Source organism: Clavelina lepadiformis, chromosome 3 (genome assembly GCF_947623445.1).
Source record: "Clavelina lepadiformis chromosome 3, kaClaLepa1.1, whole genome shotgun sequence".
Lineage (NCBI taxonomy): Eukaryota > Metazoa > Chordata > Ascidiacea > Aplousobranchia > Clavelinidae > Clavelina > Clavelina lepadiformis.
The window spans coordinates 114837-176960 of NC_135242.1; the positions used below are offsets into that span (position 1 = coordinate 114837).

The 62124-nt window shown below is 38.8% G+C and overlaps 5 protein-coding genes and 2 long non-coding RNA genes across 19 annotated transcripts; 4 read left to right on the forward strand and 3 right to left on the reverse strand.

Moving 5' to 3' along the window:
- The first annotated feature begins 70 nt into the window (after positions 1-70).
- LOC143450284 (uncharacterized) lies at positions 71-2185 on the forward strand. Its single transcript, XM_076950763.1, has 2 exons — positions 71-207; positions 288-2185. Exons 1-2 carry the CDS (start codon positions 144-146, stop codon positions 1658-1660), a joined length of 1437 nt encoding a protein of 478 aa, XP_076806878.1. The 5' UTR covers positions 71-143; the 3' UTR covers positions 1661-2185.
- A 2382-nt stretch (positions 2186-4567) lies between these two features.
- Positions 4568-7098, forward strand: LOC143449362 (uncharacterized). Of its 2 annotated transcripts, none has more exons than XM_076949529.1 (6): positions 4568-4704; positions 6052-6159; positions 6249-6344; positions 6421-6531; positions 6632-6901; positions 6997-7098. In XM_076949529.1, the coding sequence occupies exons 2-5, from the start codon at positions 6148-6150 to the stop codon at positions 6782-6784; spliced, it is 372 nt and encodes a 123-aa protein (XP_076805644.1). In that variant the 5' UTR covers positions 4568-4704; positions 6052-6147; the 3' UTR covers positions 6785-6901; positions 6997-7098. The 2 variants fall into 2 exon arrangements, with proteins under 2 accessions (XP_076805644.1, XP_076805645.1); XM_076949530.1 differs by lacking the exon at positions 4568-4704 and adding an exon at positions 5686-5724.
- Positions 6791-10261, forward strand: LOC143448520 (uncharacterized). The gene is made up of 11 exons (XM_076948298.1): positions 6791-6901; positions 6997-7098; positions 7183-7407; positions 7490-7591; positions 7804-7923; positions 8054-8161; positions 8249-8350; positions 8488-8671; positions 8760-8938; positions 9088-9226; positions 9452-10261. The coding sequence occupies exons 1-10, from the start codon at positions 6791-6793 to the stop codon at positions 9100-9102; spliced, it is 1248 nt and encodes a 415-aa protein (XP_076804413.1). The 3' UTR covers positions 9103-9226; positions 9452-10261.
- Positions 10262-19675: 9414 nt separating this feature from the next.
- On the reverse strand, positions 19676-30082 carry LOC143449321 (uncharacterized). Of its 3 annotated transcripts, none has more exons than XM_076949475.1 (11): positions 29616-30082; positions 29003-29251; positions 28548-28735; positions 21443-21500; positions 21207-21326; positions 20996-21079; positions 20700-20900; positions 20409-20634; positions 20086-20289; positions 19845-20019; positions 19676-19782 (listed from the first exon to the last, which is right to left on the reverse strand). In XM_076949475.1, the coding sequence occupies exons 4-10, from the start codon at positions 21466-21468 to the stop codon at positions 19942-19944; spliced, it is 939 nt and encodes a 312-aa protein (XP_076805590.1). In that variant the 5' UTR covers positions 21469-21500; positions 28548-28735; positions 29003-29251; positions 29616-30082; the 3' UTR covers positions 19676-19782; positions 19845-19941. The 3 variants fall into 3 exon arrangements, with proteins under 3 accessions (XP_076805590.1, XP_076805589.1, XP_076805591.1); XM_076949474.1 differs by having other exon boundaries at positions 21443-21544; XM_076949476.1 differs by lacking the exon at positions 19676-19782 and having other exon boundaries at positions 19881-20019; positions 20086-20272; positions 21443-21544.
- A 147-nt stretch (positions 30083-30229) lies between these two features.
- On the reverse strand, positions 30230-40474 carry LOC143449319 (dual oxidase 2-like). Of its 3 annotated transcripts, none has more exons than XM_076949472.1 (33): positions 40314-40474; positions 39516-39635; positions 38155-38316; positions 37900-38090; positions 37705-37836; positions 37487-37628; positions 37254-37420; positions 37079-37175; positions 36897-37008; positions 36701-36818; positions 36490-36645; positions 36279-36419; positions 35984-36162; positions 35797-35918; positions 35579-35725; positions 35308-35471; positions 35080-35241; positions 34812-34997; positions 34518-34746; positions 34361-34454; positions 34118-34293; positions 34002-34034; positions 33648-33747; positions 32973-33178; positions 32665-32895; positions 32391-32574; positions 32189-32312; positions 31921-32100; positions 31678-31848; positions 31316-31474; positions 31092-31247; positions 30892-31020; positions 30230-30826 (listed from the first exon to the last, which is right to left on the reverse strand). In XM_076949472.1, the coding sequence occupies exons 1-33, from the start codon at positions 40354-40356 to the stop codon at positions 30704-30706; spliced, it is 4836 nt and encodes a 1611-aa protein (XP_076805587.1). In that variant the 5' UTR covers positions 40357-40474; the 3' UTR covers positions 30230-30703. The 3 variants fall into 3 exon arrangements, with proteins under 3 accessions (XP_076805587.1, XP_076805586.1, XP_076805588.1); XM_076949471.1 differs by having other exon boundaries at positions 36701-36823; positions 36896-37008; XM_076949473.1 differs by lacking the exon at positions 34002-34034 and having other exon boundaries at positions 36701-36823; positions 36896-37008.
- Positions 40475-46840: 6366 nt separating this feature from the next.
- On the forward strand, positions 46841-49520 carry LOC143449322 (uncharacterized). 8 transcript variants are annotated; one of them, XR_013114555.1, is made up of 7 exons: positions 46841-47188; positions 47408-47611; positions 47744-47989; positions 48152-48314; positions 48534-48605; positions 48987-49071; positions 49192-49520. It is a non-coding gene; the product is annotated as an uncharacterized LOC143449322 (long non-coding RNA). The 8 variants fall into 8 exon arrangements; XR_013114552.1 differs by having other exon boundaries at positions 46841-47066; positions 47144-47188; positions 48987-49506; XR_013114553.1 differs by having other exon boundaries at positions 46847-46970; positions 47144-47188; positions 48987-49506.
- A 3580-nt stretch (positions 49521-53100) lies between these two features.
- Positions 53101-59073, reverse strand: LOC143449324 (uncharacterized). Its single transcript, XR_013114556.1, has 6 exons — positions 55273-59073; positions 54636-54804; positions 54403-54553; positions 54138-54210; positions 53776-53937; positions 53101-53683 (listed from the first exon to the last, which is right to left on the reverse strand). It is a non-coding gene; the product is annotated as an uncharacterized LOC143449324 (long non-coding RNA).
- Positions 59074-62124: the final 3051 nt, after the last annotated feature.

Consider the following 62124-nt stretch of genomic DNA (forward strand, 5'->3'; position numbering starts at 1 on the left):
AGAAAGCATATTATGCGTATTTTGGAGTAAAACTAGGCGATCAGGACAAGGCATTTGCTCCACACATATGTTGTAAAGCCTGCGTTGAAAACTTGAGATTATGGAGCCTAAAGAAAATAAAGAGCCTTCCTTTTGGTATTCCTATGGTATGGAGAGAAGGAAAAGACCATGTCACTGATTGTTATTTTTGCATGACCAACTTACAAGGTATGCTGATACTTGCACTGTATGGAGGCATTTTCATTAATTGCTTGATTTAAGAGTAAAAGTGTTCTTTTTCATTTTAGGAATAAACCGGAAGAACAAACAACATGTGAAGTACCCTGATGTTTCTTCAGCCATGAAACCAGTACCACATGGCCCTGGTATTCCTGTTCCAGAACCACCTGGAGAAATAAGTGAAATGGAGTGTTCTTCATCTGCAGAGAGCAAAGCAAGTGAACAAGACACATGGGATGCAGAGCAAAGTACAAGCCAACCGAAGCCTCTTACACAGCCTGAGCTGAATGACCTAACACGAGATTTAAATCTCACCAAAGAATCCGCTCAGCTCCTAGGATCACGACTACGTGAGAACAACTTGCTAGCTCCATGCACCACATATTTCTGGTATCGGTATAGAGATAAAGAGTTTAGAAAATATTTCAATTATGACGAAGACCATTCCCTAGTATACTGTCAAGATGTTTCAGGATTAATATTAGCTTTGGGCATAGTCTACAGTTCGGCAGAATGGCGATTGTTTTTGGACTCATCTGTAAAGAGTTTGAAGGTAGTATTACTACACAATGGCAATAAGATTGGTTCTGTTCCTGTTGGACATTCAGTGAAGCTCACTGAATGCTATGAAGACATGAAATTCCTTTTGAAATCTCTTCAGTATAGCCAACACAAATGGAAAATATGTGGAGACTTAAAAATGATTTCAATACTTCTTGGGTTACAGGCCGGTTACACTAAACATCCATGTTTTTTGTGTCTGTGGGACTCGAGGGCTGATGATCGCCACTACACACAAATTAGCTGGCCACCCAGAACAAGTTTTACACCTGGTTTTAAAAATGTCAAATTTGCTTACTTAGTTGATCCACAAAATATTCTTTTGCCACCTCTCCACATTAAACTTGGTCTCATGAAAAACTATACCAAAGCACTTGATAAGGATGGCCCAACCTTCAAGTTCTTACAAATGAAATTTCCCCGTATCTCTGAAGCGAAGCTACGAGCAGGAGTCTTTGATGGGCCACAGATCCGTGAGCTGATGAAAGACGAAGGTTTTACTGCACACATGAGTGCAGTAGAAAAAAGAGCATGGACAGGATTTCGAGCAGTAATTTCAAACTTCCTTGGAAAGCATAGAAGCCCTGATTATGAAGCACAGGTTAAAGAGCTGCTTGAAAGTTTTCAATCCCTTGGAGCCCGGATGTCTGTAAAAATGCACTTTCTGAGTTCGCATTTAGATTACTTTCCTGACAACTGTGGTGACTACAGCGAAGAACAGGGAGAGAGATTCCACCAAGACCTTCGCCATATGGAAGAAAGGTACCAAGGATACTGGGATGTAAACATGCTTGCAGATTACTGTTGGTGCTTAAAAAGAGATCTTCCCAATACCACACATAGAAGAAAATCTTTGAAGCGACACTTTTTGTCAGCATAAATCATTTGTATTTATATTGTTATTGCATTTAACGTCGTAATATCATCATGTGCCGCACAACGCTTTCTGTGTTAAGCTATTTCGAACACTTCATTTTTATTTCACACATTGATGTTGGCAAGTATTTCACATTTAAAACACATTTGTGATGTGAAGTGTTTACGTGTCTATAGTGTAACATATTAACTTCTACTTTTAAGTTGAGCGCCGTTGAACAAAATTATGTGTTAGGAAGCTTTCTTGGTTAGTTGTAAGTGCCTTTATTTCAACTGTGTCATTATATTTTTTTAGTATTTAAAATGGCTGTCATTGCAAAAACCTTACATTCAAATAAAAATACCATCTTGCGAAAATTGACAACATGCATGACCAATTAAGCTACCCCAGAAATTAGTTTCTTTGTGCACAATAATGACCAAAGCTAGCATAATTAAATATGTGATAGAAAAAAAACTTGACCTGATTGAAAAAAACTGGTTGCATTTTTGAGTTCAGCGCAAAAAATCGATTCAGAAACAGTTAAAACATCTTCGACCTATGAAAAAAAATTTTCAAACGCAGCACAGTGTTAGTTATTAGTGTTATTTTTCGTGATTCTCTCGCCTATTATATAATAAGTAGTCTGGTGTGAAGCAATCATTGATAGAACGATTAAAGTTAATTAGTAAATGATGTGTTTTTGTGTGACCAATATAAACAAGTAATTTAATTTAGTATATATTGGACCGCTACTGCCGTGTTCTCTGAAAGTGAAGTAAAGACTTGAATGAGTTGAATGAATTAACAATGAACAATGAACCTTCTTTTACATTGAACCGCTCTAAACAAGCTCGAGTTAAGAGATGAAATGTGTTCAAAATTGTTTAATTTCTTTTTTTTTTATTATGATACTTCGTTTGCTAAAACATAGCCCTGCTGTAGCATTGAGTGTTATTGGCAAATTGTGGAGCGTACAGCTTTAAATCGGAAAACCAAACAGTTTAGAACGAAGAACTCGTCATTATAATGCACGACGCAGATAATGGGAAACGCAATTGAAAATTTACAATGTAATAAAATTCGGCTGGCTCGAAACGCTTGCTGCCTTATCTGGATTTGAGCGAAAACCGTTAATGGCTGCGGATGCATAAACTTTGACTTTTGGCGATATGGCGCACACCGGCCTGCTTACATTCTGCTGGTCAATCTGTCGTCCATGCTACTAACCGGCAAAGTTCACGTAAGTTACGCTTGCCATCACCGTCTTTGTGTCCATTTAAGTTTTGAGCCAGTCGAAATTAACAACCAAGAAAGCGCTGCTGACAAAACCAGATTTTATTTGGCCATGGCAAGTTAAAAACGTGCATGTTTTGGTCTTAAACTGTACTTAAGAACAATAATTACATGAGTCATATTTATAAGTCTACGTTGCTGCACTCAGCTCGTGTTGTTTGAATCTTCTGCCTTCGCAGAACTTTCGTCGCCTTTGAGCTGCTGGATATTTCCTCTTTAAATCAGTCGATGTCTGTAGCGATGCTTTTGTCTGAGTTAACACCAGATTTGTGTGACGTGTTTTTGCGATTATCATAATTTCCCATCATGCCGAAGACGCTACCGTTGACAAGAAAAAACAAAACATTAATTAGCTGGCGTTTTGTCTCATTACGATTTTCTTTAATTTTTTTTATTAGACAGTCGCCAATATCTCTGCGGAAGTTCCTTTCAAATTGTTTTAATTTTCGGTTTCTCGAGCGCTTCAACGTAGTCCTTCCATAACGTAACCAAATCAATTGTTTTTTCGCCATCTAATGGCAAGTGTTGGTTTTACCTTTCGATTGGTTTGGATTCGATTTGAGATTGGAGTCGTCTAGGAAGCAGTTTTGCCGGCTCCAAACATCATGACCGTTCGAATTAGTGCTGGAGACGTTTAATTAATCTTATTGATATTTCGCTTTTTCTAACTTGCGTGGGATTAAAATATATTGCCTATCGGTATTTGACATTTTTCCTTCTTGCTGGGCATTAAAATAGTTTTCATTATGCATATTGTGTAATTTCTAAAATGGTTGGGATTAAAACATATTTGGTTATCGGCGTTTTGTATTTTCGTAATAGCCAGGCCTTTCAACATCTTTGTTATGGAAATTTCGCGTTTTACCAATTGCTGGGGAATAAAACATATTTGATTATTGACATTTCATATTTTCCGATTTGTTCGGGATGAAGTGTTTTGGTCATCGATATTTCGCGTTTTTCTCAATGCTTAGGATTAAGATATTTTGGTTATTGTTCTTTGGCAATTGGTAATTAAAACATTTTCGATTATGAATATTTCGCGTTTTTTAAATTGCTGGGGATTAAAACGTGTAAGGTGATTCGTATCTCGCATTTTCCTACTTGTTCAAAATTTACCTGTTTTGGTTATTGATATTTCCCATTCCTTTCTTGCTGGGGATTATTCTGTAACATTTTGGTTCTTGGTATTTTGTATTTTCCTATTGGTAAGACAAATAAACATCTTTGTTATGGCTATTTCGCATGTTCCCAATGGCTAAGCATTTAAATATCTTTGTTTTGGTTAATTATATAGGTTTAGATGTGTTTTCGTATTCTGTATAAATTTACAATTGTTCCATCTATAATAAGTGATTTTGTGTAGTATTAGTATTTTATCGTTGTGGCAAATGTGACACTTTTTATCGTGTTCAGCAAGTTTTAGATCAACGTACACATTTCACTCTATGCACCACAATTCATCCCCAGGCTTATCACACTGCCCTCGATTTCTTGTCTCGCAAATTGTGTGTAATTGATTGCACTTTGATTTGGTGAATAAGGGTTGACATTTTATTTTACGTCCAATTTTTATGCAAGGAATACCATTGATTTTACTGACTGTGATGCTAGTACTTTTTTTTGATTTAATGCAGGTTCGTGTTAAGAAATGGAATATTATTAAACGGCTTGATGAGCATCGACTGTCTATATATGACTAACAGTTAAAACCGGATAAACTGAAGTTACTGGAATTTGTTGTGACAGAAGCTTCTCTAGTGTCGAGACAAGTACCTAATTTTATTTTTGTTTCTTATAGTACTTTATGGATTCCCCTTTTAATGCTCATAGTTTAGCTTTCTTCCTGGTTAATAATTAAACGCGATAGATAAACGATAAACGCGCTATAGTGATTAGTTATTAGTGTTATTTTTCGTGATTCTCTCGCCTATTATATAATAAGTAGTCTGGTGTGAAGCAATCATTGATAAAACGATTAAAGTTAATTAATAAATGATGTGTTTTTGTGTGACCAATATAAACAAGTAATCTAACTTAGTATATATTGGACCGCTACAGTGTTCTCTGAAAGTGAAGTAAAGACTGAATGAATTGAATGAGTTGAATGAATAAACAATGAACAATGAAACTTCTGATACACTGAACCGCTCTAAACAAGCTCGAGTTAAGAGATGAAATGTGTTCAAAATTGTTTAATTTCTTTTTTGTTTATTATGATACTTCGTTTTCTAAAACATAGCCATAGGTGACTTTGTGTAGTATTAGTATTTTATCGTTGTGCCACATGTGACACTTTTTATCGTGTTCAGCAAGTTTTAGATCAACGTACACATTTCACTCTATGCCCCACAATTCATCCCCAGGCTTATCACACTGCCCTCGATTTCTTGTCTTGCAAATTGAGTGTAATTGATTGCACGGTGATTTGGTGAACAAGGGTTGACATTTTATTTTACGTCCAATTTTTATGCAAGGAACACCATTGATTTTACTGACTGTTTTGCTAGTACTTTAGGAAAACTTTACTTAGTGTTAGGGTTAAAACCATTCAAGTTGGCGAGGGTTGGAAAAAGTTACTTAGGGTTAAGACCATTTGGGTTGGCGGGGTATGGAAAAATTTACTTAGGGTTAGGGTTAGGGATTTAGGGTTGGTGGCAATATGAAAATTTTTCCTGTCGCTAGGATTGTGGATTAAAGCTTTGTGAGAGAGTAAGAATGCGTCATACCTTTTCGCGTGATGAGTAGCATAAATTTGTTGCTAATCTCGATCAAATTTTCAATTCCATTTGGTATTTTACAATTTCAACATTTGATTGTCTGTTCCGGTGTGAATGTAGTTTTGTTTTATTTTGACTATTTTTCTTCTACATGTTACTAGTGATTTTTTTACTGCTTGGATTCATTTAAAGTTTTTTGATTTCTAACGTTTGCACTAGTTCAGTGCATGGGTTCTTCATATCAAGCACTTGCATGTTTATTACAAGCACAACCTTCAATTTGATGACGCATTTACAGCATTATGACATGAATTTGACTTTTTCTTGTCAAATCCTTTTCGTCGCTGTACATTTAGGGCTTTGTCACATCATAATGATTACATGACGTTTTTCGATCAGGTGGAATACAAGAAGAGCGCCAAAGAGAAGATTGACAAGAACTTCACAGTCCTTGAGAAAAGACCTGATGTTGAACACCCGGTTAACACGGCCAAGATGCAGAGCAATGTGAGCAATGCATCGTCTTCTATCACATGTTACAGCTCCCGTGTCGTGATTACGTTTTGACACTAATCTTGGCTTTCTTTCAATATCAGCTCCAGTACAAGCAGAAGTTGGACGGCAAAGACATTGAGATGCTGGAAACCCCCTCCATGAAGCACGTGATCGGCGCCAACAAATTACAGAGCAAGGTTTTATCAATTTCTTGTTAGACTGTGTTTTGGCGGAGAATAATATTTATTATTTTATCTGAATGATTTCCTGCAGCTGGAATATAGGAAAGAATTTGAAAAGAAGATCAAAGACAAAGGTTGGAAGTTCATCGAAGACACACCGGCCCAGAAGCATGTTGAAAATATCGGCCAGGTGCAGAGTCAGGTAAAATCATTTTTCTAACCAACATTGTTACAAAGCATTTGTTTGTAGGTAAGGTCAAATCGTTTGTCAAAATAAATCAGTTGTTCGTGAAAATATTTAGTACAAATATACGAAGAAGCATCGCGAAGACGCGGGGAAAGGTTTCACAACAATCACCGACCGCCCAGATATATTGCACGCCGCTTCATGTAGGGACGTGATCAGCGATGTAAGTTCAACTTTGAATCATCTCAAACCAACTTGCACGCTGTGATATTTCATGGTCACTTTTGCTACGAGTCACCGGGACTTATCTGGGAAAGATTACACCTTTACCCCCGACACCTCATCTCCGGTTCACGCTGAAGAGGTCTCTCGCACCCAGAGCGAGGTAGGCCGACGTCATTTAACGTCATCTAGCGTGTTATTGTAACGCGATATTTCAATTAAACTGTTGTCGTCACATCGACCCTGTTGTGTTGGCAGCTCCATTACAGACGGAAATACGCGAACAAGGGCAAGTCATGGCAAGCTGACGAGTCCCCAGCGATGGGACACTTCAAGGACGCGCAGAGACTCGTAGACAACGTGGGTTGAGAGGGAGTCTTGACTCGACCTAGACAGCTAAGGTCGTGAGTGCGCAGACGAGTTAAATAAGGTTTAAAATTCTAGATCGACTACAAGAGAAGCGCGAAGGAAATCAATGCCCGGGGCACCAGCGCCGCGATGGAGCACACCCCCACCAGCTTGCAGCAGAAGAAGGCTCAGGAAATTCTCGACGACCGACGATACAAAGCCGATTATGAGAAAACAGTCAAAGGTCGGGGCATGACCTTTGACCTTCACGTTACACCGACATTGGAGCATGTCAAACATGCGGAAGACATTAAAAGTGACGTAAGAAACATTACTTCATGATGTAACATGTGCACAGAGTGTCGAGTTGGACGTTTTCACTTTAGCCATTTTGTTTCCACAGAAATTGAACAAAGAACAATACGAGACGAGCGTTAAGGGCAAGCCGGCAGTCTCCATGGACATGCCCCATTTCATTCAAGCTCAAAAGCGAATGACCTCATCAGTGAGGTAAGGGTCGGATTAGTTCGGGGTTACTTACTTCCTTGTTTGTTTATTTGATATGTAGTTGAGTGTCAAGAGAGCGAAGCCGATTATCGCGCTTTAAAGCTGATAAAGATGATCAGATTAAAAGGGAGTAAAGTGGTCTACACTCTACTGCACTTTAACTCTGATCGGGGTCACCAATGTTACCGAAACCTTGCCATTCTTCTTTAGTCTTTGTTTCTTCAAGCAAAATGTCGACAGAATTATCGCGAGAATAAGGGAAGGTCGCTGGCCATGTTTGATACGCCTGAGATGAGGCGCGTCAAAGAGAACCAGAGAGCTTTGTCTGAGGTCGTTTTACTGTAGTTACTTTACAGATCCTTAATTTACTGCCTTCTAAGCATTTACCTCCTGTGCTAATCTGTTTTTCTATTACTACCGTCATAGCAGTATTTCAAATCCCCTTCGTCGTGTTTATCAGGTTGAATATAAATCCGACCTCGAGTCGATGAGAGGGAAGCAGACCTCTGTCGTCTTCGATACTCCAGATATGATACGAGTGAGACAAAACACTCACAACTTCAGCTCGGTGAGTACATCCTCCTCGAGTATGCTTGAGCAGGGACTGGTTCAGTGTGCTCATGCTCAAGTATTTGAACGATTGTTTTGTGCACAGATTAAGTACAAAGATTCTCATTCAAAAGGGAGGTCTGTAGCCACGATGCTCGACACTCCTGAGATGCGAACTGCGAGAGAAAACAAGAAGAACTTTAGTCAGGTGAGTTGAATTTGAATAATAAAGACCACTTATGAATCCATACCAGGTATTCACGTTTCCTTCCAGTCTTGTTCCTCGATCCTCTTATTTAGGTTCAGGCGACGAAAAATTTTAAAATCCTGTTCATTTATGTTCAGATCAAATACCAGGAGGATCACAAAATGACAAAAGGAAGAGCGATCCAGGTCGTCGATGATTTCAATTTGCGGAGAGTCCGACAAGCAACGAAGATATCGAGTGATCTGGAGTACAAAGGACTGAAGAACAAGCAGCAGGAGCGCACTCCCGCGGCCTTGAACTTTGTTCCTCAACAGCAGCAAGGTGAAAGTGATCTCTCATCTTATTCCGCACCACAAACCAGCTTTTAATTAAACTTCCCGGACTTTAATCTTTTGCGCTTCTTCTCCAGTAATGAGGACGACCCAGAAGAGCTACCAACACTCTCCGGATCTTCCTCAGAGCACCAGGCAGGAGGTGATTCGTTCGGAACCTTTAAGAAGATGGAGAAGAAATCCCGGATCGATCTTCGACTACGATCCATCTGATTATGAGACTGATGCGGAGTATAAACAAGAAAACAAACTTCAGGTAGGACTTCTTTATCGTCCCCAGCATCAGTAGCATCTGAGTCGTGTCCCAAATTAATAACCAATTGTTCGATGAATTAAAACCACAAAAACACTAGGTAGTAACAAACTGATGATAGAAATAAAGAGAAAAAAGTTTTGTTTTCGAAGGACGCTCTGTGGTGAAGTAATCAGGAGGCAGGATGAGTGACTTTTAATCAGTTTGATGCAGAGGATTACCATCTTCTCCGCTCCTGGGATCCCAAATCAGTCCAAACTCAAACTGTGCCATGGACCGATTACGTCATGGGTATAAATTCTTAATTATGTTGTTAATTGCAGTTTTAATTAAATTAGCCAAGCTACTGACCAACTTCCTTCTCGAGAAATTAAGAATCTTTGCAGGCATCGAAATATTTTTGCGAGTTATTCTGGTATAAAGCTCATTGATGGAAATTGTGTCATAATTGAACGGTGCATAGTGATGTTGGTGGGAACGATTCTTTTTAAATATTTTTATTTTTCATCATTTCAGGAACAACTTACAAACACGTGGGGGCGCCATCATCTATCATTGATTATGACGTAGCAAAAATGCAAAAACAAGGCACACAACAAGAATACAAAGTGTTTTATTTGTCTCCCTCTCATGTTTGACCAATTTCTCAAAAATTTTTGTATCGTCATGCATTTGAAATTTATTCTGTAGAGTTCGCTTAAAGCAAAACTTTTGATGCTGATTAAGTTTCAAAAATAAAACTTCAAAGCTTCATAATTAACGAAATTTCAGCAAAAATTCAAAGCGATATACGATTACGTCGCCGCGGAAGATGACGAAATAAAATAACTTTTAATGATGGTGACGTCATAATCAACGCTCAGTCAATCGACGACGGATGGATGTTCGGGACGTGTCTTCGCACGGGGGAGACGGGAATGCTGCCTGTCAATTACGTTGAGATGCTCCCTTAAAAGAGCGTTGATGGACTGTATATAGCACAAATACCTATCCTTAGCGTTTCTGCTCTTTTAGCCTATCTTAGCGTTTCCTTAGATGTACAAGATGTTGGCCTTGCTCGTACTGGAACTGAAATTGTATCATTTCAATTCCATTTCGAATATCAACTACTTGTGTCAACGATTGAATTTAACCTTTTGTTGTTCTTGTGTAGCCTATACTGCTTGTATGTTATTGCATGGGCTGTTTCAAAGTATATAGAACATTGTAGTTATATTCACTGCACATTTCTTCCGTCTCTGCCACATTGCATCGAATTGAACCTTACACACGAAATATGAGTCATGGAAGTTGTGTATAAATGAACCATCCACTACTGAAGATTGATAGGAATCGGGTGAAAATTTGCTACAAAGGATGTTGTTATATTTGAGTTGCTGAAGCATTTGTTCTGTAACAGGGGTGGGCAAACTTGTTCAATGAAAACTACAAACACCAGCAAGCCGCAAAGTCAATAGTTTCAATACAAATACGGTAAACAATGCATGGATAATGGATATTACTATTCAGCTAGAGCCACTAAAAACATGTCGACGAGCCGCATTTTTTCACCTTTGTTCTATAACAATGAAAATGCTGCAATATAAATGATGTGACGTGGCAAAAATATGCCGAGTTGATAGTTTGTGTTTCATGGATTCGGCGAGGCCTCTGGAGTGTAGACTAGCTAACTCAGACGTGCAACGGATAGGCAAGTGTGCACCTATTCAGTCTTTCTCCACTCCACATGCCTAGACTTACACTTGTGACTGTAGATTTATATAACGGAAAAATAAGACGCCAGTCTCCTTTTACTAGAGCGGCCGTGCCCTGTTAGAGATCGAGAAAAAAGTGTTACGCCACGGTTAAGACCCTGGGCTAGAAAGCAATAAATTTACCAATGAAGTTCATTCCATCCATCCATTATGATTAACAATTCTATATCCTATTTAGGTAGAACTTTGAAAAGTGACCTCGACCATAAAAAGATTTAGAACTCCTGATCTAGAACGCCATGTACCAGTAACCATGTAACCAGCATCAATAACGCCATGTACATAACGTAAGTAGCGCCATTTACGCTGATACAGTATACCTGGTGTATTCGCAATATAAGTTATAGCATATATATTGGAAAACATGCGTATACCGTATACTTTATTACACTGCAACCTATATGAAGTGCATAGAGCACCGAACAACGTGCGTTTGATCAGAAACATAAAAAAATGAATGCAACCCAAGTCAAAGTAAAATATGATTAAATAAATAAATATGATTTGATGATTATTGCGTCATATAACGGCCAACTAATAGCAAAACATAGCACTTTTAATTCGTTCATGTATCGTTGGTGATGTTATTTGCAACGATAAAATTAGTAAATCCACTTGAGTAGAATGAGTGGAACTTACAGGAGGTTGTAGCCAGTGATAATATTGTCCCAGAAAATTCCTGTTATAATATCACTGTAAATCACCTACCGATTTACCACCGGTCCGATAGGCTCATACGTTAAAGCGTAAGCAAGGAAGTTGTAGTTGAGGTAACGGCTCGATTCCCATTGAAGTCGGCCTTGTCGAATGAAGTTTGTTGATAACTTATTATTTTCTGATGATGGCAAGTGCTATAACACTGGTCTACACAAAATTTCAGGTTTGGGTTTTGACAACTCATTTTAGCTAATTTTGGGGCGCTGAATCCGAAAATGAACTCAGATTTTTTCTATCACATCACGTTTTTGAGATATGAAATATCCCTAATTTTTGAAAAAAATCAATTTTTGCCCCCCCTCTGTTGTCAAAACAAGGAATTCTGATGCAATAAACACTGTTTTACCTGCAATAATCTAGCTTTAATTAGCAAACAAGCATTCTATATTATATTCACACAAATTTGCGTTGTCTCTATTAAAATTTCATGTTTTGGAATAAAAAATAGGCATACAAAAGAGCAACCATAATAACATCAAACGCTACATTATGCTGACGAACCTGTCGATAGGACAGTGACAAGGTATTATCTGAATTATAGCCTACAGTTCACACAATATGCACATAGACAACGGAGTGCAGAAATTCTGAAGACACACACAGAAATAGCAAAGTGCCAAAATAAAGATTGACTCAAAGGGACTTGGGCAGGGCGAGTTCAGAAACAGTCAACAAAAAAGCTTTCATAAAATATGAACTCTTCACTTATAAGCTTAAAAATGCTCTTTTGAGGGACTTTCTTTTATGAGCAGCATCTGGAATTTCTCTTTTCAAACTCCAGCAATAGTCGGCCATCATATGACAATCCCACCGACCTTGATAACGTTCCTCCATAATTTTAATATCCTGGTGGAAACGTTCACCTTGTTCTTCACTAACTTTCCCAAGGTTTTCTGGAAACTCATCCGCATGGCTCTTCAAGTAGTGAACTTTGATGCTCATCCTGCATCCCAAATCTTCAAAACTAAGCAGTAGCTCCCTTAAGAGATCTTTATAATTTTCTGCTTTTCTGTTTCCCAAAAAATTTCTCACAACAGCACCGAAAGCATTCCAAGCTCTAGCCTCGAATGGCAACATTGATTTTACAAAATTTTCATCCTTTAACAATTGCCTGATTTGTGGTCCATTGAAAATCCCAGCTCTTTTTTTCTCTTCACTGAGACCAGGAAAAGCATAACATATATACTTAAAACACTCTCCTTCATGATCCAAAGCTTTTACATATTGTTTCATGAGACCAAGTTTGATGTGAAGAGGAGGCAAGAGGATCTTTTTGATATCAACTAACTGATCACGTATGATATTTTTGTCTCCAGGTGTCAAGGTAAGCCTTGGAGGCCACTCTTCTTTCTTCCAGTGCTGATCCTTGGCCCTGCTGTCCCAGTAGCATAGGAAACATGGGTATTTGGTGTAGCCACTTTGTTGCCCCAGCAAAAAGTTCACCATTTTTAAATCTACACAGATGAGCCAACTATGCTCATGGTACTTGAACTTTTCAAGAACGGTTTTGATGTTCTGATACTCTTCTTTCATTGTCACCGAATGTCCTATAGGAATAGAACCGTACACGTTACCATTGTGAAGTAGAACACACTTCAAACTTCGGTTGGAGCTATCACTGAAAAGTCTCCATTCGTCTGCATCATACTGTGGTAATCCCATTTCTAGAAGAAGCCTTTCTATATTGTTGCAATAAACGAAATCATTGTGGGAAGCAAAATATGGAAGCAGTTCTTCTTCTCGTTTGCGAAAAAATGTCACGCTTGTACCAGCTTTGAGAAGTTTCCTTTCCTGTAGCCTTGATGCCAATAACTCCGCCGATTGCTTAGGCAAATACAAATCTCTCACTAAATCATTTAATTCCATCTGATTAAACTGGGAAGGCTTGTCTGACAGATCCTCGGGTGCTGGTTGAAAAATTTCACTTTCTCCTTCACTAAACGATGCTTCTGAAGAAGAAATAGCCTCTTCGTGTAGTTCTGGAAGTGATATAAATACTGGCAGTGGCTTTTCATCACTGTGACATTTTACTGTAAAAAGGGTAAAATTGGTCAATTTCATAAAATAATGACACCGATAGAAAGAAAACTTGATGTGATAGAGAAAATCTGAGTTCATTTTCGGATTCAGCGCCCCAAAATTAGCTACAATCAGTTGTCAAAACCCAAACCTGAAAAAAAAAGTTGAAATTTGTAGACCAGTGTAATTTATTAATTGATTGTGATAAATTATCATTTATGCTGATTTATAATTTATCTGTACGGATGCAATGCCCATAGTTGATTGAAGCACTTAACTGATAAATTTTTCCCAGGTTAAGAATTGCTTTTATATTATGACTCTAAATTACCTACTCAATTACCTCCGGTCCATGAGGCGCATACGTTAAAGCGGATGCTCGTTGTTGTTGAAGTTGTGGGTTCGATTCTCACTCGAGTCATGACGAATGACGGGTTGGACTTAATATTTGCTGATGATGGCAACATTGGCAAGTAACTATAAAAGAATTTATCTGTACGCTTGCTAGTTGGAGCTTTTCTAACCGTACTTGTACATATGACAGATAAAGGTCATCGCCAATCCTCAAATTAAGCGCTTCCTCCCGCCCAGAACAAGAAGATTGTGACTAAACGAGTTACATGACACTACAAACATGTAGATCTTAAAAATATATACAGTAATATAAATATACCAAAAAAGACTTAGTAGGGTTTATTCTAAAAATGTATACAATGATAAAAATATACAAAAAAAGACTTAGTATATTCTTTGCCAACTTCTATCTACTTTTTTCAAGCAAAAGGTAATTTACTCGGTACTCCGTGCTTCGTTCTTCGTGCCTTCGTGCCTCTAGGACTGGCCCTGAGTGGTGGAGATCGTCTTGGCATCTCGCTGGTCTGAACCAGCAACCTATCGTTTGTCAATCGCTGTCATTTCCACTAAGCCAGGGCACACTCCCACCCACCCCGTTTGTTTATCTTACATGAATCGAGCAAAGACTTAAGTTATTTGGTTTTAAATTTGTTGAGCTTTTGCTCTTTTGAGGTCTTGCTTTGTCCGTCGTGAACCAATTACTGGCTGGAGAGCCCATTTGAGTGACGTCTGGTCTACACCGGTGGTTTAACTAAGCAAGTTGCAATTAGAAAGACGTGGTATGAGAAGTGATTGGGATTTTAAATTTCATCTTCGCGCACAAGATGAGGCCACCTGAGCACGACGATTGCTCCAGTTAAAACTTTAGGCTGCCTGATGACAGATGTCACAGATGATCCGATTCGATTCGATATTATTCAGACTCAATCGCCCAATTGCAAGCAGCGGGTTTCGAATCCAGAACCTATAGGTTATATAATTGCTTCCTTGCCAGTACACCAAGCTGCTTAGGTTTTGAACAGTCAGATAATTGATGAAACACTTCCAAGAGTCGCAAATTGTTGTTGGCACAATACAAGCACCACCTATACACTTTTAATCCAACTTTTCATTTTACCACGACTTGAATTTTTTCTATCCTGCAAAATTCCTGAAACGCGTGCATTTATAATTAGCCTACATCTTCCTGCACCTAAAACAGTTACCCCACATCTCCTTCTGAGAAATGGCACCACTTAGAATTATTGAATGTTATGAAAATACATCAGTTTTAAGACATTTATTGAAAGTAAAACAAGCATTATTTCATTACATAATACATAAACACTTAATATTAAAAGTTTGCAATATGTTTGTTGAAGATGATATTCTCATACTGCAAATTTCTGAATGTTTCTGTAGAAAGTATCCAGTTGATTAAAGAAAACAAAAACGTAGAAAAGCTAACAATGCAATGAATATAACTTTAGCAACCACATACACGTAACCAACTCCATCCAGTCACAATGCACAAGAATTCGTATACTGTGACACCAGACTGATGGAACATCCGCCATCTAATTACAGACTTTAATTTGCAGAATCGTTGTGTTCTGTTCGTTTATGAAGCCGCTATGTTATTTGATCTCGTGTATAATTATGTAATTCCGACGTTAGAATAATTGCAACAACATATTTCAATACTGCGCGCTTGCTTACTTAGTTATCCATCAGCAGTTTAATAAAATGAAACCTTTCTTTATGTTAACAACTGACTTCAAACCAAGAGAAGGAAACTATTCTAGTTATATCGTAAATCGTTACTTTGTTTCGTCAGATTTGGCGCTATAGCTTGGTTTTAATTGTTTGGTCGCGCTTGTAGTTAATAATATCATGTTGCCCCTACAATATATCATTTATATATGATTTGTTTCTTACAGAAGCACCGTAGAAATTTTTTTGTGATAATACTGAATTAAGGAATATGTTACACTTGTATTGGATTTGTATGCTGTTATCGGATAACATTTCGGTGAGGTTTCTGGGTATATTTTGTGATGATTATAACTTTTTTTGGGCATTTGTTAAGTTCTTAATGGTGAATATTCACTCCACACGTTTTCATTTTCACATTTGTGTATAGGCTACGTAGCTACTCCGATGAACGTTGGTCATTGTTCTAATTAAGTCGTACCTTATCCGTAAAACGTTCGGTAAGCGAATGTGATGCTTATTCGGTACATGAAATACCTGCTGTTTTTGTTATGTTTTGCAGTGCCTTTTCATACGTGCATTGACATTCAAATATGCAACGACTGTCGGCATTGTCGCCACACAGTCAGTTGCAGATACAATAAATGTTGGTGCATGTTGGCAAACCGTTGCTGGTAAACACAAGAACGTATTCTGTGGAAACGTTAAAAAGCAACACATCATTAATTCAACAATAATGGAAGTAAGTTATTTAATGATCTAAGTAGTTAGCAGTGTTACTGTAACGAGGAGAGGAAACTGTGTGCTGGTGCAATTATTTGGTCATTGAGCGCAATTTCATCAATACAATTACAAATGATTAAAATGGCGGTGACCCCGTACACCATCATACAGCTGAGCTGAACTTGTCAAAACTTTGAAAATCACTGGGCTACAGGACTACCACGGAGTGTAAATGGAACCGTCCGTGATGCATATCGTGTCTACATTCCATCTTCCAGCTCCATTACAGGAAACGTTAGGGTTAAGGATGATCTGTGTCATGTCATAAACAGTTTTTTGAAACGGATTGTCCTTTGGACGAGGAGAGTGGACAGTAGTGCTGATGCAGAACGTATGGTGTGGATGAACAACAAGCAAATCTGTAATATTGGATATTATGAACTACAGTTGGTAATTTTTAACCCAGTGACTAATTATATAACTTGGCGCTTGAATCAGTTGTCAACGATTGTCAACGATCATCTTTCGGGTTTACACTTCAGTTGAGCTGTTCTAATGCGACCTGCCTTGTCTGACCTGGAATAGTAAAAAAGACTACTTCAAGAATCGTAATATAGGAAAGAATTTTGGAGATATTACCAACAAACTAGGCTTTGAACAGCACAGGTTTTCGATGCAGAAGTATTAGAGCAGATACTGCATCAAAGTTGAAATGTTCATCATAAAATAATATCATCATCCTTCTCATTGGTGATTGGTATATATATAAGTACTATAGGATCAACACAAATTAACTTCCATATATATAAATTTGATAATATTTGAGCAAATTAATTGCCAAGGTTCCATCAATAAATATGACTACTTGCTACTTACTATTGGTTTTTAGTTCATTATTTAAATTAATAAGGCCGCTATTTTTTACCTTTCTGCACCAGCTGAGATCAGAGCATCTGCGTACAATGAAAAAGTCATCTTGAATAAACCAAAAAGTCCTTTCCGGGCGTCTTGATCCTGGATTGCCGATGCTGAAACATTATTTTACCAACCGACACGACAAAGAGTCCTAGACACTCAACAAGTTTTCCTGGAAATTTGTTACAACTTGTGTAGTTCAACACTTTAATGTTTCGTCAGGGTATAAATCTTCTGAAACTTTAGCTGGAAGCTGACAGCATCGTACAAAAGAGTAAATGATTTAAATTATTGCAAAAAATTACTCCTAAATGCACCTGTAATTTATCAAATATTTGTTAAACAAGCAGTTTATCAGATTGATGAGCAATAAATGTCAAAATAATTTCACAAAGATGTTGTTGGACAATATTAAAATTTTAGAAGTAAGAATTGAAGTTGACTAAAATAAACTATGTCACAAGCATACTGTTGTCCCCTTCCCAAGGTCAAAATATCGAGCCAGGAAACAGAAAGAGGCTTAAAGGTTACACTGAATATTTTATATCTTATTAACCAAAATACCTGCCATATAACGTCATTTCATGTGCAACAAAATCCTGTTTAAAGTTACAACAAGTCCACAACTGTACGTCTGTGGATAAGGTTAAGAAAATCTTGAACATTAGTTTAAGATCAAAATTTTTTTCATGGATATAATGATGTAACTCATTTTGATCATGCTCTGATATTTCAGAATCATAAATTTTAAGAACTTTTAAACTGTTTGCTGATTCGAGCCACGCCCAAATTATATTTGGAGTAATACCAGCTGATACAAAACAGAGATATTTCAGATTATTTAGCTTGCCACACTGAAAGCATTCTGTCAAAACCTGTAAACCACCACTAATTACAGTAATTGTCAGACTTTGTAGAGATCTGTAAGAATTTTCAATGATTCTTCTCAATACTGACGATGATGCATCGTCCCAGGAATTTAAGTCTCTTGTCATAAAAAGATTGGATTCATGTCACAAAATGCGTAACCACGGAATCAATAATTACGACGTAAGCAACGAGCTTGTTATGAATGAAAGTATAAAAACAATGAATAATCCCGAGATGAAAATCGATTACGTCGTTACTTCAATCGAAAATGGAAAAATAATACTAAATAAACGAAAAGGAAACGAAGAAAAACACAATGCAACAACAAAACGAAATTCCTATTCAAAACACTTTTCCCGCCTCTCTGCCGATTTTATAAATGCAGCCACCCGGTCCTGAATTTGTTTTGCAGTTTTATTTGCGCAGAGAGACAGGGCGCCGTGCTCTAATGCGGCCCTTGCCTCCGCGATGAATATTCTTTGTTTGTTCCTAATTCTTTCGGCAAAGTTACTCTTCACTTCGGAATTCTCTTCCTTTGTGAATTGCCTTCTACTTTTCTGAAGCACCCAATAGTAACATTAGTTAATACCAGTTTTTTACTTACTTAAATAACATGCAAAGCTCCAGTTTCTTTGTAACTTACATATTTTATCACATCGGCTGTGAGAACCACAGTTTCTAAATTTGCTGTCTTGTCCCGTGTTTTAGTGGCGCTTTCTTCTGCATGAGACGCTTCTTCGGAGTTGTGGGATTCATCGCTATGAATACTTCTGGCACTGTCTTCTGGACGAAAACAGCCAGAACTTTCCGCTTCTTCATGGATGGTATCACGACCCTAAAACACAATGATTGACAGTAGTTCCAGTTCAACGTTTATGCGAAATACAAAGCATTTATTTCGCTAAACTGCAATCTTACATAAAGGGATTGAATAGCATCAAAGGCGATGATGGACTCGTCGCTTTGCAGCGGATTGATGTAATGCGTTTCCTGTGTAGAAGGCAGTTGCGCCATAAGGCCTGCCACCATTTCCCGTTGTTACGGGTTTTTTGCGCGGATCTGCAAAATAATATGTGCATCGTCATACTGCAAACAACCAGCAGGATATAAAGAATAGTTGCACATATTACAGTACATGAGGAAAGCAAACCTGGGTCGCTGTGCATTTCCGAACCATGGTGGCTGTGAGTTTGCGGCCCTTTGGCACTGCAGCTGCGCAGACATGCTGCAGGGCTTTGGCGACGTGGGAACTTGTCAATTGCTCCCCGCGCCACTCAAAGACATATTTTTGACCTTCCGCTACTCGCACGAACGAAGAAAGGGCTTCCATCACTGGCGGTCTTACTACGATTTGAGCCGGCCCGCACGTAAGCCCGGTCTTATGATGCAACACCTGTCAAAACTTTAAGTAATTATCAATCACTTACAAACTTGACAGCCAACAACATGACCAGCAATACGTACTCGTATGACATAATATCCTTTTTTGGCCTTTTCTGCCTCCTTCGCTTCTTCCACCAGCATTCCCCTCACCGCGCTCGGTCTTTGCGCATTTTCAAATGTTAATACGGTGAAAAGAACTTCACCATATCCGCGCATCCGGTCAGGTCCGGGATGCTCAACCATGCCTGTAGATAATGGAAAATACTTTACTGTAAACGGCAAACCTCATACGTTTTTGCTTCACACCACTTACGTCGCATGTCTCGAATGCATATTGATATATAGCGTGAACGAAGAACTTTGTTCACGTCTTCAGTTTGCACGGCATTCCGTCTATCCCGCCCTTTTATTTCGTAGCGTCTACAAATATTTTTTGGCAACATCAAAGTTTGAACAAAACTTTAAACAAACTAATAACATACCGCTCCTGGAGGCGTCTCCTGTAAAATTCATTCCACTGTTTGACCCTTATCATTGTTGCCTGATACTCGAAGTTGCACGCTGCCGCATACTTCATTCTCATAACTTGATGAATGCAACTATTGCGGCATTGTGCGCAATGAATGTTGAAGGCTTGCAGCTGCTTTCCTCAAGCAACTGCCAATGTAGTCTGTAGTAAACGCAACAAACCACAAATAAAGCAAGTTCTACGTAGGTACTTACTTTAACGTGCTTCGCTTGGTGGGCGTCCAAGCTGAAAGCGTTTAAATCGGAAGAGTTGCAGTGAGCAACTACTCGTTGCAAAATTGACTTCTGCTTTTCGGCCTCATCTGCTCTTTTGCCTCCTCCGTCAACAGTTTGCAGATAGGCGGAGAAATTTCGGAGGCAGGCAGTCCACGTAAAAGCTGGGCTAGTTGGTTCAGGCGACTGATCAGACAATAATCGTTATAATAATACACATACAACTAAAAGCGCAGCATGTTCTGACTTCTGAAGCATTTATTCTCTCTAAATATTGCTACATAATTATGTACACAAGCAATTACCTTCGCCGTGTTCTCACGTCGCCGACCATCGAGCGACCTCACCAGTTCCTGCACTCGTTCGCCATCCAACACGTGCTTGGCACCTTTCAGGTGCTTTTTCAGGAATTTGACGAACTGGCCGCATAAGGGGCACTTTTGCTTTCCTTTACTGGTCAGCTGGTTGTAGGTGATTTGGTGAATGTTGCGGCAATGCCGGCCAACGTTAATTACCATTTTCATGCAGATCCTTAAAAACATAAAAATCACAAAAAAATAGGAAATATTGTTTTCAGGACAGCTTAAAGACCATACCTGCAGTATTTCGCTTTCTTTTTGAGATAACTTTTTTCCCCATGAACGTCCTCCGCCCCACTCTTGTCCGCTTCACCTACCATCTCGTCTGATTCCCTTTCATCAACCACCATCTCGTCTTCTTCTCTCTCCAACACTTTTTCTTCCCTTGCTGCCTCTTCCATCTCTTCTTCAGTTTCCTTTTTGATAGTTATATTTTCGCTTCCATCATAAAACAAAGCAGTTTAAGCCATCAAAGTTTACATAGAGCATGGTAATTTTTGAAATCCGGCATAATTTTAAGCCATGTTACTCACAGAATACTGTCAATGTGTTGTAGCATTTCTGATGCTACAGTTTCCCGGGCAGCCACGAATTCGACCGTTGAGTCGCTGAGGTTCCTAAAACAGCAGACATGGAACAACTTCTGAATTAATGTAAACATTATCAAATAAAATAAGAATTTAACTCAAATCCGGGCGCTATACGAAAAACAAACAATCTAAACGCTAACGTTAAAGAGCTTACTTATAGGCAAGATCTAGTTCCTGGCCAACCTCGCCCATACTTTCCATTGTGTTTTGGCCGAAACTAGATCTCTGTTGGTCTTCGATTTTAATGAAATAACTACGGCCTTCTTCAACTGAGCTGCAAAAGAAACATTTTTACGTTTTTCTTCTACTACCCAGGACAGAGTTTGAAGAAAACATCCGTTTTACGAAATCTGTCAAGTACAGAGTAAAAGAAAAAGTGAAAACTCTCACCCGAAACCTTGGACTAGAGATTTCATTGACTTTTTTCGAGTTTCGAAATACCCAGTCTCTGCAAAATTGAAATGTTTCAGAGTTTTTTTTTCTTTTAAAGAGCTGCAAAATAAAATAATCAACTAAGCGAAAAAAAAATTTTTCGGCAAGGAGAAGCCATTTCAACTTTATTATCTCACATTAAAGTCTGTAAAATACGGCAAGGACTTTACAAAGCCTCAAGAGCACTTTTAAAATGTTAATCTCTCTGACCACGTCGAGGACAAAACACGCGAAATACCGTTCAAGAAAACGTCCTAGCCCCGGAAACGAACAAACTTCTGCTTTCACGGCAATGCATAGAAAACAAAATAAGAAGCATTTTGTTAAACACCGCGGAGGAAAAATACTTAACCTCAGCAAGGAGGAAAAATGCGATATGCAGTAACTTGAAAATTCCTAACCCCAACGAAGAGAAACCCAAAATGCCAGTAACTAAAAATTTTTAAACCCTACGTTACTAACCAAGTTGTCCCAACTCCAGCAAAGAAAACTAAAACTATAAGTGCTGGGGTTAGGACTTTTGCGGATACCTAATCTTGACAAATGCTTCTCCTTCATAGTACCTCTAAACTTTCTTTCCCCGATTATAGGAGATGCGATTTGAAGTTATGGAGAGCGAAAACGTAAACACCTAGATTTCCTCAGCAATTAACTTAAATCAGTTAATCTAATTTGAACATTCTACATTAAAACGATTTTATATTGCGGGCTATGAACCAAATTTTCTTATAATTCGCTTGCCTTCACTCGATTTTTAAAAATTGACTTGGTTACTGTGCAGTCAATCATTACATTGGTCTACAAAAACAAAAAAATCTTTGTTGCATGAACTTTGATGATTGATTTAGGCTAAGTTTTGGTTGCTGAATCCAATTCTGAGCTCAGAATTGCTCTATCACGTCAGGTTTTTTCGCTGCGCATTTTCCCCAATTTCATAAATTGATCAAATTTTGACTTTCATTAGCGACGGTACGGTGAGCGTATAACAGCAACAAATCAAATATTGTTATTGAAATCACCTATGATGAAACCTCGGCTGGAAGTTTTGTTGTAGCACAGAATGACAGAGTTTTCAGTAAACTTTAATCTAGTGGTTATCAATCTTTCTTCAATCACGGACCTCTTTTCGAATTTCGAAAATATATGTGGACGCATTCATTTTTTTCTTTCGTTTCTCTTTACTTAGTTACCATCTTTATACATCGCGCTTGGTTTATACATCACGTTTGCTAGCTCATTACTGAGTTACCGTCTTTATCTGTATACATCTGCCCTGGAGACTTAAAAGGTAGACTTAAATGCTTTTTGTGACAGCACCCTGCTCTTTAGTAAAACGTAAACATTGTCAACAATAAACATAACATTGTTCGTATAATGTAAAAGAAAATTGACAGCTCAAAACGAAGCCTGAAGTGCGTGTTACTTCACAATGGAAATAAATATACATCGATTCCAGTAGGACATTCTGTGACACTCAAAGAAACGTATGAAAACATTAAGGATGTGCTGGAAACACTGAAGTACAGTGATTATGGCTGGGGATTATGTGTAGACGTAAAAATGATGAACTTTCTGTTAGGACAGCAAGGTGGTTACACCAAATACCCTTGTTTTCTCAGCTACTGGGATAGCAGAGCCAAAGATGAGCATTGGATAAAAGATAAGTAGCCAGAAAGGAGCAGTTTAACACCTGGAGAGAAACATATCATTCATAACCCGTTAGTAGATACCAAGAAGATCATCCTGCTGCTACTTCTAATCAAACTTGGGGCAATGAAATGATATGCTAAGGCTCTTGATCACAATGGAGATTGCTTTAAGTACATCTGCTAAGCTTTCCCAAGTCTCAGTGAAGAAAAGAAAGAAAAAGGCTGGAATTTTTAGTGGCCCACAAATAAGGCAGCTGTTCAGAGATCCAAACTTTGCAGCATCAATGAACACAGTTGAAGCAAGGGCTTGGAATGATTTTCTTTAGTTGTTAGTAACTCCTTTGGCAACAGAAAAGCAGAGAACTATCGAGACCTCTTAAAAGAAATGTTATCCAGTATGCAAGAGAAGATATGCAATACGAGCATAAAGCTACATTTTCTGAAAAATCATTTAGATTACTTTTCTGAAAACCTTGGGGACTTCAGTGAAGAATAAGGTGAGCGCTTTCACTAAGACATTAGAGTTATATGAAAGAGCGCTAACAAGGCCGATGGGACTGCCACATGATGGCACATTACTGCTGGAACTTGAAGAGAGAAAATTACACCACTACCCATAAACGAAAGCCATTAAAACGAAAATTTTCGAGCTCTTAAAGATTGTGGCATTTCTGTATCATTACATTGATTGTTCAACGGCTAGTTTCTAGTGATATTTTTTAAATGATTTCGAGGCTTTGTGTTCGTGTTTTGCATGATTAAGCGTTCCAGCAGTTTTGATTAAAACAACCTCTACATTTCGAGGCGGTTTCTGATTTGCGATATTATTTATAATGAACATATATATTATTTCAAAAACGTGATGTGATAGAAAAAAAATAATGCCAGATTCGGATTCAGCGCCCCAAAATTAGGTAAAAAAGACCCCAACACAGTCTGCCGCAAAAATCGTGCTGACCAGTGTTATTAATGGCTAAGATAAGAACTCGCCGGCGGAGGCGTTAAGATAAGCGGTGAGATCAAATAAGCGGTAAGATCAGATATAAGCGGTGATAAGAACTCGCGGGCGGCGTAACAAAGTAATTGCAGTTGCGGTTTGACAAGTTTAACAATATAAATTTGCAGCATAACAAATCGATCGGCTTTGGAAAATGCGTCGGAATGAACTAATGTATTTAGTTGTTACAAAGAGCACGAGCGACGCTCGCTAAGACATGGAGGGCGAAAACATTAACACGTAGATTGCTAGATATGATTTGAATATTCTACATGAAAGCGCTTTTAAATTGTTGGCTTCAAAAAAATCTGTCTGTCAGATGTGCTGTCTCCAATGACTGTTCTAACATCTCGCGAGAAAAACAAGCGTGGCGGGAGCATAGACATCTAATAATAAAAAAGTAATTTTACATACACGGCTCACCCAAACTTCCTAAACCCAGTCTTGGGGTTAGGACTTTTGCGGTTTTGAAAACTGGAAAAATGTTTCTCCTAGTTCGCTCTGTAATTTGTGTCTCAGGTTAAACGAGTTAAGATTCAAAATGGTGGAAATGATTCACTAACACGCACAAGCCGTGACATTCCTTACCACCTTGTAAATTTCGGCGATTATAAATTACGGTCTGCGAAACGAATCTTGCGATATATGCTTTCCAAACAGTGGTGCGCAAGCCTATCTAACTCCTACTACATTTTCTCTGGCTTTCTTATAACTTTGTTCCACGCGTCATACTTAAACGCTTCCACATCTACGAATGACTGCCTTAAATGACTGCGCATACATCTCGTGCGAACAACTCGAGGGAAAAAAGCATGTTTGGCGGGGCGGCATAGACATCTAACATTAAAGAAGCAATTTGACATATACGGCTCACCAAAAAATCCTAAACCCTGTCTTGGGGTTAGGACTTTTGCGATTTTGAAAACTGGAAAAATGTTTCTCCTTGTTCGCTCTGTAATTTGTGTCTCAGGTTAAACGAGTTAAGATTCAAAATGGTGGAAATGATTCACTAACACGCACAAGCCGTGACATGGCTTACCACTTTGTAAAATTCGGCGATTATAAATTACGGCCTGCAAAACAAATCTTGCGATATATGCTTTGCAAACAGTGATAAGCAAGCCTATTTACCTCCTACTACATTTTCTCTGGCTTTCTTATAACTTTGTTCCACGCGTCAAACTTAAACCGCTTCCACATCTACAACTGACTGCCTTAAATGACTGCGCATACATCTCGTGCGAACAACTCGAGGAAAAAAGTGCACGTTTGGCGGCGCGGCATAGACATCTAACATTAAAGAAGCAATTTGACATACACGGCTCACCCAAACTTCCTAAACCCAGTCTTGACTCTTGGGGTTAAGACTTTTGCGATTTCGAAAACTGGAAAAATGTTTCTCCTTGTTCGCTCTGTAATTTGTGCCTCAGGTTAAACGAGTTAAGATTCAAAATGGTGGAAATGATTCACTAACACGCACAAGCCGTGACATTTCTTACCACCTTGTAAATTACGGCGATTATAAATTGCGGTCTGCGAAACCAATCTTGCGATATATGCTTTGCAAACAGTGATGCGCAAGCCTATCTACCTCCTACTACATTTTCTCTGGCTTTCTTATAACTTTGTTCCACGCGTCAAACTTAAACCGCTTCCACATCTACAACTGACTGCCTTAAATGACTGCGCATACATCTCGTGCGAACAACTCGAGGAAAAAAGTGCACGTTTGGCGGGGCGGCATAGACATCTAACATTAAAGGAGCAATTTGACATATACGGCTCACCAAAATTTCCTAAACCCTGTCTTGGGGTCAGTGGCGTAGCAGCCACCTGGCGGTTCTGGCTCTGCGCCAGGGGCGGCAGGCTGCAAGGGGGCGGAAAAATGAGGCTGCACATTGCACACAGCACGAGAATTTTAAAAAAAATGGAGCGGTAAACAAGCTATTTTGTTACAATTTGGTCCCGCTGACCAAGAAAACTGTGGAAGGTGAACCAGTCCTGGGCATTTAAACGTTTAATTGTAAACTTTTAAGTTGTTGTTGATTGTAAACGTTTAAATGACAGGTTGTGGTTAAATTTATACAAGTGTTAATTTAGACTCGAAAATGAAACGTGTCAAAGAGAGTGGAGCTTTTTTTAAAAAGAAGAAAAAAGCAAGAGAAGCAGAATTAAAAAAGCACAAGGGAGCTATGCTAAAATTTGCAACCTCTTCTGGTTCAAATGTTTTTTTAACATTACCAGAGAACGATTCAAATGAAAACCCAGACAATAACGCTGAGCTCCAGAGAGATACTGAAAATATCAGCTTATCAGCAGAAACGCAAGAAACAGGGTCTATCAAAAGTAATACCAATGAAATCAATTATGCATTGCCATTTATAGATGGAGACGAAGGTGAAAATAACGACGAAGCAGTTGCAGTAGTCAACAATTTGCCTAATGATGTGGCCTCTTGGCCTGAAGCTATAGATCACCATTTGTATGAATGAAGAGCGAAAAAGTGGAAAGCAATTTTAGAAAGCGTTGTTGATGTCATATTATTTCTAAGTAAGCAAAACCTTCCTTTTCGAGGACATCGTGAAGCTTTTGAATCCAGCAACCAAGGGAATTTTTTAGAGACCGTGAAGCTTCTGGATAAAATATAGTCCCGTAATCATCAAATACCTTTCTGATATTCGTATTTCTACGAAGATGACAACTACTTATCTTTCTCCCACTATTCAAAATGAGCTTATTTTGCTTCTCAGTAAAAAAGTCAAAAACATCGTTCTTGAAGAGGTGCGGGAAACTAAATATTTTGCGATTATGTGCGACAGTACTCCGGACGTATCACATACTGATCAAATGACTCTTATAGTCAGATATGTAACAATCAAAAACAGTATTGCCCAACTGAAGGAATTGTTTTTGAATATCTTTCCGTTGAGCGGAAAAACGGCAGCTGAAGTTTCTCAATCTATTCTAGATGAACTTGAACTAAACAACTTAGATGTGATGATGTGTAGGGGACAAGGCTACGACAACGCATCTACTATGTCGGGAATTCATACTGGAGTTCAGCAAAAAATCAAAAACATAAATCCAAAAGCACTACTCGTACCGTGTGGAAATCACACACTGAATCTTGCAGGTGTTCATGCCGTCGGATCGCCGCATTTAAGCGACAGATTTTCGCTGTTTTACAAAGTATGTTTTTTTTGCTGCCTCTACTCATAGGTGGGATGTCCTTCTAAACTCTAAAGCATGCGCCAATCGCGCTGAAGCGAGTGATTGATACGCGATGGAGCGCACATCACGCTGCTGTAAAGGCTCTTCACGCATGCAGGTTTTGATGAGTTTATGGATGCTCTAGAGTCTAGAGGAACTATGTAATCCAAACGAAAATCTTAATACACGAGGTGACGCTCATAGTATTCTAGAAGCGATTCAGAATTTTTCTTTCTGTTTCTTCTTATGTTTTTGGAAAGTAATCCTGCGAGAATCTCATGATACTCAAACTTACTTGCAGCAAAAAGGATTGCTGTTAGCGCAATGCTCTAACAAGATGAAAGCGTTTGTCAACTTTTTAGTGGAAGAACGAGATAATCTGGTTAAAGGTTCTGTGGATGCAGCGATCAAAAAATGCACAGAGCTAGAGATTCCAGTTGAAGATCGGAGAGTTCGCAGAAAAAAGAGAATGCCTGGCGAACACGCAGAAGATGTTGGCCTTAGTGTTGTTGGAGAAGTAAGACGATGCATGTTTCAAGCATTGGACAGATTTAAACTTGAAGCTGAAACTAGGTTTACCGGCATACACCACTTGAATGATATGTTTGGATTTTTGAATCCTCACGCACTGCTGCAAAGCGAAAGTCACAATGGATTCACCAACGCTTTTAGAAGCACTTATGACGACGAGGTGGACTTTTTGGAGCTAGCTGTGGAAATTGAGATTTAAGAGGCCGGTGCGAAGCAGTGAAACCACGTTTGACACTAAGTTCTCGAATTTCCAGCTCTGCACGATCAACAAATATATTTTTTATTTCGCACACCTTAACCCGTTACTGTTTTTGTTGTTTTAACTTCACAAATTTTCAACAGACATTCGTGTTGAAGTTAATTTAACAAAATGCTTCCAAACCTTCCCTTTAACTACGACCGTCGTCGTGAATTCATTTACATAACGGTTTAACTCTTCATATTTAACATTTCAGACAATAGAAAGCATTGTGACATCACATTGTCACAAACATAAAACAAGCAGCGAACTTAATGTACAAAACAGGTGGTTAAGTCAATTGCTTGGCTTTCTGGTACAGACTGTCGACGACCAAGGACATGCTGGAGATTACTTCAAGCGCGGTCTCATACGTTTTATCAACCACCTGCTCATCAAATAATATCAGGACTTCTTCACCTTGTGAATCAAAGTTACCTGAACTTTAGAGAAGGGTTCGATAACTCGCAGAAGGTTCTGTTCCAGCAGGTTGTCATAAAGCTTGTCGAGGTGGGCGGGTATGATTCGATCGGCTTCTAACTCTTTTCCATACAAAGTTAAAACACTTTAAGCTCCGATATTGAACGATTGCGACTTGCCTTTGCCACGCACTTCATTGCTTCGATCTATGAACAAGCGCACAACACCATCTTACAAGGAGCCAACTACTTCAACATTCACACCTCCACAGCTAAATTTGTTAGTCAATGTTTGGAAATAAGAAAAACTGGCCACACCTAAGCACAACTCTGTACGAATAATAACATGTTTGGAGTACTGTAATACGGAGTCTTTATTATTTATATTACATTGGAAAAGAGGTTATCTTAGGCCCAGCTGAGTTCAAACAGGAACTCTTTGGTGATGAGGACAGCACACAGTATCCGTATTACCTAATTGCCCGAGTATTTCAACGCAAGCTTCCCTCCTAGCAGAGCCTGGACATCATCAGGTGCACCGAGCATGATCTTGCACAGCAGCATGTACTTCAACGACGACACAGCTTTGTTGCTCTCTATCGAGTCGTAGCCCTCAAATGCTTCATAGAAATATGAGTACGCCGTCTTCCAATCTTTCTCCTCAGCTGCATTTAAGATCCCAGACTGTCTGTCAGGCGCGGCTTGCATTTTGGGACTGTCTGTCTGAAAAAATAAAAATTTAAAGTAATGAGTGAAAGAAGTTTTAATGACCAGCAAGTAGAGAAAAATGCGAAACATTCACAACCAAAAACAATTTAATTTTCAACAGCGAGGAAAATGTGAGATAGCGATTACCAAAAATGTTGTAATCACTAATCATCATCATATTGGAAAATGCGAAATATAAATAACTAAACATGTTTTAATTTCCAGCAATTGGGAAATTGCGAAATATCCATAACAAAGAAGTTTAAATGCCTAGTCATTATTGTTGCTAGCCATTGTTTTATTATTGTATATTCCGAAAATAAAACAGCACAAGTAAAGGAACGTATGGAAAGGAACAAGTAAACATCAAAGTACATACTAGTAGTGATAGGTGATAAGCCAGTAACAGTCCACAAACAACTTCCACGGTTTTTACAATGTCTTTAGTTGCCATCTTTTCTACATCCACAGCCAATATTGTGTCAGTGCTGGTGATGGAGTCGCTGCTACTGTTTGCTAATAATGACCAATCCACCGTTGATGCGTCGCAAGTCAAGCAAACTCTTCCAAAGGCGTCGCAACGAAAAAAATCTTTAGAATCACCGGGCTACAGTAAGAAACTGTTTGAAGTTTGGCTACAATTGGTGAAAGAACTGTCAAATACGGTTGTCGATGGGCTGCAGTAAGAAACTAAATGTTGTTTGGCTACAAGTAGTGTAACGAAGTGTCAAACAGATATCGTCGTTTGGCTACAGTTAGAAACTAATTGACGGTTGCTACTTAAGTTGTGCAACAAACTGCAAATATATTTGTCGGTTGGATCTTGTTCCTTTTGTTTTGTAAAATTGTCCAAATTCGTGCCACTAGATAAAAAATATCAAAATATCTGCTTTGCATCGTGTTGCGTTATTCCGTAAACGTCACATGACTGTTACCGACATGTTGGGCTTAATTGGTTTGATTTAACAAGATCTCATTCTGCCATCCAAGTAGTAACTTCATTGTGTGATATTTTATTACACGTCTGGTTAGGAATGGGAATATTGATTACATACACATAGCGGGTAATAATACTGCAGCAACGCTTGAAAGTGCAACAAAACATTTTGAAGCAAGATTAGACCTAAAATATCTTCTGTCCACTCTGGGTTGATAAAACATGAAAGACTTAACGTGCTGCAACTGCATGCAAAGGTTCCCCAGCAAAGTAGTTGCAGTTATCAACTAAACGCGGAACAAGTTAGGTTCATCCGTTGAACTGCAGTATAACAGGCATATTTAGGACCGTTGTTAATCTGGCTACATCGACACAACTTCAAGATATAATGGTTACGTTAAAACAAAATAAATTGTACGGCCCACAATCAATCATGTTGCCGTCAACCTATAAGCGCAAATGATGCGTTACAACTAAGTGGCTTGTTAAGTATAGAGACTATGTACAGGACAAGTATCGGGCATTTTTGCTTAAAAGTTTTCGAAGTGATGTAGGAAGGAGGGTCCTTCATATTTGTTTAGCTCAGAGCAAGTCTTATCAACGCCATTCGTCATCGGAGGCGGTCCACAGCTAAACACGCCGAATTTTGTCACCTGTAAAAGAGAAGCAGAATTAAGACAAATATTTCCGAGTGCGTTGATGGAGCAACAAAGCAAACCTCAGGATGTTCTTCGGGCAAAGAAGCAAAAAAGGACTTAAATTCGGGACGACCAAAGTGTGTGACAGCCCGCAAGCCAGTAAAAAGAGACTTTCCAGCAACCTTCTGGAAATGTCTCTCGCAGATGTACTGTGACGTAACAAAGATGTGTTTTAAGCAAATTGAGTGTAATAAAGAAGCAACTGAAATTGAAAGCTCACCAGCATTGTGGTTCGCAAGTCGAACTTTTGCGGGAACTGAGTGATGAAGATGTGAGTGTCAAGAACCCCGTTTGTGTCTTTACCTTCCACTTCTTGTATGATGTCGGTCAACCACTCGTACTGGTTCTGGTCTCTCGTGATCCACATAAAGTACACCTAACCACGTCTCTCTTGTAAAATGCTATCCATTGTCCATAACATGGCAAGACAAAAAAGCAACTTACCTTCTTGCAGGCGATTTTCACTCCTGATTGTGCAGTTGCGATAAGATCCTTCAAAATGGAAGCGAATGGTGTGACACCGATGCCGCCGCCCACAAGAACAGAAACATCAAATTTGTACCAGTCCTGGTGCCCTTCACCGAATGGGCCGTCGAGGTAAAGCTGCAGGGAAGTTTTTGTTGCAGAAATCAGGCTTTGATTTTAACGACCGCTAAGAAATCTTAGGAGACAACAAATTTAGACCAGCTGCTACTTTTCTGCTGTGCTGTGCTGGGACAGCCCTGGTATAACTTTACTTATCGCTGGAGACCGGTTGCCGAAAACACCTTAAAACAATAATTTGACTTTAACAACATTAATTGCACCTTTGGATAAGGAGAATCCCTCAATACTTCAGGATTGTAAATGTTTCGGAGGTTGATTGTCCACGGCCCCACCGCTCTTATGTGAAGCTTCAAGGTGTCCTCAGATGGAGCTGACGTCAGTGTAAATGGATGGTATTCGCTCGGAGATTGAGAAAGACACGCGATTCGAACCTGAAAAGAAAAACACAGATCACGTTTGTTTGTGCTGACGAAATTCTCTCATGAAAAAGGAACATGACCTACCCATTGGCCTGCTTTGTAGTCAAAGGTAGAAGGGCGCTTAAATTCAAGATAGGTCACTTCAGATGGAAGAAGTTCAGCTTTAACGACTGCTATTTCTGTCTTGCTTCTGCTGACGCTGTACAGTTTGTCGAGGGTGTAGAGTATGCCAGGTCCGAGGAAGAAGTAGTAAAAGAAAGGATCCTAAAATGGACAAATTTAGGAAATCTAGTTCACCAAAAATATGAGCCGACCAGTAGATACAAGAACGAGAATCAAATACAAAATTTACCTGAACCAAAAACCCGCTGCCATGAAAAACCATGAAGAAATAAACTCCAAAGTAACCGAAGTTGTGCGTCCACCAAAACCATTTAAAAACCCTTTGTCGGGAATAGTCGGAGGCAAAGATGTACCTGGAGGAATGACAAAAGGCAGGAAAGATAAAAAGTGACAGGAGTCTATTGAAACCCATCTGTTGTATTTGTACTCACATAACAATGATAATAAGCGTGAGAAGAACTCCGGTGATGCCTGTCAAAGTCTGCCAGCACCAGTAGTGGAACTTGGGCAACTCGTCACTAGGGCGCCAATAGTCTCGGAACAGGCAGGTCAGGTCACCGGCAGGTTGGGTGGAGATTGCATAAATGTTCAGAGAGTGACCAATGATGTGCATGACTGCAAACAACCCATTCATAACGACGTATTTAATCATGGGAAATTTTCGAGTCAGCAGTTAGAAAGAGTTTTGAGTCACTGTGACCTCACCTGTGAATACCAATGCGAGCCAGGCAATAATCTTATGCATTGTGACGGCAGAATCAAACGGTATATAGCGATGAAGGAATGTTTCCCGAAGTGCAGTAATCGTGTTACGGCACATGGTGACTAGTATGCTGCAGTACGTAAACATCATTGCCGAGGCGGCGCCACGTGTGATGGAGACGCCATAGCCAGCAATACGACGAAGTCCTGCAAATTCTCGCTCCACGGAGTAATCTGCATCATATTGTATAAAAACATTAGATTTAAAAAAACGTTTTTCATAAAGTCAGACTAATGTGGAAAGTGCTCACAATAAGCTCGTTCGATGAAGATCCCGGCTAACACCAGAAGATACAGCGAAAGCCAAAATATTTCCAGTCTGTAGTTTTGAATGTACTTTTGCACACTCTGCCACCATTGGATAACTTCATTCTTCTCAAACTTTGCTTCTGTAACTTTGACTTGAACACGTGATTTTCTATCAGCACGTTGTCGAATTCCTGCGTCGCCATGACGTCTACACATGAGACAATGGACGTAACAAATAATAACCAAAACTACTACAAAATAAAAACAAGGTACAAGTTGGCACTCTGAAGTTTAAATTTAAATATTATGGCACAGACAACTTGGAATAATACCAAGATTTGGGATGCACAAAGTTGGTTATGAAAGTCGAGGCATGTGAGAGAATGCCTGCATGGAAATATTCTGTGTCGGATTTAAAACACCAGACGAAGCCACAGCCAACTACAGCCACATGTTACATCCAACTTACATTAATTTGTTTGCTTACAACGTCCTAAGCAAGACCACAAACACGAAACAGTGCGTCCTTAGCATGACATAATACGCTTTACTGTACATGTTTGCTCTAAACGAATTGGTTACAAAGCGTGAAAGGGAACACAAAAGCCGCCATGTTTTTGTCGTGGTTCACTGCAATATTTTATTTACAGTTCCTAAAACCAGAAAACCAGGCTTACTTTTCGGCGTATGCTCTCACAGTCCGCCTTGCTCTGAGGGCACGATTCTCGCGAGCTGGTGCTGCGTGCATGACAGTCTGTTGCCGTTGTTTGTCGATGCCTTTGTTCAGTTTAAGACAAACAAATGAAAATCACAGACCATTGTAAAGTTAACTGCTTTCATAACAAACAGAAGTTCTTTAAAATAAAAATAAAATTTCAGAAAACATAAAGGAGTTGAGTTGACGAATGAAATTAAAAATAAGATGTGCTTGTGCAAATTATTTTCGATGTGGTGACAACTGAAAGCATGCTATCTTATAATGGGATGCAAAATCTGCAGTGAACTTAATAAACTTTAAATGATGGCGATACCTCTGTCAAAACCATCTTGGTCTCCATTCCCAACTTTAAACATTAACAGATTAAGTTAGTGTCGGATGAAATAGGTTATTAGCCGCTGCTGACAAGTTCAAATACATTCACGTTACCTGGGACGTGAAGGGACGCGTCGCTCAGCTCCGTAGAATACTTCGACATGATCTTGTTAAAATCGTTCAAAGTTAAAGAGGTCTTGTTCCCGAAGCCATGGCTGGTCATCATTGTGTTGACAAGATCGTCGAGTTGTTCGCTTTCGACTGACGTGCTCACCATTTCCATCATCGACCTGCAAGAAACTGCCGAGTTGTAAAACATGCAAACGACGATGTGTGATAGAAACACAGACATCTTACTTGAGCATGACTCTGAATTCATCAACTGACAGTTCTCCACTTTTGTCCAAGTCGTACATGTTAAACATGAGTTTGGCCTTGTCGTCAGGAGAGCCTTAAAATTATAAGCGAACGTGAAGAAACGAAGCCCGCATTAGAACAGAACGTGACGGGTCACCTTTAGTAAAGAGGACCATGATGTCAAGAAACTCCCGGAAGGAGATGGCACCGCTTTGGTCGGTGTCCGCTGTGCTGAACATTTGCTCCACGAACAAGCTGTCGGGTTTCAGCTTCAGGTATTCAGCAAACTCTCTCTTGCTTAACTCGACGTGGATAAACTTTCGCGCCTCTTTCGAGTTAACAAGATCTCGTAAGCTTTCGCCTTCGTCAGTTTCCAGTTTAACAGACTAAACAGAAAGTAAATTAGAAATGTGTTCTCATTTGAGAGTTTCAATGTTCAAAGCAGTCTTACAGCAGCTAGCGCAGTTTTGAAAAATCTCTGTAACAATTTATCCCTCATCTCCTTGGTGCTGGCTTGCCCCATCAGTTGACTTGAGCTGACTTCAGTGTCGTTGTACCGGATGTTGTTCTCTTGGAGGAAAGTTTTCGCTCTTACCACGAAACTGTCTCGTTCTTCGCTGTCATTGAAATTGAGAACCTGAATATATTTCAACAAATAAAAGACTTTGCTTGTAATTATCTACGGAGTTGGTTAAACAAAACCCGATGCAAAAACTCACCAAGTCGTGGGTATCGTCGGAAACTCGTAAAAACATTTCCGTCCTTTCTTTGCTGTATGAACGACAGATGAGGACTTCGTCTGACTTGGAAAGGTCAATCGTGCGAAGTTTTCGTCCACTAACAGTTTTTATTTGAATCAGTTTTCCTGGACCCAATTTAATCTAAAACAGGGTTTATTTAGAAGTTTGAAACAATCAGTGACATTCGATATTTCCGCTTTAACTCACGGTTATTTCACGGGACTTCTTGCCCAGAATTTCCGTAGCAATGTCGTAATCATCGCCACTTTGTTGAGTACTTTGCTTCTTGGTGAGCGCGGCAGCTCGCTTCTTCATCACTTTCCTCTTGGACTCATTTTGTTTGCCGAGGATGATCAAGAACAACAGAGTCGCTGAAAATGAAAGAATTAAAGCGCTTGACTGTTTTCTTGGACAATTTCAAACAAAGCGTTCGAGTGATCTCCTCCTATGTAGGTTCACTCTTGTTCAAGCAACGCACCGATTATGAAAAGTCCGAACGAAGTGAAGGTAAGAGCGTAAGAGACCTCGCTGCCACTGAAGTAGTCAAAATACTCAGGGTCTGTGCAGTTCTCCATATCAAGTTCGCTCAACTGGTCCGGTTGAGGGCAGTTTAGGTTTGAGTCGCCTAAAGATGAAAAAATGCAAAGAGCATCTCCAATATAACGACGTTGTCGCCATGGTGAGGTCAGTTCCTACCTGTCCTCCATTGGAAGGGGTTACCCTGGATGTCCGATTCTTTCATGGAAGGGTTCGTGCGAAGTATCACATCACGTATGGTCGTGTTCCAAATGAATGAAAGTTGACTTGATGAGAACAACCTGAAAGAGCAGAGGCATGGAGACGATTGCTGATGATTGTTTATTCGCAAAACATCTCTTCTCACCCGTTTCTTGTGTTCTCGAACCAAAATCTGTCTCCGTCACGAATCCTGAGAAACTGGTCGCGAATGATCGCCCGGAACAACTCCCCCGGCCCACCTTGCTGCGTTTCAAGCAGCCCTCCGGTCCAAACGTCAACTTTGCTCAGCGTGTTGTTGTGAACTTGTTTGAGTCTTTCAAGAACCTAAACATTTATAATAGTTTTACGAAGTTTCATAAATTCGTGTATTCCAATAATTAATCTACAGAGAAAGCAGAATTAATCTTGTCCAATACTTGCTACAAAATAAATTTACTGACTCCTGTCCCGTTTGCCCGCTCAGTCTTTCCACTTTGAGTGTTGAAAAGTGTGGGATTGATTTCCTCAAAAGTCTGCTTTTCCTGCAAACCGAACGCCCTTCTTGCAGTGTTGTAATCTGGCAACCCGTGGTCGCGCCCTCTCTGACAAAAACACGCGTCCAATCATTAGCATTTAACGACTGATATAGAAGATAAATTGGTGTTTTATCACCTGAATGTTAAGAGCCATGAGATCACGTCGTGAAAACTCCAAAGGTCCAAACACGTTTCCCCTGAGATCTGGAGTGATGATGTTGTCCTCCCGCTCCGATATTTGGCTCGCCATCCCCATCAGCATCGTGTCAATGTCGGTCTCTTGGATCGCCTCCTGCAAATACTTCAGTCAATCAAAGAGCTCGACGAAAACTCACATCGTTGCTTACCAGAGAGTTCCAGTAAGTGTTGCACGTCCTCAGGCCAGGTTTGTTTTCGTGCACAGCGACAAAGTCGTGCCTGTCACCGGCGGTGAAGCGCGTTGTTTTCAAAAATTCGCAAGTTCCGCTTGTGACAAAAATATTTCAATTTCTGACATTCTAACCTCTTAAGAGACAGGTCATGTGACTGACAGGTCATGCTTACTCGTTATAACCGGTTCGTCTGTAAACGCCAGGTGGCACCAGTGTGTGACCCCATCTCATGGCGGCAGATTGAAAAACGTGGGTAACCCCCGGATGAATTGCCGATTTGTACCCTGTAGATTAAAATCGGAGTAGCTTTTACGAATGATCAAAACAGAATTGTGATGTAATAAAGAAACCAACCGTCATATTCAGTGACGTTCAAACATATTTCTCCACCATCTGTTCTTCCCTCACAGCTTCCAAGTAGCAAAGGCAACCAATCGTAAAGCACAATTTTCTGCAAAGACAAGAAAGAATATTTTATCAAAATGGAAGGGAAACACTGCTGATCGCTGCTATGCTTAAAGCATTTTACCTGATGGATCGCGATGTTCATGGCGCGAGCTTCATTGTATACCTTCTCGTCCGACCAATCAGAATTGTGTTTACGAAACTCACGTGCCAACCAATTATGATGTCGAAACCACAAAATACCAAACGTAAGAAGAAAAGGGTTTTCGTTACCACGGGGGTTCCCCAGTCCTGAAACACATCGACCGCTTGCACTGAACAAACCGAACATCGCGAACAAACAGAGTTGTCACTTACGGAAGAATCTCGTCGCCGACTTCAACTGATGGTCACGGGGAGGCGGCGGGTTAGCCAGGGGCAGACCAAGTGAGTTTTCGACCGGGAATCTCCCGTCCCCTTTATAAGAGGCCAGCTCACCCCGACAATCTTGCGGGTCGTCCTGGAATGCAAAAAGCTCGCTCAGTTAAACCCACACAGCAATGCGGTTATATCGAGGTAATGAGTGAATGATGGACCTGTGACGCGAATAAGTTGTTGCTGGCGCTCCTTTCCGAACAATTCGACTTCAACAGACGCAGAGCATCCGCCCAGGCCTTGCTCACCCCATAGGTGAGGCCTCCATCAATGAACGGGGTGATTTCGTTCAACTAGAATTTTTACAAATGAAAGTTTGTTGGGAAACGAGTCGGTGAAGAAGGCGACCTACCCACCTGCTGTCGGGGCTGGTTGGGGTTGTAGCCGGTGATTGACATGTCATATCTTGATCGCAGGAACGGGAGAACAACGTCCCCTCGCCCCTCCTTGTCATACAGGGGATCCCCCTTCGGGATGGGGATATTGAAGTACTCGGGCGGGCATCCGGGTCTCTGCGCGTCCAAGATCTCCTCGACCACTTGTTGACCTTATAAGGTATAATGAATGACGTTACTATAAGAGCTGATGTCGGGAGCTTAATGACGTCATACCGAAGAAAACGAGCAGTGCGGTTCTGTTGACGTAAGATCCCTCCCCAGTGAGGCCGCTCATCGTTTCCTCGCTGACAGATCGAGGGTTGGGACGATCGCCGCCAGAGGGCGCGTACGTGCCATCAGCGTAGTGAGATTCCACCCGTCGGGTCAGAGGTCCCTCTGCGAAGGTATTCGTCGAATATGATAAGTTGTGAAATTAAGTGTTAAGTCCAATGAATGGGAAGCAATTTGCTTGCCTCAGCTTGCTGGGCTAAAATAAACCCGATAACTCTGAGTAAACTTTTTTACTTCGCCGCTATTATTAGTCGGTTATAATGGAAGATTTCAAAGCGTCGTCGTACATCGAGTTAACTTTTTCCCTGTTTAACCTTTTATCTTATGACGCGAGAAATCTGTTCTGTAAAAAAATAATTTCTTTCTATTTTCGAAAAACCCCAGTCACGCGTCATTTATAGATGTGACGTCATAACTGGAGCGGGTGACAAATTTATTTTCGGCCGAAACAAAATATACGTTTCTATTTTGAGGCTGTTTCACTCGAAACTTCCCTTTTTAGCGCAAGTCACTAAACAGAATTTAAAACAAATTTGAATACGTCACAACTCACAAAGGTCTTTGTTTTGTAACATAAAGAGTCTTTGGTAAAAATAGCTCCTTGAAAACACATCACAAAGGTTATGATTATATATAGTGACGTAGACGGCGGTTTACTTTGTAATAAAAGTGCTGTGTGATGCACTGCCAGATCGTCATCAAAAGAAATAAGAAGTCGCGAAACTTATTACTAGGGCAACCAAAAGTCAATATGGTCAATTTTTTTTAACCTGCCCAGAATGTTATCAAACAAGCACAAAACAAATTTCAGCTTTGTACGACGTGTGGTATAGAAGTTATTAGGTCAAATAAAGTCAAAATGTTACGTTAGGTCAAAATACGGTCGAATTGTTTCTTTAGGTCTTCTTTTTAGGTCAAAATCTATTAAACTTGTAATTTTGTAACCATTTTGTAATATTATTCTTCCGTTTTTCTCTTTTCTTGTACCGCAAACAATTCCAGTCCCGCAAATTTTACTTAGAACCAAAGCCACAAAGAGAGGGAAGGCTTTTCAGCGCGTTTTGTGACGTCACGATGTGACGGCATTGCATTTGAAACTGCAAGTTGTCAATCTTAATACGCAGAAACGAAAAAAGTCAACACTAGAAAAGCGTTTTGTCAATTTTAAATGCAGTTTTAGATTAGAAAGTTGCTGTAGACAGTGTAGAGACTATTAGTATAGCGTTTTTCAAAATAAGGTCAAAATTCAAACTTTTTAGGTCAAAAAACTGGTTGCCCTACTTATTACGTCACAATCTACCAACCTACAACCCCCCACTCTGGATGAGCTCTGTTGTTGAACCAGCCATCGTAGGGATGATATTCCTTCTCTTCGTATCCGCCACCGCCGAATACTGACTCCTGGCCAGTTACCGCCGCCACAACTGCAAAGTAAATATTGCCATAAGTTTCAACAATCTCAGTCTTTGTCCGTCGACTTTCACTTTGGCTGGGAACAATTGATTGGTTTATGAGCGAACAAGGGGAACAAATCTAGCTCAGTCAACAAAGCGGCGAACACATTCCAAGCTTTGACATTTCGCCTAAAAACAGTTTCGTTTTGCTTTCGACAAAGCATCAATATTTCTGCTTTCCGAACTGAAGAACTGTTTCAAGAAAACATAAATCGACGTGTGATTTATCGTGAACCTGATTTATGTAAGTGCGACGCAGCTTCGACACAAAGCGTTACGGTGTTTATAAGACAAAGGCCCGCGATTAACAGCAGAGTATCTACAAAGTGTTGGACATTGATAGGGTTAACTCACACAACCAAATATTTTTATCCATATTAAAAAGAATCGCTTCGATTCAGTAGCGATCGGGAAAGGTTCTCGAAGCAACGCGGAACCAATTTAACGGAAATCGCGTTCGATGAAACACAGCAGGAAATTAGATCATCGTTGGTTTCATCGCGCACTGCTTTGTGAGAACATAATTATCGGGCATCAGCGGTTTTCAAAGATTTATAATTTAAAGTGCAACCAACATAACAGCATCGAATAAAACAAATAATTCATGAAACACGTTACATACGTCATACTACATTACGTCATACTCACGTGTAAAGATTGCGACGAGGCAGGTTGGTTGGATTCCGAACATCGCTAGAGAGCCGAAATCGGTACAGTTTTGTCGAATACAACTTAATAGAGTAACAAGCTACTTGTACCAACAAGCTGCAAGCAGAATAACAGGTTAACGCGATACATTGGCAAGTGCGAGCTTCAAATTGCAGGCGCTCAGGCTATGACGCCCATGAGCGGTCATGCAGATGCACACGGGTCCACTAATAACAGTGAGACGCCTCAAATGAGAAGTGCGAGTTAAAAATAAAGCCTGCCCCAATATATCGCTTCAATGAGCCGTGTAACGGGGAATTACTACGTTAAAAATCAAAGTCACAAAATCTACCATTGAAGCGAGATGCTAACATCGACCTTCTTTCTGGGGATCTCTATGACGTCATATATGATTGAATAAAGCAGACAACTTATGACAAAGCAAATTCAACTAACAAATTATTTCAAACTTAAAGAAATAAAATTGTAACCTAAGCGACTACTTTGTCAGCTGATTGTCTTCACTGAAGCTATCCGTCTTCATGCCATGCCCAGCTATTTGAGAACGCGAAATTCGATCCTGGTTGCCTTTAAGTAAAAACTTCCTTCTATGTAGTCGCCCAAAATAAGGACAAAAGTTAACGAGAACTAGCTCTGATGTCACGACAGTATAAATGAAAACTGGTATCGTGTCATAATGATCTTTGTTTATAAATCTGTTTTGCAAAAATCCGTTTCCGTTTCACGTTTGAGAAAGTTTCCGAGAAATGCCAGAATAATGAAACGCAAACATCTGTTCGTTTCGTGCCCTGCCAGCAAATGCTGCTTCCTTGTGATAAGAAATTCGCAAACTTGCCATTTTATCTCTAAAATGCTTCTCTTTGCGCAGCTCTGTTGTGGAGGCAACGCTCAGACGAGCCTGACATTAAATCGTTGTTTCTCTGACGCTGAATCGCGTTTCCGCGTTTCTGTTATTGCGTCAATTGTCTCTCGTTTTTCTGTGGCGCGATTTAGGCTTCGATTCGCATCAGTTGTTATAGAATATAGACTATCTCTTTTTACAATGCAAATTTTGAGACCATTGCTACAATAGCTTCTATTTCTATTGTGACGTAACTTCGCTATTGTAATCACGTGAGCGTTTAAAATTTCCAAATTGCGGAACTGAAATAAAATCTGGTGGAAAACACCGATCGGAATTGCCAATTGTGACGTAACAACACTAGAGTGCTCGCCAAGAATTTCGTTTATCGCGTGCGTATGCAAACGAGCCAGGTAAGTGCAGCGATTTACTTTGTCACGTCATTCTACCCCCGCAACCGGCTGAATGTAATCACGAGTTTGGTAAAAATAACGCGAAAAAGCTTCGAAAAATTTAATGGCACTTATGCAGGGTTCATAGAAAATGCCTCCCACTGCAGAACAATTCTGCTTAACAGTGATGTCACAATCAACAAGCGTGAAATTTTCGCGGAGAATTGGAGTTGTTAAATTTATTGAGCATCAAATTTAAATCTAAGCTTCAAAGAGGAAACATATCATGACGTCTTATCATATTATTACGTCACAACTAAGTCGCTCGTAAAAGGGAGCAAACGTCATAAAAGCAAGTTCAAAGTTGCAACAGCGTGCAAATAGAAAAAAAAATCAATATGGTTGATATTTAAGTCTTTGGAAATTTAGCAATTTGTCATCCCGTCGTCTTCGCAAAACTCCAACCGCACTTACACGACTCACAGCTGACCAGGCATGCTGCAATGCTGCCAATATTAACAACGCACGCGTTGAGCACTTGAAAATAAAGGAATAGAAAATCTGGCGCCGATAGAGATCAGTTTTCAGTTTAAGGGGTCTCTATCTACTTTTTCTTAAATTGAAGGGAAATTGCAGCCTTAAACTAGTAGCAACTATTTTACATAACCACCCGCTTGTATGCCATTCTCTCTGAACTCTTCTGAAACTGAGACCCTGCTGTAATTGTCGTTGGCACTTTAGTGGTGGGGTTACTTTGCTTTGTACAAAAGTTAGCGCAAAAGCAAGAAGTATTTAGCACAATCAGCTTTGTTTCGTTAAAGTCTGCTTATTGACGTTGGTAAGTTGACATGATCCACCAAGCAAAAACCAATTTGTTTCTGCGTTCGACCTACACCTGAAAACGTTCAGGTACAGCTTTGGGTGTGCGTATGCTGTACACTTCTTGCAAAATACAACTTTGCAACGCTTGTTAACAATTTCCTTTGAGCTGCAGGTGCAATTAAAGGAAAAGTAGGCTACAAACTTTCATACTGAGACTTTATGACCTTTTACGAGACTTTTTGGTGTCTGCGTGCCCATATATACCGTACCTACACTGACCTTAGCATTGACACGGCCGGTGGCGGTTACAATTGTTAAATATTTCCTTTGCCTCCTAAGTAGGCTTACCATAATGTTGTGGCTTCAAAGCGGGACGCTTTCGACATATGACGTCACAATAAAATTTTTATCGAATACAATGAAATAAATAACAAACAAGAACACGAATTCTTCTTCAAATAATAATATAGAAAAATAGGAAGGAATTGACGTTAACGATACAAAGAGGGCTGCCTCTATTTCACTGGAATAATCGTGCGTTCAAAGCGACATTTTACCGGTTCTTTTTAACCTAACTTGAATGTTACAATGTAGTAAACTAATTACCTAAATCTACCTTTTAATGCAAATTTAACTTCAATTAAATCCTAAATAGCTAAAATCAAGTTTTTGCGTGTCTATTCTCCTAACCTAACGGCCTATCATTAACAAAAGGTTAGGGAGTTTTTTTCCGGTGAAGTAGTCACTCTGTAGAACTTACACCTTTTCGATACAGCAAAAGGAAGAAATATCGAATTGAACATAGTTTCCAAGTCGACATGCTACTCCTAGAAGATTTGTCTTTTTTGGTTTCCGAGTGTTTGTCAATATCTGATCGTCCGCCATGACTAATTGAAAAAACAGACCCACAATAATTGCAGAGCGCTTTACCATCAACGCTTTCTTTCAAATATGGGTATTCTCTTTTTATCTCGTTTGTAAATGTACATTTTCTTTTGGGCATTGTAACTTTTAAATTTAGCACTGCTATTTTTAGTCAAGTTACAGGTCTAAATCTAAATAAACAAGCAGGTATAAGGTAAAGAAATATCACTTACCGGTACTATTATTTTCAGTGTAGGCCTAATTCAATGAAAATGGCTTCCGCAGAAAAGAAATGCAAACAGTTAAGGAATAAGTCTATTCAATAACCTAGCGACTCAAGCCTACAGCCCTGCAAGCCTAATCTACTAAAAGAACACCCGCTTCGTCAAGGATTAGCCCATAGGAAAGGGAAAAAGGAATGCACGGATTACCCATTCGTATGGGCTAAAAAGAATATTTCCATCTTTCAAAGTAATTGTTGTAAGGCTAATCGTGTTGGAATGAGTAATCCATTTTATGGGAAACTATGGCTGGTCATTGTACGGTGAAGGCTACTGCTGTACATTATTGAGATCTATAGGCTGTTGTGTTGATACGAACTACAGCATAGTACAGTGTGATTACTCGTTAGTTTAGCATATAGCATAGGTTTATCTGTGCAAATGGCATTGGTAATGCAGTTACAACCGTTGGAGTGACTTCAGTGCATCTATAATAAATAGTGTTATCTCGCATAAGGTAGGGCGCTGACGCACTTCGGAATTGACAGCTTTAGGTGCATTTTCGCACTTAATAATGGGGACAGAAGCTGCCAACTCAATTATTGGGTCTAACAGTGAACAACCAAAGGACGAACACAAGATCTTGCTAGAAACGACTACAATTAGCAGTCCGGGACGTTGACAATCACTACATGGCAATCATCATAGACGCAATATTTAACATTGTGACCCTTCTAGGCCTAGCCTAGTTGCAAACCTTCTAATATGTCGGTGCAGCACTGGACTACTGGTAAGTCTGTACTAAATGTCAGCACTAGATTATACCTATCTGTATACTTCTATGCCAAACTCTTCTATGGTTTGGGCAACTATCTCACCGGCTGCTAGCTATCCATTGTGGAATGCGTGGCGACTACATCCTCAAGATTTTTGAAGACTGTGCTTGCTACACCCGAACGTTTCACATGTAGACATTACCTCTTGAAAACGGAGCCCACAGTTTCTGCATTTTGCCTACCAGACGGCAAAGTGCACCCAAATTTATTCATTCTGCACCCGGCCTTTCCATTACTGGCCATCTTGCAACCTTAATATCTTGTCGAAAAGTGCCATGATTTCCAGTCTGGCCTGATTCTGAATTCAGAAAAAGCTACTACAGTACATGCCCAGCCTGTTACGCTATTGGTATTTTTCTAGCCCACTTCGTTAGCCTGTGGCTGTTGAAGAAAACACTTCAAATGTAAATATGGTAAACGACAATTAGGCTAGTCTGTCAATAGAAAGGTATGTTTACTCAGTGTTTAACGATTACAGTTGAGTAGTTGTGAAGATAACCTTGCTCTGCTGTCTACTTGTCGGGTCGTCTTGACTTTAACAAACACAAATAATTGATATTCATTCCTCTTGATTGTATTATTTCTTAATCGGTTAAACATGTTGTTATATTACATCAACATTAGGTAGCATAATTTATCTTAAATTAGACTGAGTTTTTAGTAGAAATAAATAATGAAATAAACAAAAGGCTGTCACTAATTTGCCGGAAAACATCATGCGTTTGAAGCTATTTTTTACAGTTCCTTGTGAACCTAGCTTAAACATCATTCCATAATATACTGGTACGTGTTACTAACCTAAATCTTCCTTCCAGCAGGTTTAATGTAGCTTCAGTTAAACCTTAAATAACTAAAATCAACTTTTTTATAACCTTTCTTTTAATCTAGCCGCCTTTTTTAAACAACAGGCTGCATGATGTACTTATAGTGATATTGACTCTTTAAACAAAACGGTGATACAGCAAGAGTGGCATAAATATAAATGGTCAGTTGTTTTCTATTGTTTGTGAAATTGTCATTGTCTGTGGTAGCGGGACGAAAAAAACAATGCTAGTCAGTGTAGTGTTATAAAATAAAATAAATTTCCACCAGCAAACAATGAGAGGGAAATGGCAGCAAAGCCCAAGGGCTTAAAATGTGCAAGGATATTGCAACCAAACAAAAAAGATGAATAAATGGTTAGTCTGGTCACTAATACCAGTAATACAGTATAAATAAACGCAATTATTAAAGTTTCATAAAATTCTTTTATGTTGGTTTCACTGCTGCTTTGGATTTTGCTATACCTCTACATCTCAGAGCTGCATTTTACTTCTTTAACATACTGGTTACAGCGGTAGAGAGAATAAACAACTTCTATGGTACGGAATCACAACCTTTATCTTAGGATTGAGAAAAATCTTTGCACAGCTTGACTTGAGTCTTGATACTGACCTTGTCTTAGTCCAAGTTTCAACTTTTTTAATTGATTGTTTTATATTGTATTTCTCGAATTTGAAACTGTAGAATGAATTTGGAACAGCTAACTAGGATGGTAGCAAGCCGAGCCAGGTGATTTAACTGCTACACCTTTGAGTTGGTATTTTGTGCATATTACAGCTAGTTTATAAGTAGCTGTTTGAAGATTAAGGTTTTCCTCACATCATACAGACTTTTATTACAGGCACAGGATTTTAAAGACTAGATTAGACATCATGTATCAGCAGCCCCAGCGCCTGTGAGTTTTGTATAGTTCATACTCCAGTCCCTGTGTTCTCAATTGTAATGACATGAACTTTGTAAATATTTGCTGTTTATCGTAGTAGCAACTTAACTTAAATTGCTTAAATTTAACATAAAATGTCAGTATTCTATCTAACTTCTTTATAGGCAGATTAAATTTTACCCTTTTTTATAATAGTTGTTGTAAATCAGCGGTTCTTTGGGATATTACCAATCTATGCAATTCTTTCATGAACAGAAATTATATGCGCGAAAACGTTTTGTTGTTTATGAATATATTTTGTGGGCCACTTGCTAACCAGACCCAAAAAAATGTGTATAACTCCCACCTAACTCGGCGATAGGAGCTTTCGAGTATTAAATATATTGTTGAGCTGTGTATACTTTGTGTTTGTGATATATTTCATATCAAATTGTCGTGGCAAGCAAGTCACTGCAACGGTATCCAGGTAAAAAATAGACAGTATGGGATGCACCCCCAGCTTGCTTGTGCGAATCACTCGTAAATATGGGTAACTTATGTATACTTGACCAAACGTTAATATAATCTTCAATGCTGTATTGTAAGTCATAAGTCACGGCACCTGTATCATAAATTTTTTGACATAGACAGATATTGAGACTGGGTATTCTCAACTTTTGTGCAATCGTATACAGTATATTTATATGTGCATTAGAAAGTATTCATGTTAGTTTGACTTCAGATATGGGTTTCACAGCTAATAGAAATTACACAACAATATCTAAATGACTTGGTAGTGTGTCAATTTCAAATGACTATGTGCATGCTTTTACTTAACTCCTCACTACTTGCAGGTTTGAATTTATTGTTGTTATTATTAGACTAAAATATTTATAGCACAAGAATTTGCCTGTATGTTTACTGCAAATAGAAACTTGACCTACATGTCAAGGAATGGGAAAATTAAAAGGAGCAAGTACGTCTACTGTAAGATGTGGAAAGATGTACTTGGTTTCAAGTAGCCTACATCTTTTGGTTTGCTACTTACGTAGCATTGGTGATGACAAATGAAGTTAAGAACGGAACATATTGCATGTGTTTTGTCATTACTTACTGACATATTGCATATATTTTGTTGTGTTTCACCAGGCAATTATCAAAGTATCGTGAAGTAAATGAGAAGAAAATACCAAGGTTTGGAGAAACACTTATTTGTTTTTTACACTTTTTTTATGCAAAGTCTGTTTAAAAAGGATAGCTAATAAGATAGCAATAAATTAGTTGTCATACCAGTTTCAAGCCTTAATACCAATAATTCGCTAATCTTAATCAGGGTAGTCCTGTTATTTTTGCTACATGGGCCAGCAATAATAGTGGTTACAATTTATTAATGATATATTTTGCATTGCATAGGCAACAACAAAAGCTAATTTTCGATATTGGATAAAAGGACCCAAAAAAGAACATGACTGGTTTGCCTCTTTTGCAAAACATTTGGTCCATTGTTGAATGCCAATACAAACAGTCACAGAATTACATGAGGTTCTGTGGGAGTTAATATAACTGCTACAAATCCTGAAATACCAAGCACTAGTAATGTTAACAGTTCTTGTGGAGGTGAATGAAAGTAATTACTAATTAGTAAAGAGATTTCCAATATATTTGACATTTCTATTCAATTTTTTTTACTGGAAATATTCACTTAACATTCACTTTGAATAATGAATATTGGTTTTCATTTTATCACAGGGTTGCAAGAAAACTTGAGTTACGAAATCAGAGAATCGGTTTTCAGATTGGCGATCACTTAAAGAAAAGTTGTTTAAGTTTTCCATAACCCTTTAATCGCCTGAGCGACACCCTTGCTGTGTCTGCTTTAAAGAAGTTGTCAACATAATGTGTGGTGGAGATTGTGGGCCAAAAGTATGTTACTGTTGTCAGTGCAAGGATAACTGTCATTCTTTTGTTTGGTATCATTTGCCAGACATATGGATGGTAATTAGAAACAATTACATTTTTTTACTTCCACTAAAACTAGTATTACACTATTTACTGTATAGAAATATTAAAAATAGGTAGTCAATCTTAACAAACTGCGAATTTAACTAAACTTTCACAAATATTTGTATAATTATGTTCCTTGTTATTTATTTTCAGAAATGAGAGTGTAGCATTACACTTTAAACCTTGCAGGAAAATTAATACAACATCCGTTAAAAGCAATAGGTTTGCAACCAGAGTCGTGTTCTTCTGCTGAAATGGCATCCTTTTCTTGGGTAGAAGAATACTCACTAAAACTACAAGAATACTATTGGTTGAAGTGAGTTGACTAAATGTTTTCTGAATGTTTACATTTCTCAATACAAAGTTTTTGTTTATAAAATTTATGCTAGTTCCTGTTTGTAGATTGTATTGGCAAAACTGAAAGTTGCGAAACTGTTGAACGTACAAATTTAAGTACTAATGCCTTTAGGAATAGAAGTATAGAATTAGAATTATGTATAATTGTATATGTATATATAATATTGTTAATTTGTAGAGAAGAAGTTGAAGGTCTGAGAGAGGACACAGCGTCTGACATACTTTCTGGAAAAGTTGACCAAATTGCTAAGTGAGTTGAAGGACATATCAGTGTTAAATTAAATTACTACAATAGCTCTCCATGCCAAAACCTAAACAAATATTGTAACGTCCCACTACTGCAATATGAGAAACCATTAAGAAAAGTTCCTGTGGTAAAGTTTAACTCACACATTGATGTTGGAAAGTAACAAATGATACAATGCTTACATATTTATCAAGTGCCATGACGAAAAAAAGAACAGAAATTTTGGAGAATATTTATTAATTAAATATTGAAAATTTTTTTTTGTCTACTTTCATTCAAAAATACCCAGGTAGTTTGTGCATGCACTATGCATAGAGGTACGTTATACAGGTAGATAAAGCTACTGTTCTATTGTTTCTAACTTAGAACATGATGATTTTTCAGCTGGTTAAACAATTGTTCAACGGTTAGTGCGAAGCATCAAGAAGATTAACAAAAACATTCATCATTGGATAACTGTGTATAAAAAGTACCAGAATGTTCCACAAAGTGATATGAAAAGCATAACTTTTTAAATGGTTGTCGGGTCTGGGCCAGTTTAAAATCAATGCCTGTCAATAGTAAATAGACATAGTACCTATTCTTGCAGAAGGCTGTGAGGTTGTGAAACCATATGCGGTTACCCATCAGTTGCAAGCAGAGGTCGAACTTCTTTGTTTCATAAAGGGCCCAGCACCCTTTCAAGCAAATGGACCTAACGAAGACTGAAGATGGTGGACGTGAATAACCAATACATTTCTCTGAGCTTCAAGAAATTTTAACTGGATTTGGCTCGGAAAGCGAATGTTCAGATAACGAAGATGAAGATTAAACTAAGTAGTTTTAACCCATGCCAGTGAGCGAGTTACGCCACAAAATCACGTTTAAGTAGCTTGTTTCCATTTTTATACGCATTTTGGGTATTACACGTTCATCACATATACACTTGCCATATGTTTGTTTTGCCTCAGTAGCTTTTCTCAGGCAGTGATAGCTCCTATGAAATATTTCAAAGAAAGAGTATGATGATTGCAAAAATCGGCAATGCCCGTTGACCTAAAACGAGCAAAGACTTGAACCCTTTGTTTTGCTATAACGACGGCTACCCAACGCAGAAAGCGTTAACGGTAATACTGAACCAAATAATATTTATGCCGGAAAACATTTTTGAAAACTTAAAGAACATGGTTATTGCACTTGCAGGAGTTGTTGATACGCACATGGATGGTTAAAATAAAACTCCGCTAAAAGAAACAGCATCCCAACGATTAAAACCCTTCTTCTGTGGCCATAACACGACGTCAGGCCTTTAGTTGCACAAAAAAACATGCCAATAAACAAAATTTTTTAAAAGATTGAACCTGTATTTAGGTTACTACTGCTTATGATCAACAAACTTCTCATTACTATACGTTTACTGGCCAAGGCAACAACGTTAAAAGTTTTTTAATTAAGTACAGGCTATAAGTTAAGGTTTACAATAAATCCCGTAGCTTTTCTTTAATGAATGACCAATGCACGATTCGGCTTAAAACAGTCCGCTCAAGAATGCAACTTGCAACATTGTTACGAGTCAATACTTAAACGATGTTGTACTCCCTTACAGCTACAACGATGGAAAATTTTTATTTCTGTGGCAAAATCTTCACCTAGTAAGTAACTAAAAAACTGTATTCGTCGTTGTGTGACCCAGCTGTTACTCAGCCCACCAAGCTAGATGTTGGGAAACGTGTGGAGTAACTACAGCGTTGTGTGGTGTCACTCAAACCCCGCAGATCATACCGAGTTTAGCGGATATGCCAAACACCGGTTAGCTAGGAGTTAAGTCGTACCCAGGCCATCCTGAGCAACAAAATCCGATTGTTTTGGACTGCGCGTCGGTACTGAATTTGCCAAGTCTGGGCAGGGTTTTCCTGCCACTCCATGTTTTATTTATGGTTGGTCCAAGAAGCCGCTTTGGATTTTCGGCTTGTTCTCGTAACTGAATTTTGGTCGGTACCAACAGCTGTTTTGCTTTTAGTCGTCGGTATTGTATGTCTGCAAAGACAGAAAGCTTCGGGTGAAGCTGACGGGTTGGCTTTGTCGCCAGAAGAGCAAAGGAAAGAATGGCTTTATCGCGGTGAAACCCAGGAGGTTGGATGCCCGTAGCTTGTTAAACTGGCCGAACTGAACTGAACTGGCCGCAAGGAAGAGAATGTTCTCCAGTGGTGTGGGACCCAGAAATCCAGTACAATACGTTAAACGTCGTAGTGTGCAAAACACCGTTTATGACAATATGTATTTGGTGATTGTGCGATGTAATCCCTTACACATGCGCAGGAAGCTACTCAGCGATGGGGTATAGTAGAACCACAGCTGTTGTACGAAGAGTAACAGCCAAGTGACCATGCATGAGGTCATCATTTCTCTTTTCAGGGGGACCCGGGATGTACGTTTCTTGCGTAGTGACTCAAGTTATCGGCAAAACGTGAGCGAACTGTTCGAGATTATTCCAAGATATTTGGGGTCTGGGCAGAAGAGCGCATAGATGTTTAAGGAGGACAAGGCTGCGGTGCCACATTGTATCATGGGCAGCTGTAAGTTGTAAAAGTACATCACCGGCCTTTTTCTTAGTCTTGAAGCTTTTCTCGATACCCTGGGTCATAAGAGTGATCTGTACTTCAGCCAGGGGGGAAGGAAGTCGATTACGAGTAAAAAACGACTAAAAAAGACAATTTGTAGGCATAAAAATACTTACAATATTTCATATTAAAAGTTTAACAAACTTCTGTTTGCAGTTCATGTTTTTTTTGTCTTGGAAGTATCACTCGACTCAGCGTAGATCAAACGTTTGAGGACTTTCCAGAAAACTCGCAAAAGAGTTATGGGCGATAACTCTTTGGGTCCCCAAACGGTGCTTGAAGACTTGGGTCGCGACGACAAAAGCTCTTCTTCACATTTTTAAATTTTATGGTGCCGCAAGTAGATAGCCGAAAGCTACTTAACCAATACTTCAAGGCAGGACCGGCATGGAACTCTGGGCAGATGTATTTTAGACCCGGAACATTGATTGGCTTTGTTTGATGGAGGACGGCAGGGAACTCATTTGGGGAGAAATGACCAGAGATGTTTTCGCCATCAGATGTTTCTAACCTCCAAAGGTCAAACACTTCTTTTCCCACAAGTCTGGTCCTTCTTTTCCTGTATTCCGCATTTAGTCAGTTGTGTGGCGATCGTGTTGGATGAGAGAAGGGATGGACGAGGCAAGCGAACTGACCGGCCAGCGAGATTGTTTAAGACACTCCATTCCTTTCGGCTGCTGAACTGCGAGCAGTAGATAGTATTGAATTCGTAAAACCCTTCACTGCGCTAGCTTTTTTGTATTGAGTCTTTCCAAGAGCGAAGGGCTGCATTAGCGGTGTCTAGAGAGTCGTCAGGTAAGACGAAATTTGGTAAAGGGATGGGATGTGACTCATAACGAGGTTGATTGGTAATAATTGTTGAAGCGATACAATAAATAATTACAATAGGTTGTAAGTCCTGCCAAGGTTTCCCTTCTGATACACCGTTTTATAAAAGAAACCATTTATTTTCAGGAAATTTTCTTTTGATCAATCTTATCTACAATAATTGGCAAACCCAGAAACAAGGTCTTAAAATGTGTTTTATTGATTTTGTTTTACCATGTAAACCTGAAAGAGGGCCAAAATGTTATACAATAAAAAGGCTATACTATTGTAAACGCATGTTGAACGTTAGTAAACAGTATTTTAAGTTCCGACGTGATATTGTTGGAGACATTTACGTAAAACTGGAAATTTATGGCCTTGTAGCGATTGAGCTCACCTACCACTTCGCTAATATCACCCGAAAAGATGTCGTCCACCCATATGATAAGAGCTTTGGATTATATTGCATAGAACTTGCGTTGGTGGTTCCTTTTTAAAGTGGTGCCGGCAAGCGAGTCGTTTAAGCTTTACACTTCAAAAATCCGAAGCAGATGTTAATAATAGAGCGGAAACTTGCACGCGGACGATAACAAACAAGGTAAGGGTACAGCAAATTAACAGCTATGCCATCCGGCAACAACAAATTTATACTTTTACAGCAATTTCTTATACAAGGGGGTACACAGTTGTCGATGTTTAGACCAGATAAGACAGTTGATGATCCGAAAACAAATTTCTTTCTGATTTAAACTTAACAATTTTCTTACTATTTCGTGGTTGTCATGCGGTGGGTATGCTAAAAAGGGGCGAGTAAAATTTTGAAGTTAACATCACGATTTTCTGTTATTAATGTGGTGACATCAAATTTGGCATGCGACCAACTTAACAAAGAAACCGTTTATCTTGTTTCGTCCATTTGTATTCGTATCGCAAAAGTGCGGCCTACATATCAAAGTTTTGCAGATATTGTAACTGCTTTTTAGTGTAAGTGTCAACCAACCAATTTAAAAAGGAATAATTTCACCAAGAAAATATGCCTTAATAGAAAATTACCTTACCAATTTAAAGCAGTGAGTCATTATCACTAAAAATGCTTTGATTCAGCAGAGTATATTCCACGAAAGCACCGTCAAAAAGTGTAAAGCAAAAGAACGAAAATACTGAAGACGATAAAATAAAAAAACAACAAACAATTACATATGCATCCAATATAGCTACAATTAATCAATGTTAACTTCTTAAAATTACGAAAATGCGGACATGAATGAAGGATGAAATCTTAAAATGGAATGATTGCAGCTTAAGTTAACAACAAAATACTGTAAAAGGCGCACAGAACAAATGAAACCGTAGAAATATGGAAAAACAACGACCAGTAACTTTTCGCTCACCAATGCGTGTGTGATAATTGCATACCGTACAGTAGATTACCACAATAGATTGGCTTGATGAAATCATTGCACCGTCGTATGATAACGTAAAAATAACAAACATTACAAAAATAAGGCTGGTAAATGATGTAATGTTTGATTAAAACACTGAATCATTTACAGATTTCCAATCTACTGATCAATGTGTTGGTCTATCACCTCAGGAAAGTTCAAATTTTCTTCATTTTCACAATCATCAGTTATCATCAAAAGAACTAGATCTTTATCTGCCAGTTCTAAATTGCTATAAAGAGTATAACAGAAAAAGCACAGTGTAAAAATTGTAAATTGTAATCTCTTTATCAATGCAAAGATTACAGAAATCACATCACTTACCCCCTTTTCAGAATCATAGTATTTTTTTGCTCATCAATACTTTTCTGGCAATCAACTGGACCACAGCTGCAGAGATTTTGAAATGGTATTCCACAAGGCATTCCAGTGATATTGAACTTGTTAATTTTAGCATATGTCAATGGGATTTGTGCATTGTCTCACCTGAAAAGCACCAGATCAAAAATACCAAGGTATGCACAAAAACAACTTAATGTAATTAAGATGAAACAATTTCCATCAATTCTATTTTATTTACCACATACATTCCATTGCTTGCAACAATAGGCAACACTAACAAAAACATTTCTCATTTTACACCGTTACGCTAAAAAAAGACAATCTGTAGGCATAAAAATACTTACAATATTTCATATTAAAAGTTTAACAAACTTCTGTTTGCAGTTCATGGTTTTTTTGTCTTGGAAGCATCACCAGCTGAATACAAATATACAGAAAACATTACTTCTAACAAGAAATTTTTCATACTTCATGATTAACATGCTTAATTACAAAAGTTTACAAGAAAAGTACTACGAAAGTTCATTATAATATATGCTTGCAGTATAGGTTAGTTAATCATGTTCTAGCAAATGTTTAGAAATGACACAGTTAATTACATAAAATTACCTTTTCAGCACTGTAAAACCTCTATAAAGCCACTTAGATCAGTTTGCTCCAAGAAATATGCCCTTACATCCCTGTTTCAAAATGCATGGAATGTACCATTAACAAATGCCATTCCACTAACGGCCGCACCAGTTTCTTCAAGTTCATCACACTAAAACAAAAACAAGTTTCCTATGTTTGGTGTACACTGTACAGCACGGGTACAACATAGTATGGTATACACAGCAACCTACAGCTTGAGTTATCGGAGCAATGGCATTCTTTCGAATTTTGTTTTTCATGTTTTCATCCAATTTACTTAGTGGCATACAACTTTCAGCATTAAAGATATTTGCTTTGTTATTTCCATAGTTGTTTTCTTTGGTTTGGAAGTTCTTTCCACTTGCAGGCAGAGTTTGAAATCTTGAAATACAACAATCAAACATTACTACACAACATTTGAAAGCTTAATAAAAAAACTAAACATAAATTGAAACTGAGAAACACCGACAACTAGCAAGACATTACTTTATACAAAGCACCTGGATAACTTGTCTAAATAGTACTTTCACTGTTCAGCTGTGAACATAGTGAAACCTTCATTTATGTATATTAGCAAATTGCAAAGTAATTTAAGCCTCTCAAGCTTTAACAGTGTCAATCAGTATCTTTGGCTTTGTAACAAACAATGAACATAACAGTAAAACACAGTTTTGGAAATTTATTACACACATATCATGTGAAGTCACAAACAGCATTCACTTCAAGTCATGTATACTAATCCAACTTACACTGTGACATAAATTTCACAATCAAACCTAGAAAATAAAATTTCGACATGCAAGTTTAGTAATGAGCACAGTTAGCATGAAATCAATGCATGCAACTTACCAGGTGAAAAATGATGTGAAGTTATATTGAGTGAGAACTTCGATTGTGTCTTTGACGGCATAATGCCAATGATTCATTGAAGCAAGCAATCAATTAAGCAAAACAGCCAGAATATCAGACCTTGTACATATCTTACATGAAATACAAGTGATGTTGTGTACAAACTTCTTCCTTGAAAATTTTTGAAAAAATCATGCAACTGCATAAAAACTACCAATTTTCAGTTCCTGAATAGAAGAAAAAAATAAATTGTAGCCTGCGAGTGTTCTTTTTCGAAAAGGATTAACGCTTTGGATCTTTGGTTATATTTCTGCATTGTAATTGTAAATCCAACGTTAAAACACAATGGTTGTCAAAACGCTAGTAAACAAATAGCAATAGTTATAACTAGTGGCATTTAACACTCCCTCAAACAAGAAATCTAAAAAAGGACAAATTTTAATAATTTTGTAAGATCATGTAATAAACATGCAATTACAAAATACTTAAAGTTGGAGAGTTGTCCTGGACAACAAATGGTGCCTTCCTGTCCTTTGTAAAGTCAGTAATTCAAAGTTAGCATTTAAAAAACGGACTAAAATTGACGAGGTAGTTGGATATTCCAAAATAATTCGAAGAATATGCAAAACAGATAACCAGAAAGTCAAGACAGGCTTCAGAATTTCATGCTCCCAACTAGGGTAAAATTGGCACAAGAAAGCTTAGTAAAAGTAACATGTGAAAAAATGTTTTCAAGTTAAACAACTTCATGCATTATAAATTTACTTCCAACATTCGGCGATAGCGAACTTTCACAAGGTGCATCTGATGGAAGAATTCAGCAGGCAAACAATGCTTGGTGGTAGATAATGTTGATTTCCAAATAATTTTGATTTAAGAACTTACAATACGAAATCAAATCAAAATACATTGAAAATTCTTCTTTACCCCTAGAAAATAATTACTACCATCAAAAAAAAACTCTTTGCAGAAACCAATAAAACTTTCTTTTGTCTTAACACATTCAATAGAAGTAAATTTTGCTGAGAGCAGCATCTTAAATTGATCAGCACTACAATTCTCGTATGGCAATTTCTGCCACAGCGTGTGCCTACTTATTCTGACTGCCGGTTGGTCACAATGTTTCGTTTTCTCTCTTTGAATTATTTTCTCCTTGTCCCGCTTGATGCTACTACTAACAACATGATCTGCAAATCAACAAGAACGTTCCAGCTATAAGAACTACACAGTATCGCTTAGTGGCTTGCTTACCATAAAAGGTCTACAAGTATATCGCCATTCTTCCTGTGACTTCCTGAGTAGGCGCAAACAATGTAAGCACAGCAAGATATATATGTTAAGCGAGTCTGGTTTCCCCAGCACAGACCTTGCGTCAGTGTCAAATACATGCCCAAGATACTTGACTGTGGCAATGACAGCAGCTTTGCCAATACACTTGTTGTTCTTAACGACAAGAGGTAAATTGCCCATCACAGTTGAGCCAAGTGGTCAGTGAACTCAAGTGATGACGATCGACTAAACACATAAAGTAGTCTAAATACTACTATGCGGTGTACAACCTAGCGGTCGTGTACTCGGCCAAAAATTGGGAAACATTGAGCTGGCCCTTGGTCAAGACATGATCACTTAGCCATGGTGTATTTCCAAAATTGGACAATAAAGCTCAACAATGAGTGTTAGCATCCATTTACCCTAACACCAAGGTAGCAAAAAGTGAGCTTAAAGCTAACATCAACAGCTCACCTTGCAGGAAATTTACATCTTTGGTCACCTCAAGTGAAAAAATGACTAATGGGCATGGGGCACCAAATCGACACTGTTATAGTAAACAGCATCCTGTGACTGGATGTAGAGCTATAGGACCCCACAGCATGACAATTTTTCTGTTTTTGTGAGCATTGAACCTGCTGGGCTTCAGTGCGATAGAGTCACTCCTTACCTTGCACATTATTCAGCGGAGCCACTCTGATTGCTCCTCCCGAAACTATTTGCCTCAGCAAAAAAGCAAGCCGGATAAATAAAATCAAGATACCCATTGCTCACTGGCTCTACACTGCTAAGGATGGCGTGGGTGCAACTTAATTGCCTGCTGTCTGAAGATGGTTGTTTCTGCTCAACCCTGTAAAAATAGGGAATGGCAAACATTGTAACTTGTGAACGTAGCGCAAAGGAGATTGCAAAATAAAGATTACAATATATCCAGCTATTGTATCCCCACGTTCCCCATGGAATACATAGTCATCAATTTTTGGATTGCAGCAAGACCCAGTTGTTACTTGACTCAAGCTCAAACATCTAGCTTGTGTTGCCAAATAACATCTTGCTCACAGGAAGCAGGCTGATGGTAAAACAGGGATATTTTGACACAGGACGTTGATTTTCTAGAGGCCGTTTATTATCATTTTTAATTTGTAATAATCTGCAAACTCATGAATGCATATAATCGACAAATAGCACTCTTTGAGAACGATTGAAACCTTCGTTTGTCGAAAGTCAAGACAAATTAAATGATTGCCTTTTGCTTATGATCTGCATATCAGATGGATTTCCTTTTTGGAATACTAGAATGTTAAGTTGCTCTTTCACTCCACTCAGGATTTCGAAGTTCTCTGACAATCATACAAGATCACTGTACTCTGCAAGCTCGTTATGTAAGAAAGCAGCAATGTTGAGTAGTAGCCGAATGGTTAGAGCTGGCAATTAGGCAGTGTTCACTACCCAGTAGCACTACCATTGTTACGCCCTTGGGGTATTACCAATGCTTGCTCCAGTTCAGTGCTTCTGATAAACATACCTAAATCATTCAGAACTTGCTTAAAAGCTAGCCAGATAAGTGGGGCTGGAGCAATTAAAGATTACCACAAAGGTTAATGGAAGCGAACTAAATTGACATATGAAGTTCTAGATACTTCTATCCTATAGCCGCCAAATAAAGAAAATCATGTCGATTGCTGTGAAACACTTCGACCTTATGCCACACTGGGACTCTGGATAAATACAGTGGGTGAGTTAGAACTGCACGGACAAAGACCTTCCATAACATGTTCAGCAGTGTATGCCGCGTGTATATAATTGATGCAATCACTCCAGCTTGAAGGCAAAACTATTTCAACCTGATGCTGAACAAAAGCACCATGCAATTACCACAATTCAATTTAATACAGTGCATGAGCACTGCAAACACGAAAAAGTGACTTTTGGCTACTAGAGTACCGGTCTATCGTTGGCTGGATTGCCAGTTCAAACACCATTGTGCATTGCACTATGTGCAACAATTAAGCAGTCTTTAGAACTTGCTTGGATTCTACATTCAGTAAGTAAGCATACAGCTATTCCAGTGCCTAGAAGCCCGAGGTAGATAACCTATATCTTGTCTACGAAACAGGACCAATTAAGCAGCGTTAATGCCAGACACACCAAACGCATGAAAGAACTGAAATCGAAAACTAGGCTATTTTGTTCATTTCAGCCTTTTCAGATTTTTAGTGAGATCCGTTTATAGTTTGTGCAAGGCATTCCAACGTTCATCAATCACTATACAAACCTTATCCATACATACCGGTATAGATCTCAGTAGTCTACACCAGTAGCCTAAGCCATCCAATCGTACCGTACGATGACCAGCCACAGCAGTTCGACTGGATTACTTATTCAACCCACCGCTCGGTTGGATTACTCATTCCAACACGATTAGCCTTACAACAATTACTTTAAAAGATGGAAATATTCTTTTCAGCCCATACGAATGGGTAATCCGTGCATTCCTTTTTCCCTTTCCTATGGGCTAATCCTTGACGAATGGGGTGAAAAGAACACCGTATATTTCTACAAGCTACCACAGCATTAGCTGAACTAGCTAACAATGAAACCATTAGCCAAAGTAACAAGCTGTACCAATTATCGGCTAACAATGACGTCACAATAACATTTTTATTGCATACAATGAAATAAATAACAAACAAGATCACGAATTCTTCTTCAAGAAGAAACGGTACGCTACACAGCAAAAACAATAATAAAAACATGCTAATGTTCGTGTATGGCTTCTATGCGGTATGCCTATGCTGGCTGACTGAGTGCCAAATCGGGACGTTTGGCTAATAAATCGGGACGCCGGGACAAGACGTTAAAAAGGTGGACTGTCCCGGCTAAAGCGGGACGTATGGTAAGCCTACTCCTAAGTGCAATCAGCAAGATGTTGTTGTTAGCTATAGACTAGAGCAGACATGTGCAACCAGCGACCCGCGGGCCACACTGCGGCCCGCCAGGTTGTTCCGTGCGGCCCGCATGGTGCTCTGCAGAATGTTAGAAGTGTATGCTAACCATCACTCTTTGATGCGGTTTACATCAAAGCAAATGAAATTTTCGCGCGCTGTGTACAGTAATATTGCGCTCAAGCTTTATGATGTAAGAATGCTGCGTAAGAATGTAGTTCTGTAAAAGCAAATATTCCAAAAGTTTGCAAAGATCTGCAACAGCAAAAATCACAATAATTTGTGATTAAATACGCTTGACTGAATTTAGTTTCCTCATCTTCCATCAACAATTATTCACAGTTTTTCAATAAACTGTCGCACACACGTGTGTCGTGGACTGCATGAAATCTGTTTCTTGACTACATAAACTACTTTCATAGGAAAACGATACTAATTTTTTTTTTAAATTCATGTGGCCCGCGATGTCATTCAAAATTTTGTATTTGGCCCTCCAGTGAAAAAGGTTGCACATGCCTGGACTAGAGTATAGAGTCTATAGACCCTTTCCGAATTATAGTCTTGGTGGCAAAATGTTTTCGATCGCCCACACTTAACAATGGAAATTGTCGATGCACTTTAATTCTTTTTTAAAAGGAAAGCGTCCTGGCCATTGGATTGTGAAGATTTCGCTCAGGTAAGTTGCAAATGAATTCCTTTTTGTCACAAAAAAAATTTGTTGCCTAGTTCTTAATTTACAGTGCTACAAACTCACTAACTCTGTTCAAAGTTTGCTCTCAGTATCTCAAAACTCGTCTATTACAGATTTTTGAAAAAAGAAAATTGATGCCGTCATTTTCCCTTATCCTCGTTTCCTGTGCTATCTTTTTATCGCACCGTTTGGAACTTTGTGCCTTTTGGTGAAAGAGTGGATTATTGCACTGTATGTAGGTCAGGCACTCAGACAGCCTGTTGTCCTGTTGTTAAAGATAGGCGGTTAGGTTAGGAGAATTGGTAATATCAATTTGGTATGCAAAAAGTTGATTTTAGTTATTTTAGGTTTTATTGGCGTTAAATTAAGATTAAAAGGTAGATTTAGGTTAAGTTTAGGTTACTCGGCCTATGTTATAACATTTAAGTTAGGATAACAAGAAACTGAAAAATAGCTTCAAACGCACGATTTTCTCCAACAGTGGCGGCCTTTTGATAATTTTTGGAAAAGATATTTCGCCAATGCAATGATGAATTGTCGGCTCGGTGGTACAATATAATTAGCGGTTAGGTCATGGAATTCAATTTTTTGGTAGCCTAATATCGGGTATAGTAAGTGCAGTTGAGTCCAAAAAATCCAAAATTCTTGCGTAGTGCAAAGCAGCGACCCGCACCTTCGATGCACACGTGGGTAGAGGTCAAGAGAGCAACTTTACGCCGTGTCGTATTATAGAATATTCTGGCCTGTGTTGAGCGTGATTGAGAATTATGAAAGCTAATAAGTTACGAAATCGTTGTTTAATATTTAAACTTTTGTTTAAACTTGTTCACTGTGCATTACAAGCTTTTAATTACTTGTTTATTTGTTATTATTCTCAATTAATAATTGTGGTCTTAAACTGGTAATTTTAATAGCATTCAACACATGAACCAACCAATTAGAATTTAGTAGATAATGTTTTTCCATCTCTGCAAAGTTAGGTATTCGTTAGCCAGTAACAAAACGTCTAAATGAGCTTAAACCACTTTGCGTAATTGTATAGTATACCACATATCTAGAGAATTGGTGTATGATAAATTTTGCCGATAGTGTGAAATTGTTTAAACAAAAAGGGTTTTGTCGTGAGATATTTTTGCTTACAAGTTTTGTTTTTTTGTTGTACAAATATTCGTCCACGTTCTAGCCCTAGTCAACATTACTGATCGTCTTTTTCTGATTGTGATTAGTTACGTTTGATTTTTTGTATTTTCTGCTTTGTGAATAGAATGTATGTAAGTATTTATAATAACTAACATGAAAGTTCAATATAAGACCATATAACATGGTTATATGGTCTTATATTCCATCTTTATTAACTGAAATAGCACGTGCTGAGCGAAGTGCGTCGGCCAAGTCATAATTAAGAGCGTTTCACACTGCGCCATTTCTTCCCTCGGTTGCGCTTTTGTTGATAGTTTTCTTAAAAGAAATCGCCGCACAGCACTTTTTTAATTGCAGAGTAGGCTAGTTAGTGGTTGCTTTTCAAAAAACTATAGATAAGTAAAGTTAGGCATAAGATATCATACAAGTATAGCTAATGGCCAGTAGGTATAAAGGCAAGCGTGTAATTGAAAAGTTTCCAGAAATTGCGCCTAATACAGTGAGACCTCGTTAATCCGGACCACTTCGTTTCATCAAAAAATGTCGGTTTAGCGGGGTATCCGGATTATCGGAAAGTAAAAAATCAATCAATCTTGCAAATGCAGCACCGTGTACAAAACGCAGTATGCACCTTACTCCAATTCTAAGTACCGACTTTCTGGCTGGACAGCAACTAAAATAAAATTATATTTTTTGTATGATCCGACCCAGTGTCGAACCCCAGAACCACCGTATTAAAGGCGAATGCTCTCCAAGTGACGAACATTCGGCTGCAAATCGGTTTGACAACCGCTCTTGCATGGCGAA

Bases quoted from the DNA above. Each gene is read 5' to 3' on its own strand.
- LOC143448520 (XM_076948298.1), top strand. From the start codon at position 6,791: ATGGTCACTTTTGCTACGAGTCACCGGGACTTATCTGGGAAAGATTAC. The intron at 7,408-7,489 runs GTAAGAAACATT...TTGTTTCCACAG, and splicing joins CGGAAGACATTAAAAGTGAC to AAATTGAACAAAGAACAATA. The intron at 8,162-8,248 runs GTGAGTACATCC...TTTTGTGCACAG, and splicing joins ACACTCACAACTTCAGCTCG to ATTAAGTACAAAGATTCTCA.
- LOC143450284 (XM_076950763.1), top strand. From the start codon at position 144: ATGGTATGGAGAGAAGGAAAAGACCATGTCACTGATTGTTATTTTTGC. The intron at 208-287 runs GTATGCTGATAC...TTTTCATTTTAG, and splicing joins TTGCATGACCAACTTACAAG to GAATAAACCGGAAGAACAAA.
- LOC143449362 (XM_076949529.1), top strand. The intron at 6,345-6,420 runs GTTTTATCAATT...GATTTCCTGCAG, and splicing joins CCAACAAATTACAGAGCAAG to CTGGAATATAGGAAAGAATT. The intron at 6,532-6,631 runs GTAAAATCATTT...GAAAATATTTAG, and splicing joins TCGGCCAGGTGCAGAGTCAG to TACAAATATACGAAGAAGCA.
- LOC143449321 (XM_076949474.1), bottom strand. From the start codon at position 28,606: ATGACAACCTGCTGGAACAGAACCTTCTGCGAGTTATCGAACCCTTCT. The intron at 21,327-21,442 runs GTGAGAGTTTTC...TTTCTTTTGCAG, and splicing joins TCTCTAGTCCAAGGTTTCGG to CTCAGTTGAAGAAGGCCGTA. The intron at 20,020-20,085 runs GTAAGTACCTAC...CTACATTGGCAG, and splicing joins ACCAAGCGAAGCACGTTAAA to TTGCTTGAGGAAAGCAGCTG.
- LOC143449319 (XM_076949471.1), bottom strand. From the start codon at position 40,356: ATGTTCGGAATCCAACCAACCTGCCTCGTCGCAATCTTTACAC. The intron at 36,163-36,278 runs GTCAGTAAATTT...ATAAATGTTTAG, and splicing joins AGCGGGCAAACGGGACAGGA to GTTCTTGAAAGACTCAAACA. The intron at 35,472-35,578 runs GTGCGTTGCTTG...TTTCATTTTCAG, and splicing joins GTTCGGACTTTTCATAATCG to CGACTCTGTTGTTCTTGATC.